The sequence below is a fragment of the Mesoplodon densirostris genome, chromosome 4 (genome assembly GCF_025265405.1).
Source record: "Mesoplodon densirostris isolate mMesDen1 chromosome 4, mMesDen1 primary haplotype, whole genome shotgun sequence".
Lineage (NCBI taxonomy): Eukaryota > Metazoa > Chordata > Mammalia > Artiodactyla > Ziphiidae > Mesoplodon > Mesoplodon densirostris.
Genome location: NC_082664.1, coordinates 81,874,782 through 81,946,870, shown reverse-complemented (window position 1 = coordinate 81,946,870; position 72,089 = coordinate 81,874,782). Strand labels below are relative to the sequence as shown.

The 72,089-nt window shown below is 36.8% G+C and overlaps 1 protein-coding gene and 1 pseudogene across 1 annotated transcript; one reads left to right on the top strand and one right to left on the bottom strand.

The window, feature by feature from the left end:
- The first annotated feature begins 15,318 nt into the window (after positions 1-15,318).
- On the top strand, positions 15,319-16,815 carry LOC132488110 (inosine-5'-monophosphate dehydrogenase 2-like; annotated as a pseudogene).
- A 26,628-nt stretch (positions 16,816-43,443) lies between these two features.
- Positions 43,444-44,387, bottom strand: LOC132489366 (PSME3-interacting protein-like). The gene has a single exon (XM_060098277.1). It carries the CDS (start codon positions 44,355-44,357, stop codon positions 43,593-43,595), a length of 765 nt encoding a protein of 254 aa, XP_059954260.1. The 5' UTR covers positions 44,358-44,387; the 3' UTR covers positions 43,444-43,592.
- Positions 44,388-72,089: the final 27,702 nt, after the last annotated feature.

The following is a 72,089-nucleotide window of genomic DNA, read 5'->3' as shown; positions in this document are numbered from 1 at the left end:
AATTTCATTTGTATAGAATATCTTTTGGTTTGGAACGGTGTCTTTGAAAGAGATTATGTCTTAGAAACATAATTTTTTTGAAGGTAATATAGTTTTATTATTTTATTTATTTTTTTAACATCTTTATTAGAGCATAATTGCTTTACAATGGGGTGTTAGTTACTGCTGTATGACAAAGTGAATCAGCTATATCCCCATATATCCTCCCTTTTGCATCTCCCTCCCACCCCTCTGGGTGGACACAAAGCACCGAGCTGATCTCCCTGTGCTATGCGGCTGCTTTCAACTAGCTATCTGTTTTACATTTGGTAGTGTATATATGTCAATGTTACTCTCTCACTTCGTCCCAGCTTACCCTTCCCCCTCCTTGTGTCCTCAAGTCCATTCTCTATATCTGAATTTTTATTCCTGTCCTGCCCCTAGGTTCTTCAGAACCTTTTTTTTTTTTTTTAGATTCCATATATATGTGTTAGCATATGGTATTTGTTTTTCTCTTTCTGGCTTACTTCACTCTGTATGACAGTCTCTAGGTCCATCCACCTCACTACAAATAACTCAATTTCATTTCTTTTTATGGCTGAGTAATATTCCATTGTATATATGTGCCACATCTTCTTTATCCATTCATCTGTCGATGGACACTTAAGTTGCTTCCATGTCCTGGATATTGTAAATAGTGCCGCAATGAACATTGTGGTACATGCTTCTTTTTGAATTATGGTTTTCTCAGGGTATATGCCAGGCAGTGGGATTGCTGGGTCATATGGTAGTTCTATTTTTAGTTTTTTAAGGAACCTCCATATTGTTCTCCATAGTGATGTATCAATTTACATTCCCACCAACAGTGCAAGAGGGTTCCCTTTTCTCCACACCCTCTCCAGCACTTATTGTTTGTAGATTTTTTTGATGATGGCCATTCTGACTGGTGTGAGGTGATACCTTGTTGTAGTTTTGATTTGCATTTCTCTAATGATTAGTAATGCTGAGCATCCTTTCATGTGATTATTGGCAATCTGTGTATCTTCTTTGGAGAAATGTGTATTTATATCTTCTGCCCATTTTTGGATTAGGTTGTTGGTTTTTTTGATATTGAGCTGCAAGGGCTGCTTGTATATTTTGGAGATTAATCCTTTGTCAGTTGATTCGTTTCCAAATATTTTCTCCCATTCTGAGGGTTGTCTTTTCGTCTTGTTTATGGTTTCGTTTGCTGTGCAAAAGCTTTTAAGTTTCATTAGGTCCCATTAGTTTATTTTTGTTTTCATTTCCATTTCTCTAGGAGGTGGGTCAAAAAGGATATTGCTGTGATTTATGTCATAGAGTGTTCTGCCTGTGTTTTCCTCTAAGAGTTTGATAGTATCATGTCTTACATTAGGTCTTTAATCCATTTTGAGTTTATTTTTGTGTATGGTGTTAGGGAGTGTTCTAGTTTCATTCTTTTACATGTAGCTCTCCAGTTTTCTCAGCATCACTTATTGAAGAGGCTGTCTTTTCTCCATTGTATATTCTTGCCTCCTTTATCAAAGATAAGGAGACCATATGTGTGTGGGTTTATCTCTGGGCTTTCTACCCTGTTCCATTGATGTATATTTCTGTTTTTGTGCCAGTACCGTATTGTCTTGATTACTGTAGCTTTGTAGTATAGTCTGAAGTTCAGAGGCCTTATACCTCCAGCTCTGTTTTTCTTTCTCAGGATTGCTTTGGCTATTCAGGATCTTTTGTGTTTCCATACAAATTGTGAAAATTTTTGTTCTAGTTCTGTGAAAAAAGCCATTTGTAGTTTCATAGGTATTGCATTGAATGTGTACATTGCTTTGGGTACTATAGTCATTTTTACAATGTTAATTCTTCCAATCCAAGAACATGGTATATGTCTCCATCTGTTTGTATCATCTTTAACTTCTTTCATCAGTGTCTTATAGTTTTCTGCATACAGGACTTTTGTCTCCTTAGGTAGGTCTATTCCTAGGTATTTTATTCTTTCTGTTGCAGTGGTAAATGGGAGTGTTGCCTTAATTTCTCTTTCAGATTTTTTGTCATTAGTGTATAGGAATGCAAGAGATTTCTGTGCATTCATTTTGTATCCTGCAACTTTACCAGATTCATTGATTAGCTCTAGTAGTTTTCTGGTGGCATCTTTACGATTCTCTATGTATAGTATCATGTCATCTGCAAACAGTGACAGCTTTACTTCTTCTTTTCTGATTTAGATTCCCTTTATTTCTTTTTCGTTTCTGTTTGCTGTGGCTAAAACTTCCAAAACTATGTTGAATAAGAGAGGTGAGAGTGGACAACCTTGTCTTGTTCCTGATCTTAGCGGAAATGGTTTCAGTTTTTTTTTTTTTGTGGTACGCGGGCCTCTCACTGTTGTGGCCTCTCCCGTTGTGGAGCACAGGCTCTGGACGTGCAGGCTCAGCGGCCATGGCTCACGGGCCCAGCCGCTCCGTGGCATGTGGGTTCCTCCCGGACCGGGGCACGAACCCGTGTCCCCTGCATCGGCAGGCATACCCTCAACCACTGCGCCACCAGGGAAGCCCAGGTTTCAGTTTTTCACCATTGAGAACGATACTGGCTGTGGGTTTGTTCTATATGGCCTTTATTATGTTGAGGTAAGTTCCCTAGATGCCTACTTTCTAGAGGGTTTTTATCATAAATGGGTGTTGAATTTTGTTGAAAGCTTTCTCTGCATCTATTGAGATGATCATATGGTTTTTCTCCTTCAGTTTTTTCATATGGTTTATCACATTGATTGATTTGCATATATTGAAAAATCCTTGCATTCCTGGAATAAACCCCACTTGATCATGGTGTATGATCCTTTTAATGTGCTGTTGGATTCTGTTTGCTAGTATTTTGTTGAGGATTTTTGCATCTATGTTCATCAGTGATATTGGCCTATAGTTTTCTTTCTTTGTGACATCTTTTTCTCATTTTGGTATCAAGGTGAAGGTGGCCTCATAGAATGAGTTTGGGAGTGTTACTCCCTCTGCTATATTTTGGAAGAGTTTGAGAAGGATAGGTGTTAGCTCTTTTCTAAATGTTTGATAGAATTCGCCTGTGAATCCATCTGGTCCTGGGCTTTTGTTTGTTAGAAGATTTTTAATCACAGTCTCAATTTCAGTGCTTGTGATTGGTCTGTTCATATTTTCTATTTCTTCCTGGTTCAATCTTTGAAGGTTGTGCTTTTCTAAGAATTTCTCCATTTCTTCCAGGTTGTCCATTTTATTGGCATATAGTTGCTTGTAGTAATCTCTCATGATCCTTTGTATTTCTGCTGTGTCAGTTGTTACTTCTCCTTTTCATTTCTAATTCTATTGATTTGAGTCTTCTCCCTTTTTTTCTTAATGAGTCTGGCTAATGGTTTATCAGTTTTGTTTATCTTCTCAAAGAAGCAGCTTTTAGTTTTACTTATCTTTGCTATTGTTTCATTTATTTCTGATCTGATCTTTATGATTTCTTTCCTTCTGCTAACTTTGGGATTTTTGTGTGCTTCTTTCTCTAATTGCTTTAGGTGTAAGATTAGGTTGTTTATTTGAGATGTTTCTTGTTTCTTAAGGTAAGATTGCATTCCTATAAACTTTCCTCTTTGAACTGCTTATGCTGCCTCCCATAGGTTTTGGGTTGACATGTTTTCATTGTCATTTGTTTCTAGGTATTTTTTCATTTCCTCTTTGATTTCTTCCGTGATCTCTTGGTTATTTAGTAGTGTATTGTTTACCCTCCATGTGTTTGTATTTTTTACAGATTTTTTCCTGTAATTGATATCTAGTCTTATAACACTGTGGTCGGAAAAGATACTTGATACAATTTCAATTTTCTTAAATTTACCTAGGCTTGATTTGTGACCTAAGATATGATTTATCCTGGAGAATGTTCCATGAGCACTTGAGAAGAAAGTGTATTCTGTTGTTTTTCGATGGAATGTCATATAAATATCAGTTAATTCCATCTGGTCTAATGTGTCATTTAAAACTTGTGTTTCCTTATTATTTTCATTTTGGATGATCTGTCCTTTGGTGAAAGTGGGGTGTTAAAGTCCATTACTATGATTCTGTTACTGTCAATTTCCCCTTTTATGCCTGTTAGCATTTGCCTTATGTATTGATGTCCTCCTATGTTGGGTGCATAAATATTTACAATTGTTATATCTTCTTCTTGCATTGATCCCTTGATCATTATGTAGTGTCCTTCTTCGTCTCTTGTAATAGTCTTTATTTTAAAGTCTATTTTATGTGGTATGAGAATTGCTCCTCCAGCTTTCTTTTGATTTCCATTTGCATGGAATATTTTTTCCATCCCCTCACTTTCAGTCTGTATGTTTCCTTAGGTCTGAAGTGGGTCTCCTGTAGACAGCATATATACTGGTCTTGTTTTTGCATCCATTCAGCTATGTTTTGGTTCAAGCATTTAATCCATTTACATTGAAGTAGCTATCAATATCTATGTTCCTATTACCATTTTCTTAATTGTTTTTGTTTTGTTATTGAAGGTCTTTTCCTTCTCTTGTGTTTCCTACCTAGACAAGTTCCTTTAGCATTTGTTGTAAAGCTGGTTTGGTGGTGCTGAATTCTCTTAGCTTTTGCTTGTCTGTAAAGATTTTAATTTCTCCATCAAATCTGAATGAGATCCTTGCTGGTAGAGTAATGTTGCTTGTAGGTTTTTCCCTTTCATCACTTTAAATATGTCCTGACACTCCCTCTGGCTTGCAGAGTTTCTGCTGAAAGATCAGCTGTTAACCTTATGGGCATTCCCTTGTATGTTATTTGTTGCTTTTTCCTTCATGCTTTTAATATTTTTTCTTTGTGTTTAATTTTTGATAGTTTGATTAATATGTGTCTTGGCATGTTTCTCCTTGGATTTATCCTGTATGGGACTCTTTGTGTTTCCTGGATTTGATTGATATTTCCTTTCCCATATTAGGGAAGTTTTCAACTATAATCTCTTCAAATATTTTCTCAGTCCCTTTCTTTTTCTCTTCTTCTGGGAGCCCTATAATTCGAATATTGGTGTGTCAAATGTTGTCCCAGAGGTCTCTGAGACTCTCCTCAATTCTTTTCATTCTTTTTTCTTTATTCTGCCCTGCAGTAGTTATTTCCACTATTTTATCTTCCAGGTCACTTATCTGTTCTTCTGCCTCAGTTTTTCTGCTATTGATTCCTCTGGAGAATTTTTAATTTCATTTAGTGTGTTTTTCATCATTGTTTCTTTGCTCTTTAGTTCTTCTAGGTCTTTGTTAAATGTTCCTTGTATTTTCTCCATTCTATTTCCAAGAAGTTGAATCATCTTTACTATCATTACACTGAATTCTTTTTCAGGTAGACTGCCTATTTCCCCTTTATTTGTTTGGTCTGGTGGGTTTTTACCTTGCTCCTTCATCTGTTGTGTATTTCTCTGTCTTCTCATTTTGCTTACCTTTCTGTGTTTGGTGTCTCCCTTTTGCATGCTGCCGGTTTGTAGTTCCCTTTGTTTTTGGTGTCTGCCTCCAGTGGGTAAGGTAGGTTTGATGGGTTGTGTTGGCTTTCTGGTGGAGGGGACTGGTACCTGTGTTCTGGTGGATGAGGCTGGATCTTGTCTTTCTGGTGGAGAGGACCACATCCAATGGTGTGTTTTGGGGTGTCTGTCACCTTATTATGATTTTAGGTGCTCCTGTCTGCTAATGGGTGAGACTGTGTTTCTGTCTTTCTAGTTGTTTGACATGGGGTGTCCAGCACTGTAGACTGTTGGTCGTTGAGTGGAGCTGAGTCTTAGTGTTGAGATGGAGATCTCTGTGAGAGCTTTCGCTGTTTGATATTATGTGGAGCCAGGAGGTCTCAGGTGGACCAATGTCCAGATCTCAGCTTTCCCACCTCAGAGGATCAGGCCTGACACCTGGCCAGAGCACCAAGACCCTGTCAGCCACATGGCTCAGAAGAAAAGGAAGAAAAAAATGAAAGAAAGAAAGAAACAAAAATAAAATAAAGTTATTAATATAAAAAATTATTTAAAATTAATAAGTAATAAAGAAAAGAAAGAAAGAAAGAGAGCAACCAAACCAAAAAACAAATCCACCAATGATAAGAAGCACTAGAAACTATACTATAAAAACAAACAGAAAATGGACAGACAGAATCCTGGGACAAATGACAAAAGTAAAGCTATACAGACAAAATCACACAAAGAAGCATACAGACACACACTCACAAAAAGAGAAATAGGAAAAAAAAATATGTCTATATATATAAAAAAAGGAAGAGAGTAACCAAATCATTAAACAAATCTACCAATGATAATAAACTCTAAATACTAAACTAACATAAACATAAAACCAGAAAAAATTAGATGCAGAAAGCAAACCCCAAATCTACAGTTGCTCCCAAAATCTATTCCAGAGATGCAGGGTACATCAAGTTGACTGTGAAGATTTAATCTGCTGTTCCTGAGGATGCTGTGAGAAATTTCCCTTTCTCTTCTTTGTTGGCACAGCTCCTGGGGTTCAGCTTTGGATTTGGCCCTGCCTCTGTGTGTAGGTTGATGGCATCTGTTCCCTGCCCAGACTGGATGGAGTTAAAGTAGCAGCTGATTAGGGGGCTCTGGCTCACTCAGGCCGGGGGGAGGGAGGGGTACGGAATGCAGGGTGAGCCTGTGGCAGCAGAGGCCAGCATGATGTTGCAACAGCCTGAGGTGTGCCGTGTGATCTGCCGGGGAAGTTGTCCCTGGATCACGGGACCCTGGTAGTGGCGGACTGCACAGGCTCCTGGGAGGAGTGGTGTGGATAGTGACCTGTGCTTGCACACAGAATTCTTTGTGGCTGCAGTAGCAGCCTCAGAGTCTCATGCCCCTCTCTGGTGTCTGCACTGATAGCCGCGGCTTGCGCCCGTCTCTGGAGCTCATTTAGGCGGTGCTCTGAATCTCCTCTCCTTGTGCACCCCAAAACAGTGGTCTCTTGCCTCTTAGGCAGTTCCAGACTTTTCCCTGGACTCCCTCCCTGCTAGTTGTGGTGCACTAGCTCCCTTCAGGCTGTGTTCACTCAGCCAACCCCAGTCCTCTCCCTGGGATCTGACCTCTGAAGCCTGATTCTCAGCTCCCAGCCCCGAACCACCCCAGCAGGTGAGCAGACAACACTCTCAGGCTGGTGAGTGCTGGTTAGCACTGATCCTCTATGCAGGAATCTCTCCGCTTTTCCCTCTGCATCCCTTTGGCTATGCTCTCCTCTGTGGCTCTGAAGCTTCCCCCCTGTCCACCCCCCTTTTCCTTCAGTGAAGGGGCTTCCTAGTGTGTGGAAACTTTTCCTCCTTCACAGCACCCTCCCAGAGGTGCAGGTTTTGTCCCTATTCTTTTGTCTCTGTTTTTCCTTTTTTCTTTTGCCCTACCCAGGTGTGTGTGGATTTTCTTGTTGTTTGGGAAGTCTGAGGTCTTCTGCCAGCATTCAGTAGGTGTTCTGTAGGAGCTGTTCCACATGTAGATGTAGTGTTGATGTATTTGTAGGGAGGAAGATGATCTCACATCTTACTCCTCTGCCATCTTGAAGGCACCTCCAGCCTTGACCTCAGTTTTTTTTTTTTCAGTATGCGGGCCTCTCACTGTTGTGGCCTCTCCCATTGCGGAGCACAGGCTCCGGACGCACAGGCTCAGCGGCCATGGCTCACGGGCCCAGCTGCTCTGCGGCATGTGGGATCCTCCCGGACCGGGGCACGAACCCGTGTCCCCTGCATCGGCAGGTGGACTCTCAACCACTGCGCCACCAGAGAAGCCCTTGACCTCAGTTTTATTATTTTAAAATATCAATATACGTCTTGCAAAAAGCTTCTAAAAGCTAGTGTTTCCAGGTGATAGTTTTTAAATTAATTTTATTCTGTGGATAAGGAAAATACCATTCTTAAAGCTTAAATATATGCCCTGTCATATAGCATTCAAGCAAAGGCAGTACAAACTTATCTTCAGCTTAATATATCAATATATGAACATAAATAATTACAGATATGTTCATGTACATGGGTTAATATACACATATTTCATAGCTCTCTTTGCTGGGAGGGTCTAGAAGCAGTGATACCCCAGTAGAAACAAGCTATCCGGTATCAAGATCTTGGTTTCTAAGTTCCACTGGAACCCATTCTTCAATAAAATGAACCTTTGAAAAGAGGCTGAATCTAGGGCTTGCTTGCAAAGCATTGGAAATTAAAAAACAAAAACAAAAAAACCTGCTTCTTCACCTCAGGTAATTTGAGAAGCTTTGGCCTAGAACTTTAGGTTTAACAGGCCGATGCACTGCTCAGAGGTGGGAGACAAAATGATGGGTTTACAAAAATTGGGAGATCATATCTGATATTCTTGCAAAGGTGATCTGTTCAGTGGATAAACCACAGTAACAATAACAAAAAGCAAATAATGAAAAATAAACCATGTCAATATAAAGCTGCTCTGCAGAGTGGCATTGTGAGGATACTTCAGCTCTGGGTGAATGGAGAAAGTCTCCCATGAGAATCCCTAAGAATTCTTTCCTATTGTTGGTTTGAGGCCCCAAGCCATATTACCTATGTGGTCCCACAAAAAAGCAAAAAATTAAGTATAAAGTGTTTCTGGTATAAAGTTCTCCAGATGTAACTGTCTCTTCAGATAATACAAGGACCTAGGCTTGCTTTATTCTAATTAGCTCCCTTCCAACTTATATGCTATTATTGTTCAAATTAGTGATACTATTAACCTTAGAACCTTTTAAGTAACATAAATTAAATATCTGGGGTAACCACTAAATGAATAGGAATTAAAGACTGAGCTGTGAAACTAATAGAGGAAAATGTAATAAGAAACATAGAAAAAAGTTGATAGAAATAATTCCAAATACTTTATGTCGACAACACAACAAATGTAAATAGACGAAATTCTTCAATAAAATAAAAGATTATCAAAATGGAAATACAAAGAAAATCTGCCTATATGTTCTAAATAAGAGACACAAGTAAAATATAAAAACAAAGAAAGGTTCAACATAAAAGGTACAAAGAAAGATATACCAAGCACATTCTATACAAAACAAAGTGTGTATAGTTATATTGAAAGAGGATGAAATAAATTGTAAGGTACAAACATCTCTGGAAATAAAGAGGGTAACATCATTTTGCCTCCTGTCTCTGAGAAATGTATCTGGCTTGTTAAACCTAAGCTCTGGGACATATCAGGACAAAACAAACCTGTTAATAAGACAGTTTGGTATTTGTGCAGAGATGGAAAACTATATTGACGAATCAGAGAACCCAGAAATAAACTGGTGTATATATTAACATTTGATACAGGTGAAAGTTGGCATTGAGAAAGGATGGCTTATTAAATTCAGGAACATTAGATCTATAGCTCACAGCATCCACAGAAGTCAATTCTAAATAGACAAAAACTTAACTCTGAAAACCAGCTCTTCAAACCTTAGCATCAATCATAGAGAATATCTTTATGCACTTGAAGTAGAGGATACTTTCTTAATATTAAAAAAGCTCAAAACAATGTCAAAAAGTTGATAGTTTCATCTACATTAAAATTAAGAACTTATGTTCATTGAAAAAATAAAAAGAAAAGTAAAAAACAGATTAGCATATATATATATGCCATGTATATTCCCGTGAATCAAAAGGAAATACATAAACCAACAATCCAGTGAAAAAGATGTGAAAAAGTTATGAACAGTTATTTCTTAGAAGGGAAACACAAATTTTAATAAATATATGAAAAGATGCTTAAGTTTATTAGTTCTCAGGAAAATATTAGTTAAAGGTCCAATGATATACCTACCAGACATAAATTTAAAAGCCGATAAGATCACATATTTTCAGACATGAGGAACAATAGGAACTCTGGCACATTGCTGTGGGAATTATAAAATTGGTGTATTCTAGAAAACAATTTGCCTTTTCCAAGTAAAGTTCAAAATATACCCTATGACCCAGCAATAGGTCTCCTCAAGTCTCTCTTGTATTGTGATAGGAGGCTCAGACTAGAACATAACCCTCAACACATTTGTCAGCAGTGCATAAATAAAATTTGATATATATTGACAATGGCATCATACTAAGATGAAATAATGCACAATGATAGACACGAGCATATCTCAAAACTTAATGTCAAGAGTCAAATCATGTCACAGCAGAGTTTCTTCAGTATGATTTCATGTTAAGTTCAAATTTGGGACAAAAGGAACAGGTTGTATAAGTATATAGATATATGTGGCAAAGTCCATAGAGAAAAGAGATAATGAATAATACAAAATTTATTGGTTATCTCTGATGGGGGGAATTGCAAGCAAAGATGACAAAATATGAAGCTTTAGAAAATACAAGGCCCCAACTACATAAATTGGTTAATGGGAAAACCGGTATACATTTTATTACTACTCTTTGAGCTAGCCATATATGTTAAATATGCTCCTCTTTATGAATGTTTAATAATAAAATAAAAGAAATGTAGAAATCATGATCTATTTGATATTTTGAAGCCTATATATAATGTCTTATTGGAACACTGGGGTACATAAATGAACTAATCAATCAAGCAGGAACTGAAAAGGCAAAACAAAGATATTGGGCTTAGTTAGGCCCTAGCTGTCATAGAAAATATTCCTTAATTAATAGATAATCTGGATTCTATTATCTGTTGATAGGGCAATATGCTAACTTATCAGTGGTACCAAGAGAATCAGAGATCTCAAAAAATATTTTTACTGTTATTTTATTTAGTAAATATATAGGTAGATGGTGAGGTTACTTCATCAAGATATCTAAAAAAGATTTGGCTATAAATATTTGAGAAATGGAATAAACATATAAAATTATAATGTTTAGATAATAAATAGTTTAGGACAACAATGTAAGAGAGATCACACAAATAGGTCAAGAATATTTAATTTCAGACCCAGCATAACTGACCAGGAGACAAGTTCAGTGTGTAAAATACACATTGCCATGAGCTCTCTGTCATTATTACTAAGTACATATCCAGTTTGACTATACTGACTGAACTTTTTTAGGACTTCAGGGTATTAACAATCATTTGAAACAAAATGACTGGAAAGGTATGTGTGCAGAAAGAATTGGAATCATGCTGGGATATTTAAACGTAGCTTGACAAAATTTGCCATTCAAACTTGATCAAAAGGAAAAGCTCCTGCTCACATTTTATATGTGATAATAAGTGGAAATGGTCTCATAGACTTTTACTTCTGAGTCTTGTTTGTCTTTAAATGATTGCAGGGAAAAATGTTTAAGATGGCAGAAATTTTTCTCAAATTAAAAGAAACTGAAAAATTGCTGTTGAAAAGATGAATGTGCTAGATTTCTTAATCTCACGTAATCATTAGTCTTAGGGGTATTTTTTTTGCTTTTAGTATTCAAGTGTTCTCAACTTTTGATTTGTCGTAAGTCTTTAACAATGTCACAGGGATAAAGCATAACACAAAGGACGGTTGCACCCATAGCTCATGATTTCCATGTATTATTCTGTTTCAGACAATAAACCAAATTCATAGCTTGGTTCTTTATTGAAATTCTTTTCCTTTTCTAATAATAAGAATTTAATTTTATCCCATAACTGCATTTGAGATTAATTGGGACCTTACATTTTAGACTATAGTAACATTTTGGATCATCTATAATATTTGGATGGTTTTGTTTATCATCCAATTATTTTGTTAAATTTACAGTGGACATTTTCATAACAATAAAGGCTTATATGCCAGGTATTGTGCCAAATGTGTAACTTTTTATCCTCATGTCAGACCTATAAGATAGGCACAATTTTATATTCTTTTCACTGATAGAAAAATGCGTTTAGAGAGGTTAGATGACCTGCCTAAGATCACACATCTCACATCTAGTAAGTGGTCTGAAACCCATTACGCAACATCAAAACCATAGTCTTTAAGCATTACACTGCAGTATCTCCTTTCCAGGAAATTTTCTATATATTCATCTTTAATTTCCTTTCTTCTTGTACATTTGTTTCCACCATTTGTTATCTATGTTATGTGTTCTTTTTAGTAAACCAATTTTCACCATCCGTAATAGTAATAGTTCTGTTATTCTTAACCACTGCTCAAGGTTTCTGGAGCAATGATTGGAGGCTTGGAACCAGTGAACTTAAATTTATACTTAAAATTTACTCAGAAATTGCTCATTTCAGTTTTCTAGTGTATGTGGACAAGTTATGTCATCAAAATGTGTTGCTTTATCTACATTTGTCTATTTTCCAAAATTTTAATATGAATATTCATCATGGTTTATTAAGTTGTACTTATGTAAATACATCTACATCTATCTATATTAGATATCATTTAATTATAGAAATATTATAAAACATTTTTCCCCCAGAAGAAGTAATGCAGTGGGATGTTTGGCTCTGAAAAAGTATTAAGAGTCAAAAAGTTCCTAAATTTTTTTCCTTAAACTCTACAATTAAAGATAAACAAAAGTAGATATACATAAATATATTAAAAAGTTGTAAATTTCTGGTTGCTTGAGATAATTATGTATTTTCTGATGCGTCCCATTCCAAAGTCTATCTGCTGAAATACAGCACTATAATCTGCTTTCTGAGTCCTATAAGGTGTAGTTTTAAAATTAAGGTCACAAGAAGGTGAAGACAGGCAGTAATACACTTGTTGACCCTTCACAGGAATTCCAGATAAAACCCCAGAAGTTGAGTCAGAGATAATCACAAGATCTGGAATTTACAATAACAAACTCTCCATATATCTACCTGTCAGACTTCTTCCTCTTAGGGAGGGACAAAAGGTCACTAAAATAGCTTTTTTTTCATGCAAATGTTTTTACCCTTCTTTGGAGGGTAATGAGAAGTTATAGTATAAGGTATATAGGGATATTAGATTTTTTTCGTTGACACTGTTTATTCTTAAAGGCCCAAATATTAATAACATTTTTTCAGGAAGATTATAGAAGTGGGAAAAAAGTCATAACAAGAACAGCAAAAAAGGAAAACAAAAGATTGATTACTGAAGCAAAGATCAAATGTTAGCCAATTTCACAAGATTGAACATGTGAGAAAATTCTAATTTAAATGAAATTCAAAACAAAATCCATGCAATTTTTTCAATCCTTATGTAGCCATATGCTAAGGTGAGGTAGTGCGAAATTAAATAAAGGCATCACATGCTTCATCCTTTTTCTACTTTATTCCTAGTAAATAGAAAATATCATGAAAATACTGCCAGTTATTATTATAATTTTCCTAGCAATAATTCTGTTGATAACATTCTGTTTTCTTAGGATTTCATAGGCAATAGAAAACAGTGTAGAGTTACATTCTTTTAAGTGTGTTGTCAGTTCTACAATATTAACATCATAATTTTACTTTCCTTTACAAATATGAGATCAGCCGTGGCTACGTATTAAAAGAGTAAATCCATGTTATTATTTCCCATCTCTCTCCGCCCTGGGTTTTGGTTTAAAAGACAAATATTATAGAACATTCAATTTATTTTCGTGATCTACAGCATGGATATAAGTCTTAAAATGAACATATACAGTATACTTGAATTTTATGGTACATCTTAGTAATGTTTAGTGTTTCGAATGTAACAGAAATGTATAGCATTTCTAAAAAAAACTTTATCATCTAAGAATATGATACATCTATCTTCAAAATTCAATGACATTTTTTTCAAAAGAGAAAAATATAGTAATATCTTATTTTCATTTCTTATTATATGATGAGGATTACAGGCAATATTGTTGTTAGAGGCAATCAACATTTTCCAAAAGCCAAGCAAAAGACACATGTTGTCACTTAACCTAAAGGATCTTATCTATCTGGTATTCATTCTGTATGGCCTGTGACTTTCCATTAATGTGAGATAGAGAGGGAATGGTGAAGGGAACAACATGTATTGAGATGCTATCTCAATGCTATTTTTCACTTTACAGATGAAGCTAAGGGTGTGAACCATGTTTGTTTTGCTTACTTGTTAACAGAGTGAATATTTTTAAATTAAAGAGGAAAACTTTTCAAATCCTTGAACTAATCAATTTTCATAAAGTAATTGGAAATGCCAACCGAAACCTAAATGATATTGTTTGATCTGCCTACTTAAGACAATAATTCTTGCTTGTCTTAGGAATGTTTTCCCTAATTATTCTTTGTTTCTCTTAAAAATATGGAAACTTGATTGGTTTTGGTTGATTCCTGATTTATAACTTGCATATTCTTCTTGCTTGGTTTATGAATCATCAGGCTACAGGACAAAAAATAACCAGTAAGATGACTTTCTCCATTTCCTCAGTTTTTACTTATAAATTATGTACATCCTTTCTCCAAAGCTAAACAAAATTTCTTATCCAAATTCCCATTTCTTTTAGGAAGTCTGAATTAACAAGAAATCAAACAATATCACTTTTCTTTTATCTCAAACTTTCTATTTGGAATCAAGTTTGTTTTTGGATCATTTTTGTCGTCTCTTCTCGGTTTGTGTGACATCCTTAACTCTTTGTTGCATCTGACAAAAGACATGCTCTGTTTTTTTCCTTTTTTAAAAAATTAATTTTTATGTGGAATTCAGATGAGAAAGAATGCAGTATTGCTTTGACTGCCTGCCATAATATAAAATGTAGTAAAATGTACAGCTGGTGATAGTCTAGTTAGAATTTTTAATGAAATATAAAGGAAAAGACCAAGTGCTTAATTTTTACATGCTGCATTTCATTTAAAAAATTCATGGTATCTTTTTGAATAATTTTTACTCATGCAGATGTTCTGAATATTGGAAACAGACGTTTATTTTATTTCCTTGGTTCCCATTTCACACTAAGCTTTTGCACAAAGAAGGTGGGCTGAATAGCTAAATTATTTGTGAGTCAGGATTCCAAGGGTAATTATTCTCAGATAATTGCCAAATGACTCATGGCAAGACTTTCAATAATGTGTACCTTGGTTTGTCTAGTTCAGATCTGGAGGATACTGGTTGTTTAACATAATAGAAAAGAACTTTAGGCTATTTAAGAAGACATGCATGTCAGTAAAAATGTGGTTGACTCTTAAAATAATAGACAACCCCATTTATGTTATTTCTTAGATGATGAATCATTGCTGTAAGAGCTGTGTTTCACAAATTTCAGAATTTTGAAATTTCTAAATAATCAAAAGTACTTTTTCTTTTTAGCTTAACACACATTATAAGAAATTCAGTCTGAGTCATTTAGAATTAAGTGACTAGAAGTAATAATGATGATTTAAGCTTTCCCCCCAAATTACCAGTATATAAAAATTTTGGCTCTGCAGCGTGGTCCTCGGAGATGCTCGGCCTTGCCCTTTGCTAGCCATGGCCAACTACCTGAGAGCGGCAGCATGTCCTACGTGCCAGACGATGGACTCACTGCACAGCAGCTGTTCAACTGCGGGGACAGTCTCACCTACAGCGACTTTCTCATTCTCCCTGGGTACATCGACTTCACTGCAGACCAAGTGGACCTGACCTCTGCTCTGACTAAAAATATCACTCTGAAGACCCCACTGGTTTCCTCACCCATGGACACAGTCTCAGAGGCTGGGATGGCCATAGTAATGGCGCTTACAGATGGTATTGGCTTCACCCACTACAACTGTATGTCAGAATTCCAGGCCAAAGAAGTTCGTGAAGTGAAGAAATATGAGCAGGGATTCATCATGGACCCTGTGGCCCTCATTCCCAAGGATCGAGTGTGGGATGTCTTTGAAGCCAAGGCCTGGCATGGCTTCTGTGGTATCCCCATCACTGACACAGGCCGGATGGGGAGCCACCTGGTGGGCATCATCTCCTCAAGGGACATTGATTTTCTCAAGGAGGAGGAGCATGACTGGTTTTTGGGAGCAATCATGACAAAGAGGGAAGACTTGGTGGTAGCCCCTGCAGGCATCACATTGAAGGAAGCAAATGAAATTCTGCAGCGCAGCAAGAAGGGAAAGTTACCCATTGTAAATGAAGATGATAAGCTGGTTGCCATCATTGCCCAGAGAGACCTGAAGAAAAACTGAGATTACCCACTGGCCTCCAAAGATGCCAAGAAGCAGCTGCTGTGTGGAGCAGCCATCGGCACTCATGAGGATGACAAGTATTGGCTGGACTTGGCTAGCCCAGGCTGGTGTGGTCGTTATGGTTTTGGACTCTTCCCAGGGAAACTCCATCTTCCAGATCAACATGATCAAATACATCAAAGAGAAATACCCCAGTCTCCAAATCATTGGAGGCAATGTGGTCACAGCTGCTTAGGCCCAGAACCTCACTGATGCTGGTGTAGATGCCCTGAGGGTGGGAATGGGCAGTGGCTCCATCTGCATCACTCAAGAAGTGCTGGCCTGTGGGCGGCCCCAAGCAACAGCAGTGTACAACGTGTCAGAATATGCACGGTACTTTGGTGTCCCTGTCATCGCTGATGGAGGAATCCAAAATGTGGGCCATGTTGCCAAAACTTTGGTCCTTGAGGTCTCCACAGTTATGATGGGCTCCCTCCTGGCTGTTACCACTGAAGCCCCTGGCGAGTTTTCTTCTCTGATGGGATATAGCTAAAGAAATATCATGGTATGTGTTCTCTCGATGCCATGGACAAACATATCAGCAGCCAGAACCGATACTTCAGTGAAGCTGACAAAATCAAGGTGGTCCAGGGGCTGTCTGGGGCTGTGCAGGATAAAGGATCCATGCACAAATTTGTTCCCTACCTGATGGCCAGCATCTAGCACTCCTACCAGGACATTGGTGCCAAGAGTTCGACCCAAGTCCAAGCCATGATGTATTCTGGAGAGCTCAAGTTTGAGAAGGGAACATCCTCAGCTTAGGTGGAAGGTGGTGTCCACAGCCTCCACTAATATGAGAAGCGTCTTTTCTGAAAAGGGATACAGCACACCCTCGGTTTTTCAATAAAAGTTAAAAAAAATTTTTTTTGACCAATGTCTTACTCTTTAGATAAAATAGGGGTCCCTGGCTGGATAACTTACAGAGCCATGTGCCTGATAGTCATGGATAACCCATGTGTCAAAGTGATGATTTGCCAGCTTGGTTAATGAATGAATATGCAAAGGACCTCAGGATATGTTTTGTGAGTGATTATCATTATCAGTAATGACGAGAATGAATTTATTGTGAGTTAGGTTACTTTCCATATTTAATAATTTTCATTTTTCAAAGTTATATCATTCTGGAAAGAAAAATTACTAATGGATTTCTATTTGACAGATCATCTTTTTATAATGCATATGATCCTTTAAAAAAGAATTATTTTCTCACTGCTATTTATTCTCTCCACATTGACCCTGCTAACAGGAAGAATATATCTGCTTGGGAAAGAGGAATCCCCAAATCTAGGCTTTGTTCTACCTCTGTTTCCCACTAATCGATTCAAATAGATTTAAAAAAAAAAACTCCTTAAAAAAGAAAGTCCATTGTCTTGAATGACTACGTATTCTTGCTATTCATAAATTTCATTCTGTTTTCCTGATTTACCCAAAATAAGGCAGTTTTCCTGTTGAGGTTAATTTGGGATATGTAAAATAACCCCATCCTCTAAAAAACAAGGTTGAAATATTTTATCCTGGATATCAGTGACAGTCATTTGTTTTTCACTATATTTAGATTCTCTCAGTATTCTTCTTAAGTCACAAGTTGATCAAGATTGTGATCTCATTTTGGTATAGTGTAAGGCTGTTGAGATGGAAAAGATTAAAAACCAAAACCAAAACAAAACAATTAAAAAATAACTTGTCCACTGTTTCTGGTCCCAGTTACCATATTGTGGTTAAAAGCAACTCCATATGATCTATCACTCTGATTCGTTTTCCCCTTGATTGTAAATGATAACCCAAACGTTCTTGGGCATACAAAAAAACCCCAGTTCATTCTAGTAAAAGAAGTTTGTGGAAGTGTGTGGGAAGTACAGAATTGAATTAATTCTGTGCCCTTGGAAAATTTTGACATCTGTACCAAACGCAACACGTTTTCATCATTTTTAGTCTGGCCCCAGGAAGGATATGAGTCCAGTAGATTTCTCAATCCTGTGATAAGGAAAAATACCTTTTGTTATTTTCTATCATTAATTGCTTCTTTAATCTCTCAGTGGTAGTGCTATGGTGCAAGGTGGGAAGGGAAGTGGTCAAAGTTGAATAGCAGAGCAGAGTATCATGTTATCTGGATGTCAGTGGTAGGCACAAGTTCACTCAGTGTAGAACCAAGTGAGAAAGACTAGGAGGGATGAGGAAGTAGTGCAGGTTGTGTAACCATACACACTCACAGATCCATTCAGGAACCAAATAAAGGACCAAAAGCAGTAAAAAGTAAAAACAACAAATTCTGCCATTGAAATTCTCAAATTTCACATTTTTTCTTGATAAAGAATGGGCATATGAGAAGGCATTTTAAAAATGACAGGTGCTCAGAATTTCAACTATGGAAACACAACTAATTGTCAAAATTGTGAAATATTTGGCTTATTACATTAGTAGTTTAGCAGGAAATAAATATTGCCAATGTTTGTGTGTTGGGGAAGCAGGAGTGGAACAGAAAGAAATGTGAAGGAAATTGCGCCTGTACAAAGTATAGATATTTGCCTTCTTGATATATTTCTCTCTGGAAATCAATGAAATAATGTGATTTTGCCTATTCTTAATGTGACCAAATGACTTTTTCTTTAAAACAAAAATTGAGGGTAGAATTTCATCTTAATGGAATTAAGCAAATATATGTGCGTGTGCAGGCACACGTGTGCATAGCTAAATAAATGCAATGATCAGTTTTGATTTTAATGGGCTTCCAAGCTCAACAATCAAGCACTATATATATATATATTTTAACATCTTTATTGGAGTATAATTGCTTTACAATGGTGTGTTAGTTTCTGCTTTATAACAAAGTGAATCAGTTATACATATACATATGTTCCCATATCTCTTCCCTCTTGCATCTCCCTCCCTCCCACCCTCCCTATCCCACCCCTCTAGGTGGTCACAGAGCACCGAGCTGATCTCCCTGTGCTATGCAGCTGCTTCCCACTAGCTATCTGTTTTACATTTGGTAGTGTATATATGTCCATGCCACTCTCTCACTTTGTCCCAGCTTACCCTTCCCCCTCCCAGTATCCTCAAGTCCATTCTCCAGTACGTCTGCGTCTTTATTCCCGTCTTGCCCCTAGGTTCTTCATGGCCATTTTTTGTTTGTTTGTTTTTTAGATTCCATGTATATATGTGTTAGCATACAATATTTGTTTTTCTCTTTCTGACTTACTTCACTCTGTATGACAGACTCTAAGGTCCATCCACCTCACTACAAATAGCTCAATTTCGTTTCTTTTTATGGCTGAGTAATATTCCATTGCTTATATGAAGCACTATATTTTTTAAAGATAGGAAACTGAGATCCAGTAAAGCTGGCTTATCTTACACCTTTGACTCCTGATATGTTCTTCATACTGTACTTTTCTTTGGTGAGTGAGTGAATGAGGCCAAAGTGTGCTTCAATTGGCAGATTTTTATTTTCCCACTTTTCTGACTTCATACGAGTGATGATCTCCCTGTACTTTTATTTCTAACATTGGGACTAAACTATCGCATCGTCCATCAACTCCTTTCTTAGCATGAATCAGTTAACACCTGTAAATCACTTTAAGTCATTGAGGGAAACATGCGATGTAAATACAAGGTTAGTTGTGAAAAAAAACCCACAAAACCAGAAGCTAATTTCCTTCAAAAAGCATTGGTATTTAAGGAACATAATGCTAGCTTTGTCTAGCTGAGTTGCCAATATTTTACAAACAGAAGTTTTATTGTGCCAGAGGCAGCAAGAACAGGTGAGCTTTTTCCTAATGAGACAGAGTGAAAAGGAAATATTGAGGCCTTTACAGTCCTAAAAGTGCAGGAGCAATAATGTGGAAAGAGAAGGCAAAGACAGCCAGGATTACTCTGATGATATTTAAGTTTCATTATCCTATTGTGATATCTTAAAATTATAAAGATAAAAACATCAACTTGTGGGTTTTAGACTTCCCATTGGTTCTCTGACATCAGTGTTCATAGGAATGGGTCATTGTATCCTTTATCCCCTTAGAATTCAGTAGATTGTTTGCATATTAATGTTATAGAATAGAGAAATCTTATATATTAGCTTTAACAAAACAAACAGAAGGGCCTCCTTAATTACTCATTTGCTTTCTGTCTTTGAAATTCCCATTGTATATTAAAAATAACTAATGAACTACCTTGAAAAAAGACAGAAAATATTTTTTACCTACTAAATAATGAATAGGAAGTATGCTTCACAGTGAGCAAGGAATTCAAGATATTTGCTAGTTTTGCCCCAGATCCTCTTTGTAAGGCTGATCCATACTGGAAAATACCAAAATGCTGCCTTAATGATAAAACTATCTTGTATAAAAAGCAAAAGAAATAGCTTAAGAAAAAAAAGCAGAGAAAGAGGGACAGAGAAAAAAAGGAAGGGAGGAAGGAAAGGACAGAGGGAGAGAAAGAGGAAGGAAGGAGAAAGAGAAATAACAAATATCTGCCCTGCTTCAGCATTATTGGGAGGGGGAGGGACAGCATTTACCTCAGAGGGTTTTCACAGTTTTAAGAAGCTCTTAAGGTGGAATTGTTAATACAATGAAGTAGGAGGTCAAAATTCTACATATAATTAATGGTAAAAATGTGAAAAAACTTATTTATACTAGATGGATATATGGAGAGATATATAGGTCCCATGCTCTTCTTGGCTAGGTAAATAGGGGAATGGATGCCGGAGGGTAAATTTAGTCTAATCTGGTAATTTCAATCTCATTTGGGTAAGTGCACAATCTTCCACTTCCCTTTCCTCCTGTTTCCCAAGATGGGATCTGAGTGTATGAGACGGCCTAACACATTCTTGAAGGAAAGGGGTCCTTGGACCCATGAAGTCCACCAGTTCCTCTGGTTTCTGTGAAAATGTCCCTTTGTGCTTGCCCAGCTGGCTGTCTTGGATAGAGTGATGGTCCACAGGTCTGCAGGTCTGGGGCTCTGTTGTTAAAGGCCCAGTGATGCCTCTTTGACATAAATCACAGCAAGATCTTTTCTGACCCACCTCCTAGAGAAATGTAAATAAAAACAAAAAGAAACAAATGGAACCTAATGAAACTTAAGAGCTTTTGTACAGCAAGGGAAACTATAAACAAGATGAAAAGACAAACCCTCAGAGTGGGAGAAAATATTTGCAAACGAATAAATGGACAAAGGATTAATCTCCAAAATATATAAATAGCTTATGCAGCTCAATATCAAAAAAAACAAAAAACCCAATCAAAAAATGGGTGGAAGACCTACATAGACATTTCTCCAAAGAAGACATACAGATGGCCAAGAGGCACATGAAAAGCTGCTCAACATCACTAATTATTAGAGAAATGCAAATCAAAACTACAATGAGGTATCACCTCACACCAATCAGAATGGCCATCATCAAAAATTCTACAAACAATAAATGCTGGAGAGGGTATGGAGGAAAGGGAACCCTCTTTCACTGTTGGTGGGAATGTAAATTGGTATGGCCACTATGGAGAACAGTATGGAGCTTCCTTAAAAAAATAAAAATAGAGTTACCATATGACCCAGCAATCCCACTACTGGGCATATTCCCAGAGAAAACCATAATTCAAAAAGACACATGCACCCCAATGTTCACTGAAGCACTGTTTACAGTAGCCAGGTCATGGAGTCAACATAAATGCCCATTGACAGACGAATGGGTAAAGAAGATGTGGTACATATATACAATGGAATATTTCTCAGCCATAAAAAGGGACGAAATTGGGTCATTTGTAGAGACATGGATGGACCTAGAGACTGTCATACAGAGTGAAGTAAGTCAGAAAGAGAAAAACAAATATTGTATGTTAATGCATATATGTGGAATCTAGAAAAATGGTACAGATGAACCGGTTTGCAAAGCAGAAATAGAGACACAGATGCAGAGAACAAACCTATGGACACCAAGGGGGGAAAGCGAGGTGGTGGTGGTGTTGGGATGAGTTGGGAGATTGGGATTGACATATATATACTAATATGTATAAAATAGATAACTAATAAGAACCTGTTATACAAAAAAATAAAATGAAATTCAAAAAAAATTCAAGTCTCATACCTAGCTTTTATTTTGCAAACTTCTGTCTTGGTGAAAGATTAAATGAAAACTTAAAGCCACTGACTTCTACAGAAGACATTGCAACATTACAATATTAAAAGCGAATGTAGGCTAGAGGAGTGGGATAGGGAGGGTGGGAGGGAGGCTCAAGAGGGAGGGGATATGGGGATATATGTATACATATAAATGATTCACTTTGTTGTACAGCAGAAACCAACACAACATTGTAAAGCAATATACTCCAATAAAAATATTAAAAAAAAAAAAAAAGGCCCAGTGATGCATCCTGGCTGCTGTGGCCCTCGTTGCAGTCTCACACAGTTCCCCTCTGAGTTTCTGCCTGGACTCGCTCTGCAGCAACCAACTCCCATGATGAGCCTCACTGAGAATCTTGCTGGCTCTCAACTCAGATGTTCTCTGAGTTCCTTCTTCTAGAGACTTCTAGGTCCCATCCATACATAGCATATTAACAAAAATGGTTCAGGAAAACTAAACTCAGGCAACTCTTCTGCCTAATTTCTGTGCTATCACTGTCAAATTAACTTTTCTATGGCCACCTCATTGGTGTGCCTGGGATGGGGGCACCTGTGAACCAGTTTCCTCCTAGAGTCCTTCAGGCTGATATTCACCTCAATTTATCTGATACAATGTCCTCTTTCCAGACTCAACTCAGAGAAGGGAATTCACTTTTCTCATCCCCAACTTCTCATGCTCCCTTCTCCTTTTTCTTCTCAGAACCCTCCAAGGCTTAATGAGGCAAGATTTTTTAAAAAATACTTTCTCTTACTTTGTTTTTGTTTGTTTTTGTTTCCAGCCTTTAAAAATATTTTATTGGAGTATAGTTGCTTTACAATGTTGTGTTAGTTTCTGCTGTACTGCAAAGTGAATCAGCTGTACGTATACATATATCCCCTCTTTTTTGGATTTCCTTCCCATTTAGGTCACCACAGAGCACTGAGTAGAGTTCCCTGTGCTATACAGTAGGTTCTCACTAGTTATGTTTTATACATAGTATCAAGAGTGTATATATGTCAATCCCAGTCTCCCAATTCATCCCACCCCCCTTTCCCCCTTGGTATCCATACGTTTGTTCTCTATGTCTGTGTCTCTTTCTGCTTTGTTAATTAGATCATCTATACCATTTTTTTTCTAGATTCCACATATATGTGTTAATATACAATATTTGTTTTTCTGTTTCTGACTTACTTCACTCTGTATGACAGTCTGTAGGTCCATCCATGTCTCTACAAATGACCCAATTTCATTCCTTTTTATGGCTGAGTAATATTCTATTGGATATATGTACCACCTCTTCCTTATCCATTCCTCTGTTGATGGACATTTAGGTTGTTTCCATGTCCTGGCTATTGTAAATAGTGCTGCAATGAACATTGGGATGCATGTGTCTTTTTGAATTATGGCTTTCTCTGGATATATGTCCAGTAGTGGGATTTCTGGGTCATATGGTAGCTCTATTTCTAGCTTTTTAAGGAACCTCCATACTGTACTCCATAGTGGCTATATCAAGAAAAGGGAACCCTCATACATTGTTGGTGGGAATGTAAATTGATATTCCCTCTTACTTTGTAACTGAGACTTCTTGTATATCCTAGTCTCCTTTTTCTGAACTTCAGCCTTTTTTGCTAAGTATTATTCAAGGATAGGAATGGAAAAGAGGAAAAGAATGGCCTAAATATCAGGGAAACTTAGTTTGCGAGGTCTTTCCAAAATATCTGACCCATTACATTACACTAGTAACAAAGCTGCCAAGAAATTGGAGTTTGTGGATCATGGAAGGGTGATGTAGGAAAGGGCTTTAGTGACACAAGGCAGCAGTGGGGTTAAAGAGGAAGTTGGCTGGTCAGAAATTCCACTGGGAGGATTGGCAGAAAAAATTTAAATTGCTTCTTAATCTGTGCTGTGCTTCTCCATTCTGTGCAAACCAATAATAACATTTTATCACATGCAATAGATGTGATGAAGCAGAGCTCCATGCTTTGCATAGACTGGGGCAGGAAGGAGAACAACTCCAGGAAGCAAATGATGAGCAAAGTCCTAGAGAATAAAACTGAGGACAGGAGTTCAAGGGTGATATCATTCAGGAGAATTAAAGCTATTTGCCTTTCTGCCTCCACTACACTGGCATCTCCTATGAAATTCCCAGAAATGAAAAAGTGAACAAGAAACCCCTCAGTGGTGAAGTTACTGTTTTGTTTTGCTTTGTTTTAATTCTCAAGTTACCTCTACAGTCAAACCACATAATCTGGTAAGACACAATTAAAGCACATTTAATTACATAAAGTTTCCTTGAGAGCAGAATTCGATTTAGGACATGTACATCTTTTACATTAGCTAAAAAGGGTCTATTTGCTTTATCTGACTGTATTTCTGAATTGAGTGTCATAATGGGGTACTAGAATAGTACTTTAAAGGTCAGCATCAACCTTAAATATTCTTAGAAAAATACAGTACCAGCAGGTCATCTGATACAAAGGAAAATTACTTTTAGGTCTCTTGATATTCCACCTGTATCTTAAAGTAAGATTTTAAGAGCCTGCAAATTTTACCAAATGTGTTTTGATATCACTGGAAAGATACTTGGCCAGTGTTTGTCTGCATCATTTATTATCCCATTTATTTTTCTTTCTCTGCCTCCACTCTGGGCTCTGTAGGAAGAACTTATTTGCTATAAAGTCATTTCCAAGTTGTGCTTTCCTTACTGTATTCTTTTCAGAGATAATTAATTCCAGAATTTTCATCTATTCTTTTACAAAAGCTAGTACCATTTTCATTAATCATTTTTGTTCTTGCTCATCTCTGGACTTTCTTTATGGCTTCTGAAACCCTGCATTTTCAAAGGGAACAGCCAATTATTAATTTATAATTTTTTGCAAAGTAAAAAGCATTCTCATTTTTTCTGTCTTTTAATTTAGTATAATGACTCATTTGCCTGCTTGACCACTGCATTTTATGCAATAAAATAGTCATGTGCAAAATGACATTTTAGATGTGAGTTGGAAAGATCTGTGTTTCATTAGGATCCCATAATGTGAGTGACTCTTTGGATACTGTAGCATGGCGGGGAGCCTGTTTTATAATGGTATATTTGAAAGATATATTTATTGTTCCCCCTCAAGAAAAAACCAAGAAGAGAAGGAAAAATAAAGTTAAACTTTAGTCTTGGGGTAGAATCCCTGGGGTACATTTGGGGCCATCAAAAATCTGACCCCTCTTCCCAAACGAAAGCAAAACTTCCAGGAGTTCTTAGTCAGCTTATAAACAAAGAGGAGAACATACAGAAGTAATGAAATTTCCAACTGTGGAGAAAAGCACTCATTTATTTTTTTTAAATCAGGGAATGATTGATGTGGTTGCAATTTGATGTTTTCTTTTAAAGAAATTCTTTATTTCACTGTTACTCCCCTACCACCCGCCCCCACTCCTTCCTCCAGATAGTTTATAACGAAGCAATACTCACCTTATTCAGACTTCCAGGGTTGGATTAAAAGAAAGTTGGGTTCTGTTTTCTGTACTTCCTATTCTCCACTGCCTAGTAACTCTACATTTGTTACAATAATGCAAATTGTGACGAAACCCTGGCTAATTTTTACCCCTAAACTTCCAATTGCTTTTGAGGTACCTGGTTATTTCTTTGAACTTACTCCTCTTTTAGGCAGACACCTACAACACGGTTGGTTATGTGTTAGCTGAACTCTGGCAATCTCTGAATTTTAATCAAAACATGAATTAGGAAGAGAGGTTTATTTTTGTGTGTGGTGAGACTGATTTTATTAAAGTATGACTAAAGAATTTCTGTGCTTGTGACAACACTGCTTTAAAACTCACACTGCTACTTTTTAATTAAAAATTTTAAATTTGGTTTCTCAAGGCAGGTTTGGGAGGGCTTCACACAGAAGACAAGTAGTTTATAATTTCCTTCTAGAATGTCCAATGTTAAGATCTTCCTAAAGTACACATTGACACACACATAGACACCAGAGAGGTAGAAGCTCCTTTTTTTTTTTTTTTTTTTTTTTCAGTACGCAGGCCTCTCACTGCTGCGGCCTCTCCCGTTGTGGAGCACAGGCTCCGGACACGCAGGCCCAGCGGCCATGGCTCACGGGCCCAGCCGCTCCGCGGCATGCGGGATCCTCCCGGACTGGGGCACGAACCCATGTCCCCTGCATCGGCAGGTGGAGTCCCAACCACTGCGCCACCAGGGAAGCCCCAGAAGCTCCTTTTTGCATCATATTTTTCGTGTCTTTAGAAAGATCCTGTAAGTCAGAGTGTGAATTTTATCAGAGCTGAGGGTGAGGAGCATCCCTCTTTTTTCTTGCTTTTTCTATAAAAGCCCACTTAGGAATTACAGTAAGAAGGGTCTTCAATGAGATTAATGGACGACAAATAGTATAAAGCGGCTAAGACATGCCCTGGCCCTTCAGGCATTCAGAACGGCACATGGAGATCCTTAATATTATGTGGTTCTTTGTAATAGGAACCAAATTCAAAATGCTAGAGTGTCAGCCACCAAGCAGGTTCAAAAGTTTGCTCTAATATATGGTGATATTTTTTGTTTCGGTTACCTGGGAACTTTCAGTGGGGGCAGCTTCGTTCCTTTCTGCTTCTGCTACGTGGACCCCCTTGTTGCTGGTGTCTACTTAAAACCATTTATAACTCTACCAGATGTTTCTGATTTAGAAAGAGTACTTTTTGAACCATTTCTTTCTAACTTCCTTCCCCCTCACACCCCCCGCCCCCCGCCTCGCTCCTCTCAGGAGCTAATTCCAGTCAGGTTGGAAATTACAAAGCATGTTGTTTAGTGCTAGGAATGATGTGCTGACCGACGAGCAGAGGTAGGGCTTGAACTGGGGTCCTGAGGAACAGACTTCAATAGATTAGAGTATCAGTCTACTGAGAAATGTGCCATGCAGAAGCTTGATTTCCCTTCAGGCCAACTTAATTTTTCAGACTCTGTAACTGAGACTGGCAGTTCTGAGCCCCTTGTTCCTTCAGAACAATTTATCAGCACAAGGTCAGAGAATTCTTTTGGGCCTGTTTCTCATGAGCGGTGATAATTATGCATATAGACAGCCCTACTCATATTATGTAATGTACTGAATGAAGCAGGGAGAATGGTTTTGATTTAAAATCAGAAGCACCGTCACCAGACCCAAATATGTCCAACATCCAACTAACCCGGGAATCACCTCTCATGTTCTGGATCAGATCCATCAACACACCCCCAATGAAGACACATCCTTCTCTTTATGACTATTGATGGGCTTTCAGCCTGACAATTCAGAAATGTGCCATTGACGTAGGCCACATTCAGAGGAGAACGCCTTCTGGGATTTCTCAGTCATCGACCTAAGTGGGGGTGATTTGGTGGCAGGAAATGTCTCCAGATAATGCATTCTTCTAATTTCTTTTGCAAATACTCTGCATTTTAGCTATTAATCAGGGAAGCTCCCACTTTTCCCTGTCAGGGCCATTCGCCCATTTGGCCCAGGTTTTGGCTGTGGGAATGGATGAACAATGTTCAGTTCATTGCAAGGTTAAGCAGATCAATGCTCCTGTCACTGTCTGGTTAGATGATATTTAACATCACTCTAAACAAAAGCATTTCCAAACAAAGAGGAAGCGTGGTAGTAAAGATATAGCATGTGAGTAGGTACTCTGTGCTAGCTTCCTTACACAAAATCCAGAGGATTTTGTTAACATTTAAAGCTTCTTTTGACCCTTAGGTAATTTTTATATTCCACCAGCTGGGTAGTAGAACTAATAGCAGTATCTACTAGATGGAATCATTGCAGCCCTTACTCCTAGAAAATAATTAAAGAAATCTAGAAAGCTGTTAGGGTTAGCTGTGACTCATGAGATAAGTTAAATGCAGGTAAACCAGCTACACAATGTTTATATCAAAGAGGAATTAATAAGGCACACTTGAGTAATGAGTGGCCCAGATCACATTTCAGGGCCACCCAGAAATATTTCCCACAAATTCATCGAACTGGACAAAGCAATTCACAACAGCCTTAGTCATTTTCTCACTTTTCTTCTAGGGGCCATTGCTATTGCAACATCATGGCTAGCATGTTTTGAGAATCTATGCCTGTCTGTTGTATGCCGTGATACTGGATTTGTAAAAACAAGCATCTTAACCATTTGTTATTTGTACCTTGTTTGCTAGCTTTTCTTTAACAATTTTCCAAGGTTATTTATTTTTTGTGTGTAGCTGAAGATAAATATGTTTCATTTAAAAACTCTTCCTCAGTAACAGCAAGAATAAGAGAAATCCAGTTGTAATTTTTGGTGAATTTCCCTGGTTTGTATATGTTGCCTTTCTCTTTACATCATTTCAATCCAATCAGATGTCTCAGGGAAGTGGATGCCAGGAATGATGAATCACCGAAGCCTGTCCAGGATCAAAATTCAATGTAGGTGGAGTGTGCTGGAAGATTAAAGTATGTCATGGCTTTCCAATAGAGATAATACCTTATGCTTGGCAAATTAAGAACTGACATCTAATAACTTGGTATATCGGAAACCAGATTATAAATAAATGTATGGTTGAGACAGGTTTTTAAGTATTATTTTGAGTGCCAGAAAGAAATCTGCCCTTAGTGGCTTACAGAGATGTAACTTAGAGAAGCTTTATTTTGCTGACTATATACGGATATACATAATATATATATATATATATATATATATATATATACACACATATATAGTACAACACAATACAGTATCCTAATGACTACTTTTTATTTAAGATTTTAAATAATCCATATGATAAAAATGTCAAGAACTTATTCTGTGAATGCCATTTCACTTCTTTTCTATTTGTCTTTATTTGTATGTGTTTCGGGATTATAGAGTCTATATTTGCCTTTACTTTCCATCTTAAGCTTTACCACAAATTCTGTTACATTATGGCTTACTAAGAATGTTATTGGGACTGATTTTTTAATATTCATGTAACATGAATATGTTTATATGTATACATATGTATATTCAAAAGGCTATTTTACTTTTTCTTTAGCTGGAAATAATAATATCTTTAGGTCAGGAGTTTAAAAAAATCTAAACCATTTCAAACAATAGTCTTCAGAAAAGCAAGGTGGACTCAAGACAGTAGTTTGTATTGAGAAAACCATACTGGAAATACACTTTTTAATATTTTGTGAAAAAAATTCTGAAACATTAACATAGAAGCCACAATATGAATACTTTCCTTATTTCTTGAGAACACTTTGTGTCATTCTTTTCATGTCTCAGCACTTCAGTTTTCATCATCACCAATTTCTCTTGCGAACGGCCAAGTTGGAAGACAGCTTTAGTTTCTATATCAAAATCTTAGAGATGAGAAGGGAAAGTAAATTTGAGCTTCACTAGCTCTTGATATGTGATCAGCACAGATTTGTACTTGTATAGTAAATATTTTTTTTAAAAATCGGTCTTTTTCCTTATGTACAGTTTAAATCAGTTCATCTCTGTCCCATCACCCCTGCAGCAGACCATATGTTAGGGTCTATAGGATGGTGTAGAGGGAAATTCTTTATGCTCTATCCCCTCAAACTGAGGAGGAATATATACACTTAAGCAAGCTAATGCTTAGGAAAATGATAGGCAGTTATCTCAGAATTTCACAGAGGTAGCAAAATCAAAAGGAAGGGCCTAAGTGCAAAGGACATTGAATTTTAATCCAGTGGGGAGTAGGTAAAAAAAAATTTTTTTGAGCTGGTGCAGTTTGAGTTGCAAAAAATTTGCAAGAGATTCTGCCTCAGCCAGTCATGATAATGAAACGATATTTCCTAAACAAATAAATGATTACCTACCAGAGAAGATTTCTAATGTTAATTATTCTAGTTTTCTGAAATCAGATGCCTTCTAGTAATTTTATACATTATTATTAGGTATATGTCCTTAATACCATTTTAATTATTTTCTGATTCTTGGTCTTGCCAAATGTAGTTTTGCCAACCTCAGTACTTTTCAGGAATGTTGAAAAGTTACCCCCAAAGGTAACCCACAAAGTTAATGAGGGATTCCTGTGTAGTTGATGCAGAACAGCCAAACGGTACGGGAGCAGTTTAGCAATAGATCAAAATGAATGTTCCAATAAAGCAGTTGCAGGGATTTTGATGGGGATGAGTATGAACTCAATAAGCCCCCTTAAAATTCATTTTTAAGACTGCAGAGATGAGGCTGTGCTAGATTCAGACTTAGTTCTAACAGAGAGGATAGGTGGCCACCAGTCACCTTGGAACGTCAGAGGGTCACTGAAGTTCTCTAAAAACTTCCATGCTTGTGCCTCTGTGTACAAACTGGACCCAAGCCTGTTTATTGCATGAGAGTGAGCAGACTGGTGGAGGTCTGCAAGCTGATGAGTGGTTTTAGCTAATCAGGGAAGAGTTTCCAAGCACTCAGTCCTTTATCTAACTTTCTGGCCTCTCCTGCTGTCATGGAGACAGTTTTTGCTGCTGATGAAATGGGTAGGATTCAGATGTACACCAAGTGATGCATACACCATGCCGCCCTGCATACTGGCAACCAGCATTTGCCTTTGCTGGGCTCAAGCCAGCTTTTCCCTGGCACAGCTGATTTTGTTCATGGTGAAATGGGGCAGAGGGATCATGGAGCCACAAGAAGCCGGGCTTCATCCTCATTATAAAGTTGTGCAGAAGGAGCTTTTGAGCAGAATTCTCGTGCTTGCTGATCTTAATATTCTTACTCTACATCACTCCCAGCCTAATGTAGGGAAATTTCTCAGACAACATCACATTTTACTTGAGTACCATCTCCAGACTTCTCTTCACCTCCCTTTGTTCCAGTGGTGGTGTAGTTCATCTTCTAAACACCTTTAGTGCCTTGCTTTTAATTTTTGGTTTTCCAGATAAAATTTAGGTTCTAAATCTAGGTGTTACAGAGCAAAACTACTAGCATATCTCTGAAAGCTTTCAGTCTTATTGCCCAGAGTTTGCTTGTGCTCCTTAGCTATTTTGTTAATAATTTTACTCCTCAAACAGCGATGCAGGCACTTGAAATGTAGTCTGGTATCCTTATGAGAGACCCAACTAATATTTTATATGTATGCAGATACATGCACTTTAAAAAAAAGTACCTCAGCAGCAAATACAAATAAACTAGCCATTGCTACAAATTTCTTTTGGGGGGTGGAGTTGGCCTTTATCTGGTAAAATTCCAGTGGGCAGAGAGCTTGAGCCTGGTGGTTAATTTTATATCAGATTTCAGCCAGCCGGCAGTTACCCTCGTCTGCCGGTAGACTGCTTTCTCTGTCATTTGGTATTAGATGTATTACACACCAAGCAGTAATTATCTTTGACACATAATTATTATGGTTTTGATGACAAGAAAGTCTTTTCTTTCCCTGCTTTCATAACATATATTCCTGAAAGTCCAGGCTTGCAAAATGCAGCTAAAAATCAAAAGCATTTGGCTTCAGATTGAACTTGAAGAGAGGGGATAAAACAAAAGAATTGTGTGTGCATGAGGTAGGACAGCTTGGGGAGGGCAAAATTTTAAAAAGAGAGAGAGAAAGAAAAAGATACAGACTATTTGAAAGTTTCCCAGATGATCTCACATAAGTAAATGGCTGAACAGGAATGAAACCTCGAGGGTCATCAATGCCCTGGAGAAAATCTGCCGGGACACAGCCAGGCCAGCTTCCCAGCAGGAAAAGGGTGCCTTTAAAGTAATAAACTGATCAAGGCTTGGATTAAAAGAGAGAGGAGAGGAAAAGAGGAGGCTCCTGGCAAGGCCACACAAACCGCACAAATGAGTTTCTAATCCTGCCACCCGGGCATTTTCCAGCTCTGCACTCTGAGTCAACCTCAGCTGCAGGACTGGATGAGCAGTTTTACAATTCTTGCCTCTAAACAATTTTTTTTTTTTACATGATCAGAATGTGGCATCTTGAGTTTCTTGAGCCTGGGGGCTCTGCAAGGTTTAAGCAGGCAAGTGCCTGGCACTCCTCCAGCTCTACCTGTGGCTGTATTTCTTGTAAAGCTGGGTCACCAAGCTTTGGCTGCAGAGCTTGGTCTTGGCTCTCTTGAACAGTTCCCTGGAACTTCTTCTTAGGAGCATCTGAGGACAGTGGGAGGTGGTGAGGAGGGTGGATGGGTGGAGACAAGGGGATGGGGAGAAAAAGGGGGAGTATTGGAGGGGCTTGCTAAAGACTGGCGTTATAATACATGGATGTAATAACTTAACTCTAGGAAGCTGATGTTATCCAGGATCTGATTAGCCCAAGAGGAAATCTATTGGGTTGGCTGATGGTGACTGCACTGAGATGGAAGTTGTTTTCCTTTTCCCCATTTGGAAGTCAAAAATGTGGGTATTGAGGAGTCACTTACGTTCCCAAGGATGCTCCCTTTCCTTATAGACTTCTCAGCTGTAATTCAATAACAATAAACAAGTGAACAAACGTGAAAGCAGCTCTAATTTTAGTTCATTTTATTATTTAGAGATGGGGAGTGGAGGAGGGGAGGAGGTGGAGGCTGCCATCTATGACTAATGCTGTCTTGCAAGCTCTTAAGCCATATTTAGTAACATGGGGTATAAAAATAAGCTTTTGGTTCATTTTTTTTTAAGCAGACTTCTGTTTCCTTTCTTCTATTCCCTCTCTCAAAGACGGATTTAACTAATTACACTTTCAGCTGAATGCTGATAGACATGTATTTATTATCGGTGCTATAAGCCCTGGAATTCTTTCTTCCTCTGTGAGGCCACAGACATATACATTAAACTCCAGTCCCTGTGAGCTGTCAGAGTTATGGTCCAGCCCAGAGCAGTGCAACATGATAAAGTTTTCAGGCCCTGTTTAGTTAAGACTGAAGAGCTGGGACCCAGCCAATCTCCACCACTCAGGGCTCTTTTCACAGTCCAAAATGATTTGGCTTAAACGTTTCCAACTGTGATGAGGTCCCATTTCAGTGATTATGCAGTCATTCACTTTTCCACATCAACATCAAAGTCATTAACAGCCGAGTATTATTGCGTTGGCTGGAATTCAGTTAAGGACTAGAGGGAAGTTGCTCTTTATTAAGATAAATCATTGCCTTGGTTATGTCACCCATGAAATAATCAATTTACTGTGTTGGTTAATTTCCTCCCTCTTTGATCTGTGAATTAAATTCAACAGATCATTGTTTCACACAACTACCACTCAAAAGATGTTTTAAGGGAAAAATGCACACACATGTTCTGATGGCTGTGGTCTTAACGAGTTTGATAAACAACATAGCACACTGAGGGCTCAGTTCATTCCATCATTCATTTCTGCAGTTATCTTATCTCCCCTATGCTCCAAGGGCAGGGTAACACCCTGATCTAGCTGGGTGATCCTTCCTCTGAATTCCTGAAGTGTTCTGCTAAGAAATAAAATGTTAAGCAGAGCTAGCCTTAATACTTTGGGGATCATGAGCTTATACCAAATTCAATGTGGGATATCCTTGTCTGGAATTCAGAATGAAAAAGTAGTGATCTTTACACGGATACTCACTTATAAATGTGAGGCATCCTTTAGAAAGATCCCTCTCATAAATACAAGGCATTCTTGGCTCCATAATTCATGGCTTCTTATAGGGGAAAGAAGTTGAGTGGGATGTTTTATTTTTCCTTGCTTTGGTGATCCCTCTGAGAAATATTCTTGTGCTTGGATGATTTAAAAATATATATTTTATAATGAAATATTTCAAACATGCAGGCAAGTATAGAGAATAATATAATAAAAATCCATGGGCCCACAACACAACTTTATCAAATCTTAACATTGTGCTTCAGATGTACGTGTGTGTGCGTATGTGTGTTTTAAAGAAGTAAATCTTACAAATACAGATGAGGACTCCTATGTATCCCTTTCCATTCTCTTTCCTTTCAAAGGGAATGGCTATCATGAATTTATGCATGTAAATACTTTATTTTTCGAACTTTATTTTTGCTATTTTTGCAACTACGAACAACACATATGGTATCTTACAGGTTTTTAAACCTTTGGAAGATGGTTTTATATCTTATGCATTTTGCAATTTGCTTATTTCATCTACATTATTTGTTTTGCATTTACCAATGTTGATACATGTAGATTTAAGTTATTCATTTTAACTGTGGCATAGTATTTCATAGTATGAATGCATTTAAATCTCAACCACATGTCTTTGTTCACAAGTATGAGATCTTCTCTAGGACCCATACAAAAAAAACAGGATTTCTGGGTCACAGAGTATGCACATCTTCAGCTTTACTAGCTATTGCCAAATTACCAGTTTATATTTCTACCTCTAGTATATCAGAATCTCTACTGCTCCAAACTTTCTGTTCCAGAATGATTAAGAATAATTTTCTTACTAAAAATCAGACTGAGGCCACTGTTCTCTGGCTTCTATGCAGTCTCCTCATTGAAAATAAAGTAGAAATGTGTAACCAACATAATCCCAATGAAGGTAGGAACAGCCCAATATTATCTCCTACTTCTGTTTCAAACTTGACTTTGGATACCTGTCTCAAAAGATATGTGTAGTCAAGATAACATGGAGGGCTAGACTCTGGCAAACCATATTTAAAAAAAAATGTGGCTAGCTCTTTATAGTCAGCTGGAGTGGAGATACATGACAATTTTTCACCTACTTCAGACTCAAAAACAACACTTTGACCAAATGGTTATAACGAACATAGAGCTGCATTCTCAATCCCTTCAATCTCAAATTTTCATAAAGATGACCAAATCATTTCCAAAAAAAAACTTTTTTCATGTTTCTTGATGATTTAAAATCAAATACCATTTATTGGGCACTGAAGAGAATATGGAGCATGATGACAGCTATACTCCTGTACTTAGGTAGACATGGAGCCTGCATCTAAGAATTTATTATAGAAAAAATAAAGTCAGCATTAACAAAGAGAAGTAACAAGAAGTTAAATGTGCTTAAGAAATCATACCACCAACTGTGGTTAATCCCAAATTTAGAATGCTGGTCTTCCCAAACACAGCAGCACAAATCCACGTGGAAGATACAGAAGAGCGTTCAGAACTGTTCCCTCAGCTATGCTGATTAAGGGTTATTCTCTAGGCAAGGGGGATGGGACCTAACATCAGGATTCATTCTACATTTTTAATATTTAGCTCTATGTATGTATACATACTTTATAGGGCACTCTAAAAATTGTACATTGGCATTATTATTACTTTACTTTTTTGCAGATCAGGCAATGGAAATTTTCCCATATCACTTCTGCTATCTCTAGGTGGACATTAGGCACCAAATCACATGCATCTTATTGAATACCATTTCCAGTTAGGAGACAGAGTGGCTATGCTGGTTATTCTCAGTTTGCCCAACCCTCCTCCGTCTAATCCATCCTCCACCTATCTTTGCTGCTCTGAGGCTGCATTAACCACACTCCCCTGGCCCCTGGCTTTTGGTTGGTTTTGCTAATGAGGAGCACTGGTAAGAGACTGGAGGGTAGGAGAGAGGGAGGGATATTTATTCCTTCCCTCCTTCCTTCCTTAGATCACTCACAATGGGAACAAGTTGTTTAAATTATTTTCAGACTTCATAGTTGGAGCATCAGATTGATAAAATAAAACATAACCAGGGCTTCCCTGGTGGCGCAGTGGTTGAGAGTCTGCCTGCCGATGCAGGGGATGCAGGTTCGTGCTCCAGTCTGGGAGGATCCCACATGCCGCAGAGCAGCTGGACCCGTGAGCCATGGCCACTAAGCCTGCATGTCTGGAGCCTGTGCTCTGCAACGGGAGAGGCCACAACAGTGAGAGGCCCATGTGCCGCAAAAAAATAAAATAAAATAAAAAACATAACCAGAAGTTAGATCTTAAATAATTGTGCCTTTTAATTTTTTTTTACAAAGGCAAAGTTCTGTCTTTAGATACTAAATTATTAATATTTTTAACATGTATGAGTTTCTCTGAAACATATCCAGGCCTCAGTTTCTTCATCTGTAAAATGGAGATAATATCAGTACCTAGCTTAAGGACTGCTGAGAAGGTTTATTAAACTAGTGAATGGAAAGCATTTAGCACAGTAGCTGGTACCTAATAGGTGTGCAATGAAGTTGACATTATTATTATCATCATTTTCATGTTTGTCTACTTCCATTTACCATATTTTCTCAGATCAAATGATAATTTGCAGTTTTAAAAGTAATAGGGAAAATTTTTTTCAGAATAGGTTGAGAGGTTATCTTTGCCAATTTCTTTGTAAACATCTGTGGACAGGAAAATAGTTTTGAAAGGCTTTTTTTTTTTTTCCCTCTTGTATTTCCTAGTTGAGCCTCTGGAGCCAAATAATCTTGGCTTGACTTCTGGTTCTTTCTTCTCCTAATAGCATGACCTTAGACTAAACTCTAGTTTTCTCATCTGTAACTTCATAGAGTTGTTATGAGGAATCATCAGGAAACTGATGTAAATTGCTTAACTCAGCAGTAAATAGACGTGAGCTCTAATAATATATTATGGTCATTATTATCATGTTTAGTTGCTCTTTAGGTGGCAAGGAGAGAGCGAAGACAACAAAATAACAAATGGTAGGGTTTTGCTGAGTGAGCCTGCCTTTTCCTGGAAAGCAATATGCATACAAAGGGAACTCTGCAACTGTGTTCATTACTGTCCTTGTGTGTTTGTCCACCCTGGGGAATAGCTCTCCACCAGATGGGTTTTATTCTATTCAGGCTTTGCTGGATTTTGAGGACCTTTCCAAGACATATTATTTTGCAGTAATCCTTTAAGATGAGGTAATGGCAGGATTTGAAAGATAAACCAAGGCACAGTGATTTTAGGTGCTCTGAATTGTACAACATGTAACAACTAGGTGTCATTTTCCCAGTAAATCAATTTGTAAGTAGAATAACTTTCAGAGGAGGGAAGAGCATGATGAGAATCCTGTCCTAGAAAGCTTTTCAGCTAATACTTTTTGACTTTGTGGTTCGTTTATGACTGGAGGCAGTGTTAAGGGGCTGGACCGGCCAGAGATGGTGCTGTTGGTGGAATCATCCTGTGAAACGCAGGGAGCACTTGTCCACTGAGGGAATCTGTAGGAGCAATGAACACTGCACAAATACTTTATCCCCATTTTTTCACCATAGAAACAAACGTTGCTCTTTATTTGATTTGAGACTAAGTCTTAGTATAACTGGCATCAAGATATTCTGTGGGCTCACTTCTAAAAAAGCTAAAGATCAGGGGAAAAGACCTACAGGTATAATTCTTTAGGCTGAGACCTTTGTCAGAAATGTCTGACACCTCAAACACACAGAAGTTTAAATTTTATAGGTTAAGATGAATGATGTTTAAACAGCTCAAAATTTTTAAGTGTTCAATGTCAAACACCTAGGTTTTATTAAACTTATTTAGTAAATTAGGAAAATGTATATTTTCCCCACAGGAGAAATGTATGTTGAGAAAATATGACTTTAGATTCTCTCTGATGATAGCAGTTTCTAAAAAAGGTAAAAAAAGAGTAAGTGAAAATGTATGTATGCATGTGGATGTATGTGGATGAATTCTCTTATAACTGATACTACCAAGATAATATTAGGTAGACAACAGTACAGGAGAAAATATGAACTAGGATTGGATTCTGATAAATGCTGCAATAATTTCAGAGAGTGATTATTTTAAAGATGGTCATTTCTGATAAGAATTTCTCATCCATACTTGTTATTATATTTAGGGTTTAAAGATATGGAATTTATTGGTAAATAAAGTTTAAACCTAATTACATTTGCTTTTAAATGGCTTCATCAATCAGAATCTAAAATTTACCAGAATTGGGCATTAATCCATCAAGTGGTTGGAAATTGCCAGCGTATTCCAGGCTACTTTAGTAGTTCATATTTTATAATATTACTGTCTCCACATTACTAACATTAAGCATAATTTCATGGCAGAGGACAATTAGATTAATGAATGACTCTTGTGTTGTCAAATCCCATGAAAGCCATTTCTGCAAAACGAACCGGAAAATCTGTTCTGTGTTTTAGAAGAGGTGGCAGTTTCTACACTAGACAAAGGAGGCCAACTTTTGTATTCAGTTACTAACGTATAATTCTGGTCTGGAATTCTACCCTCAGAAAACGGTCCAATAAATTCCTGTCCTAAACAAGTTCAAGTCCAGTGAAGCAGTTCATTATTCATTGGGTAGGATATGAAAGAGAAGCTTAATATTTTACTGATGATTCCAAGCCCAATAAAGTTTGTTATTTCTAATTCAGGTAAAAAGTCAACTCTCTATTACTTGTGATATTTCTGAATTAGAAGTAATTTCCTGTTTGAATTGATAACCATGTACAGAATCTTCAAGCCTTGATTATTTCTCTTCACTGATAAATAACATTTCTTAGCCTGTTGAGAAGTTGATTTTCCCTGTATTACCATACAGTAAATGGCCTTAAGAAGCAGAAAGTTAGACCACTGAGCCTCATTCAGAATTATTTATGCCAGGAACTCTCATTATGCAGGTCATTTAATTGATTATCTCTTCTGTACTTTGGAATATGTTTCTTCCAAAGCCAGATGAAAAGGAAGACTCATATCATAGTGTTCAGTGAGAAATGTTGGCCTTTGAATGCAGTGCAGCTGACAGTCATTGTGCCAACCCTTTTATCTCATAAGAAATAGTGGATCCAGAGAACTTAAGTGTAAGAACTATGTAGGTAATAGCAGAACCAGAATTAGCATGCAGGGATCTGACTTCTAATTTAGTGCTCTCTCTCCTCCACTTAAGGCCTGTCTCCATTTCTATTACTTCCCTAAAAGTCTGTCAGATATTTGTCAAAAATACGATATAAGGTGAGTGCATAAGATCAATGCTTTGCTGAAAGATGGAGGAAGCTAGATCCTAAAGGGACATGGGGCATCTCTGGGCAGCTAAGAAGGGAGGATTGAAAAAAGGGGAGAATGGGAACACAGGCAGATAAACCATTCTTCTGTGATATACTGGAGTGGAGAGTGTATCAGATGATGGCCCCATAGGCTGCTCAGTTAGGGCAGCTAGAAAGAAGAGGATGGAGAAGCATTTCCAAAATTTGGGGGGAAGAATTTTTAAGACATGCCAAAAAAAGTAGCAATCATGAAGAAAAAAAAAATGAACAGGAGTAAAACAGAATGAAAAGACAAAGGGGAAAACAGGAGAAGACATTTGCATCATAAAAAAAAAAGCAAAGAGTTAATATCCCTGGTTAGCATGTGCTTATTAGCAATGAAAAAAAGATAAACATGTAAATGAAAAATAACAGTAGGCACAAGGAGAATTAAATAAGGAGAAATAAAATTTTTCGACAAACATGAAAAATATTTATCCTCACAAAGAATCAAATAAATGAAAAAGTTTAAAACATCATTGAGAAGTTATTTTTCTCATATTGAACGAGTAAAGATTGAAAAAAATAAAAACACACTAAATTGAAGACCAGGAGAGAGATGAGAGATAGGCTGTTGCTTATGCTGGTGAGACTTTCATTGGTATAACTTTTTTGGAAAGTAATTTAACATCTATCCTGAAAGCCTAAAAGTGCCCCTAGTTTTTGGCCCAGCAATTCTACCTCTAAGAATGAATCCTAAGGCAATATTCACTAAGCATGAAAGTTTAAAAATGAAAAAAAAAATTGAACAAAAGAGAGATTGGTTAAATAAACTATATATGCATAACAAGTGTAAAGTACAGTTTCTTAATCTATAAAATGTACATAAAACAGTTTCTATCTCATGATTTTGTTGTGGAGTTTATTAATTGAGAAAAATGTATGTAATGTATAGAGTAAGCATTCTATAGCTGTTTATTATTATGTACATTATTCTTTAAAGTTTTCAAAGTACTTTAATGTCTTGGGGAAGAATGTTCCAGGTGAATGGAAATACCCTCAGGTGGTATGTGCTTGGCAGGCTTATTCACAGACTGGCAGGTGGGCAGTGAGGCTGTAGCCCAGTGAGTTCAGGGGAGCAGTGAGAGATGGTGATGATGATGATGAATTTGGAGAGGTGGCTGGGGCCAGATCACATATGGCCTTTTAGGCCATGTTAACAACCTGACATTTTATATTTATTTGCTTACTGTCTGTCTTCCCCACAAGGACTAATCTCTACAGGGGTAAGTATTTTGTTTTGTTCACCACTATACATACCCATAGCATTTAGAACTGCTCTGTTCATTATGGTAGCCAGTAGCTACATGTGACTATGAGCACTTGAAATGTGGCTAGTGTGAACTGTGATGTAAACTGTCTCTTTAATAAATATTTATAAATATTTATATGGATTGCATGTTGACATGATAATACATGGATATATTGGATTAAATTACATATATTATTAATTTTACTCATTTCTTTTTACTTTTAAAAATGTGACTATTAGAAAACTTAAAATTACATATGTAGCTCACATTATACTTCTGTTAAAAGCATAGACATAAAGGGCACACAGTTGTCATTCAGCAAATATTTGTTGAATGAATGAATCAGCACGTTGTATTGTACCTTGATTCTGTTTGACATGACCTCTGAATTTTAAATTTGACTCAAAAACTATGGGATTTATGGTTAGAAGAGAACTTGTCTCTGATTAATATTTATCCTAACAGCCTCTTTTAGATTCTTGTATTCTCCCGGCTCTCTCTTACTGGGTCCCTCTGAGAGTTACCTGGGTATGCACATCTTTGGCTGTAGAATAGATAGTTCCTAATAGAGGCAGAAAATTCTGCTATTGTTGTTGTAGACAAAGACTTGGATCTGACAGGAGCAAACGTCAACTCTACTAGTTTGAATTTTAGACCCAATATCATAATCTTTTTTTTTCATATGTTCACTCTTTTTATTTATTTATTTATTTATTTATTTATTTATTTATTATTATTTTTTTTATTTAACAAATTTAATCAGTTATACATATACATATGTTCTCATATCCCCTCCCTTTTGCGTCTCCCTCCCACCCTCCCTATCCCACCCCTCCAGGCGGTCACAAAGCACCGAGCTGGTCTCCCTGTGCTATGCGGCTGCTTCCCACTAGCTATCTACCTTACATTTGGTAGTGTATATATGTCCATGCCGCTCTTTCGCTTTGTCACAGCTTACCCTTCGCCCTTCCCATATCCTCAAGTCCATTCTCTAGTAGATCTGTGTCTTTATTCCTATCACAATATCATAATCTTGATGGTGGTTGTCATAAGGATTTGGCCAATGAATATATCAATACATATTTGAATTATTGAAAAAGTCACAAGCCAACATACATGTAGAGGCAATTATGACATATGCCTTTCATACTGAAAGACATGTATTACAGGGTAAAATGCTAAAGTAAAGAGGCTGTGGGGTTCTTTTCTTTGTTTTGGTTCAAGAAAACTGCGTCTTTCTATGTATCTCTATCTGTGGAGGATTAAGTTTATATCTGGGCATTTACCTGTAGGGGGTTCATATGCACCTGTGTTAGCCTGGTACATATTTATAGGAATCACTTTTTCCTATCTGTAGAAATATAGATAAGTAAATTTTTAGAATTTATGGGCGGCCATAGAAAGTGTTTCTAAGTGGATGACAGACAGTGGGGCTCAATCCTGCTTCAGGCAGAAGCAAGCGAGTTAAACCATCTCTGATTGACTTTTATTAACTCTGATTTGTAAGGCTGATAGGCTCAGACTTGTAGCTGATGGACAGGTTTTTGTCACCCAGCCAAGATAGGAATCCTAGAGAAATGCCAAAGAGAAAAGACAGTGTTGTTCCCCCAAATCCATTGTGCTTTGAACGTTTGCTACTTTGTTTTTTCTATTTTACATACCCAAGCTGAAATGTTTTTACCAATTATTTTGTCATTCTTTATAAAACTTAGTTTAATCAGACGCTAAGTCTGATCTTTGTGCTTTAGGCTATGGCTGTAAATAGCAATGAAGTGGAAATATTGTTTGTTTAAGAAGCTGGAATGCATTGGTTCAGTTAAGAGAGAGGGTGGAATATGAACACATGCACTCTTTCCTCAACTGCTAGTTCCCTCCAAAGAGATATCTTTAAAAAACTTTTGTCCTTTCAATTATCTTTAAATAATTCTCATGTGGGCTAGTTAGGTATGACCTGAAATCCACATATGTAACATATTTTTTTTTTCTCTTTCTTGCTAGGTTGGGTTCTAGACAGATGTATGGAGTTTGTGTTTCATTGCTCCAAACTACTTTTTCATCCAACCAGTGTTTGTTGAGCATCCAAAGGATGGACTAAGCATTTGACATGATAGATGCGTTTGCAAGCATTACACTTAAACTTCACAAAGATGTGACATGCAGTGTTATTATTCCCATTTTCAGACGAACAAATGCATTCTCTAAGAGGTTTCAGAAAGTTCCACATCCAGTAGGTAACAGTATTAGGTCCTCTAATTCTGTGTTCAGTGATCTTTTTCTTCTTCGGTGCATCTCCTCCAAGTCTTCCTTTTTGTTCCACTTATTAAAACTTTCTCTCTGAAATGATCTGATAATCTCATTCCTGTGAAGATGGAAAGGTGGCTGAGGGTTAGTGGGCTTCTAATTTCCCTTGAGATTTCTTCTTTGATCCTTGTGTTATTGAGAAGTCTGTTGTTGAATTTTGAAATATTTGTAGATTTTCTAGATATCTTATTGTTACTGAATTCTAATTGAATACTGTTCTGATCGTAGAACATACTCTATCATTTTGATCCTTTGCAGTTCACTAAGACTTGCTTAATGGCTCAGCTACAGTCTCTCTTGGTGAATGGTCCATTGCACTTGGGAAGAATGTGTTTCATTTTATAGTGTTCTATAAAAGCATATCAGGCCAAGTTGTTGATATTGTTGTTCCAATCTTCTATATCCTTTCTAATTTATCTACTTATTCTGTCAAATGTCAAGAGAGGGGTATTATATCTCCAACTGTGCATCTGTCTATTTATTTATTTCATTTTTGATTCATATATTTGGGAACTTAGTTATTAGGCTCACAGACATTTAAGATTGTTATGACATCTTGTTGAATTGGTGTTTTTATTATTAAAATTTCTTCTTTATCTCATAGTACTTTTCTTCTCAAAGTCTACTTTGGCTGACAGAAGTCTACCATGTTAACTTTCTTATGCTTAATGTTTGTATGATATACTTTTTTCACCCTTTCACTTTCAATCTGTCTTTGTCTTAATCTTTTAACCATATTCTGGTAAACAGCATGTAGTTAAGCTTTGTTTTTATTTTTTTCCAATCTGGCAATCTTTGCCTTTTAATTGCAGTAATTAGCCCATTTACTTTCAATGTAATTATTGATATGTTTGTATTTAGATTTACTATCTTTTTTTTTTTTTTTTTTTTGGATTCTGGCACATTTTTAGATGAGGTTAAAAATGTCACGGTGTGCACAGGGCGCAGGTAAAGGACTTATCTGTGGGAGGTAATGCCTGTAGGCAGAATAAACTGTCCAGTCTACTCTTGGGGAGGAGCTCCCTGCGGTGAGAACAGAGGAACTAGGGGGCCTCGAGGAAGGTGTTGGTTCGGAAGATGGAGGAGACGATCTTGCCGGTGGCGTTGATGGTGCCGTCGCTGTCTGAGCTGGACTCAGAGTCACTGCTCCCAGAGTAGGCGCCCAAACCTGGGAGGATGCCAATACAGACGGCAGCGGAGGGGCAGTGGATGGAGGGACCACTCAGAGATGTGCTTCCAAGAGACACGCAGGAAGGGGCTTCTTGATTCTTGTCATCTGGGTCAGGGTCCGATTTCAGTCTTTTCACACTGTTGCCACTCTCTGAGCTCTTATGCTTCACAGCTCCTGCCAACAGCTTTGCCTGGGAGAACTTGGTCTTGGTTTCTGTGGGTTTCACAGCCACTTTCTTCTCCACTTCCTTCTTGTTTTCTTGAGAAATTCCAACCTTGTTGAGATTACTTCTGTATTCCTTCAGTTCTTTCAGTTCTTCTTCTCTTCGCTGCTTTTCTATTAGTTCCTGCTGCCGAGAAACCTCATCAAGGAAGTTGGTCTCATCTTCGTCTAAGCCTCTTACCATGTTTTTGAATTTGAACTGTTCTTCATACTCCTGCTGCTTCCTATCTTTCTGTTCCTGTAGCCTTTCATATAGAGACCGAGGGTCATAAACCTCCTCTGGGCATTCTTCTGGATCTTCAGGTTTTCGAACTTTCTCCCATTCTTCTTGCCTCCTTTTGCGCCGTTCATCTAATTCTGCCTCAGACACAAACCTCTTTTTGATAACAAGGTTACCATCATCCCCTCCATCCATAATGGAACAATCAGTCTCACCGCCACAACACAGCTCCTAGATTTACTATCTTGATGTTTGTTTTCTTTCTGTCCTATTTTTGATAATCTATTTCTCCTTTCCTGCCTGCTTTTGAATGAAATGAGTGTATTTAATATTCCATTAGATGTTCTCTACTTTTAGGTTATGTCTCTTGGTATTATTTTTTAGTGACTGCTGTAGAGATTAAAATATTCTTCTTTAAAGCAAAATAAAATAAAATAAAATAAAATATTCTTCTTTAACTTTTCATAGCCCACATTAAAAAAATATTCTATTTCTTTATAATCAGTGCAAGAACCTTAATCTTATATGCTTCCAATTACTGGTCATATCTGCCCATTGTGCTCCTGTTATCATTATGTTTTATTTTGTCATAGGCTATAAACCTCATAATGCATTGTTATAATTTTGGCTTTAACAGTCAATAGACTTTTTTAAAGTTTTATCTCTCTCTCTCTCTGTTTCTGATAAAGGCATAGATATATTAGAATTTTAAAATATACTTTATATTTTATATATAATAGGAATAATTTTATAGGATTTAAAATATTTTTACATTTTTATATGTAAATATTTTATATTTTATATATATATATCAGAGTAAGTTGAAAAATCCTTTATATTTATCTATATATGTGTCTCTCCTAGTGTTCTTTGTTTCTTCATGCAGAGTGAGTTTTTCTCTAGTATTTCCCTTCAGACTAAAGAATTTCCTTTAGCATTTCCTGTAGTGCAAGTCAGCTAAGGATGAATTCTTTCAGCCTTTGTCTGTCTGAAAATTTATTTTTCTTCCTTCATAAAGGATATTTTCACTGGATATAGAATTTAGGTCGACAGTTTTTTCTTTCTGAACTTAAAAATGTCATTCCATTTTCTCCTGTTCTCCATTGTTTCTGATGAATAATCATACTTCATTCTTACTGTTGTTCATTGGTGCATAAAGTGCGATCCCCCCCTCAGGCTGCTTTCAAGATTATATTTGGCTTTCAGCACTTTGACTATGATGTGTATAGGTATGGTTTTCTTTGTATTAATCCTGGTTTGGGTAAATACAGGAGCTGTGCTTCTTGCAGTTTTTGGTGATAGTTTTTGTCAATTTTGCAATATTCTCAATTATTATCTCTTCACATATTTTTTTGCCTCATTTTCTCTCTCTTCTTTGTATGGAATTCCAATTATATGTGTACATCAGCTCATTTGATATTGTTCCACAGATTTCAGATGCTGTATCTTTTTCATTTTCTTTCTCTGCTTTGCAGTTTGAATAATTTCTATGAGAATGACTTCAGGTTCACTTGTTTTTTTCCTCCTCTGTGTCTTGTCTGTTGATAAGAATGAATGAAAATAATTCTGATAGGTTCTGTTAATATCTTTTTTAATTCTAGAATTTTCACTTGGATCTTTTATATAGTTTCCATCTCGCTGATGAAATTTTCTGTTTGCTCACTTGTGCCATTCACTCATAATTCCTTTAACATATTTATTGTATTTATTTAAAAAAATCTCTCTCTGATTTTTCTAACATCTGGGCCATATCTGAGTCTGATTCTTTTTTTTTTTTTTTTTTTTTGCGGTATGTGGGCCTCTCACTGCTGTGGCCTCTCCCGTTGTGAAGCACAGGCTCCGGACGCGCAGGCCCAGCGGCCACAGCTCACGGGCCCAGCCACTCTGCGGCACGTGGGATCTTCCCGGACCGGGGCACGAACCTGCATCCCCTGCATCGGCAGGTGGACTGTCAACCACTGTGCCACCAGGGAAGCCCTGAGTCTGATTCTTTTGACTGTTTCTTTTCTTAATGATGGGTCACATTATTTTGTTTCTTTGCATGGTTCAGTTTTTGACTGAATGCTCTATATCTGTGTAAGATAGATGTAAACATTGAATAAATATTTGTGCCAAGAGAAGGTTTAGCCTCTTCTGTCATGCAAGCACTGTCAATATATTTTTATTTGAGTAGAGTTTGGGCCACATTGTTTTTTAGTTAGATTTAATTTAGCAGTCTTCAAATGATTTGAGGGCAAGTTCAATATACTCCTTTTATCAGAGCTTTGGATTTGAGTCCCTGAAGGATATTCCTTCATTCTCCTGCATTGCTTTTATTCTTTAGCAGGTCTCACACACCTACACATCAGATGGGGAAACTTTTTGAGCTTTTTTACCTCTCTTCCAGCCATAGGAGACTACTTCTTGCATTCATTGTAAGAGTCAGAGTAGGAGTCAAAGCCAGAAAGGTTTCTCTTATTTCTCCTTTCCTGACCTTAGACTTTACCAGGCTTTGCATGCCTGTGCCTGGATCTGTTTGTGTGTATGTAAGTGTGTATATATTTGTGGGTGTATGTCTGTGTGTGTGTGTCAGAAGGTTATTCTATCCATTGTTGAGAGGAGTGGGGAAATTTCTAACTATAACTATAGATTTGTCTATTTTTCTTTACAGTTCTATAAGTTTTGCTTCACATATTTTGTAGCTGTTATTTGGTGCTTGTATGTTAGAATTGTTATGTCTTCTTGGTGAATTGATTCTTATTATTATGTAATGTCCTTCTATGTCTGTGCTAATTTTCTTTCCTCTGAAGTCTACTTTATCTGATATTAATATAGCCTCATTTGCTTTCTTTTGATTAATATTTGTATGACCTATCTTTTTTCCATCCCTAAACTTTCAACCTGCCTACAGCATTGTAGTTGAAATGCATCTCTTGTACACAGTATATAGTTGGGTAATTTTAATAATACATTATGAAAATCTCTGTTTTTAAATCACCATACTTGGGTCATATATATTTAATTTAATTTTTGATGTGTTAGAGCTTAAGTGAAATATTTTTTTTGTTGTTTTTGGTCTGTTATTTCTGTATTTTGTTTCTCTTTTTTATTTCTTGCCTTTCTGTGGGTCACATAAGCATTCTTTAGAATTTCTTTTTTATTTATCTATAGTATTTTAAGAATATCTCTTGGTATAACTCTTTTAGCAGTTGCTCTGGGTATTATATTATATATACATAACTCATCACAGTCTACTTATATCAACATTTTACCAGTTTGAGTAACATGTAGAAACTTACTTCCCTTTATGTCTCTTTACTCTTCTTTGTTAATAATATAATTGCCTTAAATATTTTTCTACATACATTTAGAACCATATCAGATATGATTATAATTTTTTACTTCAACCATCAAGAATAATTTAGAATTTCCTTCAGGAGAAGGAAAATGTATTTATCTATATATTTACTCTTTTCATTGTTCTTTCTTCTTTTTTTGATATTTCATGATTTCTTCTTTTATCATTTCCTTTTCTTTAGCCAATCTTTTAAGGTAATGTACTGATGACAAATTCTCTTAGTTTTCTTTTTTCTGAGAATGGCTTTTTTCCTCTTTAATCCTGAAAGATAATTTCTTCAGATATAGAACTATGGATTGAGACTCTTTTTCTTTCATAAACATTGTGCCAATTCCTTATGGCTTCCATAGCTTCAGATGAGAAACCTGTTCCCATTAAAATGGTTTTGTCCCATAGGTAAAATGTTGTTTCTCTCTTGCTGCTCTCAAGACTTTTTTTTGTTTTTAGTTTTCAGAATTTCACCACAATATGTCTTGGCATGTATTGCTTTGCTTATCTCCTGTTTGGGGTTTGCTCAGCTTTGTGAATCTCCAGGTTTCTGTGTTTTGCAAAATTTGGGAAGCTTTCAGCCATTATTTCTTTAAATACTTTTTCAGCCTGCCCTCTGTATTCTCTCTTTTTTATGATCTAATGACAAAAATGTTAGATCTTTTGTGATAGTCCCACAGGTAGCTTAGGCTCAGTTAATTTTCTTCAGTCTATTTTTTTCCTCTATTGTTCAGATTGGGTAATATCTATCATTCTACTTTCAAGTTCACTGATCCTTTCCTCTGTCCCTTCTATTCTGCTGTTAAGCCCATTCACTGAGTTTTTAATTTTAATTTTTTTTTTTTGGTTTCAACATTTTCATGTGGCTCTTGTTTAGATTTTATATCCTTTGCTGAGAGTTTCTATTTCTTTGCTGAGGCTTTCTCTTTTTTTCATTTGTTTCAAGTGTGTTTGTAATTTCTTATTGAAGCATTTTTATGATGGCTGACAAACATTTTTGTCAGATAATTTTAATATTTCTGTCATCTCTGTGTTTGCAACTATTGATTGTCTTTTTTTACTGAAGTTGATTTTTTCTGGTGCTTAGTAACTGATTTTTAAAAATTATTAAACCTGGATATTTTGGATAGTATAACACTGTGAATCTGATATACACCTTCTGTTTTAGCTTGCTTCTTTAATTTCCACTATGACATAGGAAGTGGAAGTTTTGCCCTGCTACTGGCAAATGGGAACAGAAGTCCATGTTCCTCACTCAGCCTCTCTTGACATACAAGTTGGGGAGGGGCTCCTCATTATTGCTGGGTAGGAGTGAGATTTCCAGCTCCTCACTAGTTAGTCCTCCACTGATACCACTGGGAAGTGGTCTTGTTACAGCTGTTTGGTGTAAAAGTCCTTATTCTTCACTAAACTTCCTCTGGCTCTACTTCAGAAGGGTGGGGGATATGCAGTTCTTTACTGCTGGATGGGGGTGGGTGTAGGTTCTGGGTGTCCACATGATATCCATTGGGAGGGCCTCATATCTGTTCAGTGGTGATAAAAGTCTGACTCTTTACATGACCTTCTCTGATACCATCCTGGCAGGTGGTGGCAGCCTGGCAGGGTAGAAGTCTAGGCTGCTCACTCAGTCTTTGCCAGTGTGGTTAGGGGTGAGGCCACAGTTTTTTCCTGTGGTATTGGGCTGGAGTAAAACATTTGTCAAAATTTTCTATCTTACTAGGCTTCCCCATTCCTGGTCCTTTTTCTGGAGAGAGCAGGCTTTGTTGGAGATTTTTTGTTTGTTTGTTTGTTTGGGCCAGTTGACATTTGCAGCTTTCCAGCTTCTTTAGCTCCTAGAATCAGATATATGAGGCCAAAGAAAAACTCAGGTAACTAACTAATGTGTTGTTTCTTGAGTCTTACATCCCTTACAGGTCTGTCTTCTTCTTCTTTTAAAAATATGTTGTCTAAGGGTTTTAGTTGTAAGCAACAGAAGAAATAGGGGAAATGATCTCTATTCCATCTTTTTGGAAGCAGAAGTGTCTCTGATAGCTTTTAAAGGTATCTTTAAAAAATGCTGTGACCAGTTTGTAGCTGGCTTGTCCCTGCCTTGATGTCCTCCTGTTTCTGAAAATATTTATATTTTCATAGTGAATGAGAGCTTAAATTATAAGCAACAGAAATAAGTTGTTTTTGCCATCATTTCATGTTCAAGTCCTTCCCAAGACTTAACAAATCACACAATGAAACATTGTGTTGAAAGCTCGTATACATTGATTTATTTATTTTTGAGAGCAGACAGTATTTTGAAAATGAGTAAGTGACAGCAACACACTTGCATCAATCTTTCTAACCTCTGCTAAAATACAGAAGTTTTATATATTAGAAACTCACAAAGGTTTAAAATGGTTTTTACACTTTCCCTGTACTGTGTCTTTTTTGTAGTATAAAGCTTCATGTAGTTGATAACGGTCAGAACAGAATCAGATTTTCCTCCATTTCATAAAACACAGACATGTGAGCCCATATGAAGCCAGGGGACAGGGCTAGGGGACTGAGAGAAAACTCTAGGAAATCTCTGGAGTTGCTATATACCAATGATAAACAAGTGGAATTGGAAGATAAAAACCCAATACCATTTACATTGTCAGTCCAAAAAATAACATAAACTTAACAAAACATATGTAAGATCTATATGAGAAAAACTATAAAACTCTGATGAAAGCAACCAAAGAACTAAGAAAATAGAGAGATATTCCATGTTCATGGACAGGAAGACTCAATATTGTCAAAATATCAGTTCTTCCAAACTTGATGTATAGATTCAATGCAATCCCAATAAAAATCCTAGCAAGTTATTTTGTGGATATTGACAAACTGATTCTAAAGTTTATACTAAGAGTCAAAAGGCCCAGAATAGCCAACAAAATATTGAAGATGAGCAAAGTGAGAGAACTGACACTACTCAACTCCAATACTTGCTGTAAAGCTACAGTAATCAAGAGAGTGTGGTACTGATGAAAAAAACAGACAAATCAATGGAACAGAACAGAAAGCCCAGAAACAGACTCACACAAATATAGTAAACTGATCTTTGACGAAAGAGTAAGGGCAATAAAATGGAGCAAAGATAGTCTTTTCAACAAATGGCACTGGAACAACTGGACACCCACTTGCAAAAAAAAGAATCTAAATACAGATCTTACACCCTTCAGAAAATTAACTCAAAATGATTTATAGATCTAAGAGTAAAATGCAAAACTATAAAACTCCTAGAAGATAATAGGGGAAAACGTAGATGACACTGGGCATGGTGCAAGTTTTTAAATATATAATAGACACAATTCATGAAAGAAATAATTGATAAGCTGGACTTCATTAAAATTAAAAAATTCTGCCCTGCAAAAGATGCTGTCAAGGGAATAAGAAGACAAGCCACAGACTGGGAGAAAATATTTGCAAAAGACATAGGTGTTAAAGAACTGTTATCTAAAAATATACAAAGAGCACTAAAACTCAGCAATAAGAAAATGAACAACCTGATTTAAAAATGGGCAAAATAGGGACTTTCCTGGTGGTGCAGTGGTTGAGAGTCTGCCTGCCGATGCAGGGGACACGGGTTTGTGCCCCGGTCCGGGAGGATCCCACATGCCGTGGAGCAGCTGGGCCTGTGAGCCATGGTCGCTGAGCCTGTGCATCTGGAGCCTGTGCTCCACAACGGGAGAGGCCACAACAGTGAGAGACCTGCGTACGGCAAAAAAAAAAAAAAAAAAAAAAAAAAAGGGCAAAATACCTGAAAAGACACTTCACCAAAGAAAATATGCACATAGACAAAAAGCATATAAAAAGATGCTCAACATCATATGTCATTAGGGAATTGCAAATTAAAACAACAATAAGATACCTTTACACACCTATTAGAATGGCCCAAATCCAAAACACTAATAACACCAGATGCAGGTGAGGATGTGGAACCAGAGGGACTCTCATATATTGCTGGTGGGAATGCAAAATGGTAAGCCACTTTGGGAGATAATTTGGTAATTTCTTACAAAATTAAATATACTCTTACTGTATGATCCATCAGTCGGGCTCCTTGGTATTTACCCAAGGGAATTGAACACTTATATTTGCGCAAAAACCTGCACACAGATGTTTATAGCAGCTTTATTAATAATTGCCCAAACTTGGAAGCAACCAAGATGTCCTTTAGTAGTTAGATAGTACTAACTATCTTTAGTAGATAAAGACTCTGTGGTACATCCAGACAATGGAATATTATTCAGTGATAAAAAGAAATGGGCTATTAAGCAATGAAAAAAAAACAGAGGAAACTTAAATGCATATTACTAAGTTAAAGAGGGTAATCTATAAAAGCTAGATACGGTATGATTCCAATTACATGACATTCTGGAAAATGACACAACTGTGGAGATAGTAAAAGGATCAGGGGTTGTGGGGAGGGAGGGATGAATAGGCAGAGCACAGAGGATTTTTAGGGCAGTGACACTACTCTGTATTTGGATTTTATTTAATTGTTACTTACGGCATTGGCATCATTAAAAAGTCCAGTGCCTGGAACACAGTAGTCATGCAATAAATGTTGGACAAAAAGAATACATAAATGAATGAATAAATATTCAACTCTAGGCAAAATGGTGAAATAGGGCAAAGTTTCCTAAAAGAGTGAGCTACTTTTATAGTTCATAAGGAGTTTCTTTTATGAACTACAAAATACTTAATTGGAGAACTATTCTTTCTTCCTAATATTTGAGCAGCATTTATGACCTGGAGAAAGCCTTTGATGAATATGACACAGGCTCATTAGGCTGATCACAGAACTTCATGTGTTTGGGATAGGTGTCCCCTAGTTATAATAGGTTATAAACATTTATATAACAAGGGACTGTTTCTTGTTACTCATTTTATATCCAGCATAGAACCTGGTTGGCATGCTTTTTGAATAGTAGATGCTTAACAAACATTAGCTGAATGAATGTTAAAAACTAATTCATTTTAGTGTCCTGGGTAACTATGAAAGAGGATCTTAGTTTAAAGCTGGAATTTATACTTTGTCCTAAACGTTTTTGTTATGCACTGAACTGTGTCCCCCACACCGCCCCCCCCCCCAAAAAAAATTTGTGTGTTGAAATCTCAACTTTCAGAACCTCAGAATGTAACCCTTTTGGGAGATAAGGTCTTTAAAGATGTGATTAAGTTAAAATGAGGTAGTTAGGGTGGGGTCCTAATCCAATATAACTGGTGTCCTTATAAGAAGAGGAAGAGACACCAGGGGCTTGAGCACAGAGAAGAGGCCATGTAAGGCCATAGTGGGAAGGCAGCAATCCTTGGTTACAAGGAGAGAGGGTTTAGGAGAAACCAAATCTGCCAATGCCTTGATCTTGGACTTCCAGCCTCCAGAACTGTGAGAAACAGATTTCTGTTGTTTAAGCCACCCATTCTGTGGTCTTTTGTTTTGGTAACCCTAGAAGTTTAACATAATTCCCTTGAATTAAAAACAGGAAAACCCCACAATTTAATATTGTGAATGTTTTATTGAACAGATATGTTGCTGTTTCGCCACATGTGAGAAACATGTGCACACTGGCAAATATGTGTTGCTTGAATTTTAAGTCATTTTTCTGGTAAATATTAAGTTTTTTTTTTCTTCTCTCTTTTTTTTACCATTAAAATTATACCTGAGAATTTTTACACATTCTGTTTCTTTTCCCCAAGAAACTACCATCTCTATCTTATACTCTGCTTTGGTCTGACTGGTGCTAACTTGACACCCTTTATCCCAACTGACTGAAATCTGGGGACCTCAAAGAGTGCTAATCCACACTGTCCCACATCATGTCATTTGATATTCAGTTCAATATTTCCCTGCAGGGCCTGGGACCTCTTTATGCAACAACTTTCCCTCCATATGTGTTATTTTCCCCCAGAGCCTTCTTAGATGACACCCTCCCAGGTTAGAAAGAAGGAGGAAGCAAACTGATGATATTTTATCAGTGGGCTGTGACCCAAGTATCACCACAACCCCAATTTCGGGAGTCCACTTTTTAAACACCCCTACCGGAGGTAGGGTGATAATGAAGCCAGACACAGACATTTCCTTCAACTTTTGCCAGACAATGTGGCTCCTTGAAGTAGATTACAATGAAGTCTGTACAAAGTAAGAGGCGTGTTGGAGCCTCCCTCCCCAGAGGAAAACCAGTTTCTAGTCTGAGGCTGACCCCGTAAGTGGAGTCAAAATCCAATTGTTACATCATCCTTAAAGTATGCTATTTAACACGAAGGCAGCCTATAAAGTAGCAGTTAAAGCAAAAATCTCTGGCTTTAAGTATCATTAAATATTATTTTAAGAGGAGATAGGAGGGTTTCAAAGGGTAACAACATAAAGTTTTAAACGGTTTTTATCTATGTCATCTAATTTTTCTTTTTCAGACAACATCTTTATGGTAAGCCTTGAACTTTGTGAGTTTTAATATGACATGCAAGATATTTTTGAAACCATAATTACTATATATTTGTTGTATTATTCATAGCTATCTGATAAAAGTATGCTAATTTAGTCATAAAGTGGAGAAAAGATCTAGATGCAGTCTCCAAAGACATTCTATTTCAACTTTTGTTCTTTCTTACAATCCTATTTATCACCAGTCAGTGCTGTGTCTGGCCTGGCAGTAGGTTCTGGGGGACAGAGAGGAATGGAAGTCACAGTTGAAGAGTTATTCCATGCCCACAATGTGTTAAAGCACTGTCTGAACACAGCATTTATCATTAAAACCCCCTGTTAAGTGGAATTTTCTGTTCACTAACTGATAAAAATACTTTTGTTACTATTACTGCTGGATCTTTAGCAGTTCCATGAAGTTTTGTGAATTCCTTGAGCTGAAGGATAACTGTAGGCAGGAGGGACAGAAATGATTAAGATTTTCCAGAAATGTCTTCTGTGAGTTGAACAGTGGTCTGAGACTCACAGGTCATGGGTGCCGTGGGTGGTCTTTCGTGTTGTGAAGAAAGTCCTCCAGATTTCTTCCTGACTTAAATTACTCATGTGTGAAATGAGATGGTGAAATTGATTTACCCCCAATTATTGTTTTATTTTGTAATGGGGAGGTTATTTGTAGAGAACTGGTGGCAGTGGTAAAGTGATACCCAGGAACTGCTTTGGAGGGCAGCTACCTCAAAGGCCACCTCCACCTTTGACTCTTGTGCATGGCTTATATGCAAAATTACTGACTTTTTTACATGGCCTATCCTACATGGGTCCCCCTTTCCAGGAATCCTGGGCTGCGTGATAGAGAGAAGGAGGTGTTAGACTCTAAAGGGAATTTTGCAAATGATGACATTGTTGGAGATCAAGTATATCATTAGTGAATCAGCTGCTAGGCTGATTTGGCCAAGAGATGTGAGGAACGGATACAACTATTTAGATAAGTCAAGGCTAGCACTAGTTTAGTTTTCTGCCATATTTTAACCATGAAATCTAGGCATTTGGGTCTATAATAGTGAAAAAAATTAAAAACAGACATAGTCCTTCAACTTATGCAGTGTACAATCTGGAGGGGGTGACAATAAAAACAAATACTTACATAGTTAAAAATAGTTGGACAAAGATAAAAATAATAGAAGCTAACATATGTGGATTATAATCAATATATTTTCTTTTAAGAAGCAAGAAGTACCCAGGGTTCCTGTTTCCCCATGTGGACTTAATTAACTTGGTTGATATTCAGAAGTTTTAGGCTTTTTCAGGGGTCAGAGGGGCAATTTTGGTGCCAAGCAACATTCAGTACTTTGATTTCAAGAAAGAAAAGTGATAATGATCCGTATTCCATTGTGTACTTTTTATATAATGCAAACTTACCAAATGTGAAAATTTTAATTGGACTATTCTAAGCAGTACCATTGCTATAGACATTCTTGTCAAGATGAATCTTACATGAAAACATTTCTCCCAAGCTACCACAAAACACAGCATCATTAAAAATTTAAGAATTGCTAAAATACAAAGGACATGCATCTCCTTACATTGTTTATGTTTTGCATTTCACTCAACTTGAGTAATGAAACTAAATTGGTTGGTTTCTTTTATACTTTGCCTGTTTCTAATCAGTTTCACTTTTGATTTTCCATGAGCTCACTGAGTGATGTTGTTTTGGGGGTTTACATACTCCTGGCATTATCCATATTCTCAACAAGCTCTTGGTCATTGAAAGAAAACATTTCAGTGTATTTGAGGGTTTTTGAAGCCTGGAATCCTGTGTTAGAGGAAATTTAAATTTGGGGTTAAGAATACTTTAACGGGGATAGGAATGGAATTGTGTGGAACTTGGATTTATTTTGAAATAAGAAAAGTCAAACTTTATCTGTACCTCTATATTTTCTCAGTTGCTTAATAAATTTCATAATTATGCTGAAATATGTTGAAGCACTATAATATGAATGGATATGTTACAGTCTTTAATTTTTATCTCTTGATGTCTACTATAAATCCTGGTAATGTAGACACCGTATATATTTAATAAACACAGATGGGATACAGCATATCCTCCAAATAATTGTAAGGCAAGCTTGATAGGATATTAAGTCTATGCCAGCTCAGACAGTTTCAGCAGGAACAAAATGTCTTTGGTTAGCAGATCATTCTACTGTGCTATTAATTGGTAATGTAAATGAACAATTCATATGCACCTTGCTATACATTCTGCTAGAAGAGTCATATTAAACTAAGCCTTTTAATGCAAACAATCATAATTGAATACAAAATAGTTGAACTCCATCATTTATGCCAAGTCTTTCTAATAATTTAGTATTTATGAGTAGAATGATAGGATTGCTGCCTCTGGATAGGTGACAGAAGTGGAGATTAAGCTGGCATTATCAGTGGTTTATCCTTTAGCTGGAGGACTACCTGACTCTCTTGCCTCTTCTCTCCTTTGGGTGAGCTGCCTTGTGGGCGTTCTGCTGTTCATTAGCACCTCTACCAGAAGTGTGTAGGACGAGAAGTCCTAGTCAACTCCACTTTACTCCTTGTTAGCAATTCTGGTCAAAGAAGGAGCAGGGGACAAGATTGAAACTAGTGGCTGAAATGAGGTTTGAGGATTATCTGTGGTTTTCATTAGTCCTCTCCACTTGTTAACAAGCTGAATCCAGAGCTGAATGCAGTGTTTTTTCTTTATTCACCTGAATGTGCAGTGTATTAAGTCCCTGATAAAAATTCTGGCTTGCCATTTATGCCCTACCAGTAAGTGGGACATAAGAAAAACTGAATATACTAAAGAACTGTAAATTAGTTTTGAAAAACTGATGATGTTACTATATATACATAGAAAAAGATAAGATATTTTACACACATGAAAGGAGGGAGGGAGGGAGGAAGGGAGGGAGAGAGAGAGACAAAGAGACTTTATAATCAAGTCCTTGCAAAGTCTCTCATCTTTTGTGGTGTTTTCTCAGTAATTTTACTTTGGACACAAGTGATTATTTGTGGAAGACACATGTTAGCCTTAAACTCCCTCAATCAGTTGTTCCAAAAGAGGAAAAAGAAATTTAACACAGATTTAGTAATAATTTCATGAAACATTAAAAGTGCAAGTGTTGGATATTATTACATAAATCACAACAATTTAGCATGGAAATCAAGAATATACACCCACAGGGGAAAAAATCGGTTTCAGTGTTGTGAATAGGTGTTTTGGATAAAACAGCGAGTATCAGCATTTTATGTGGATTGAAATAGGCCTGTATCTCACAGACCCAGGCAGAAGCAAATGGAGAGAGCACACTGGAGAGCTGGGTCAGATGACTCAGGCCCTGGCCCTGGTGATGACCAATAAACTGATGTTAATTAAAGACGCATGTGAAAAGTTTAAATAAAATTATTTTGTGGGCTTCCCTGGTGGCGCAGTGGTTGAGAGTCCGCCTGCCGATGCAGGGGACATGAGTTCGTCCCCGGTCCGGGAAGATCCCACATACTGTGGAGCGGCTGGGCCCGTGAGCCATGGCCACTGAGCCTGCGCGTCCGGAGCCTGTGCTCTGCAACGGGAGAGGCCACAACAGTGAGAGGCCCGCGTACCGAAAAAAAAAAATTATTTTGTAAAATATGTGATATTTTGCATAAATAGATGAAGCAACAGTCCCAAGTAACATATTTAATATAGACAATTTAAATATGAAAGTATAACTAAATTAATAAATGAAATAAGTAAATATTTGACAATTTCATCTACATCCCTAAAAGTTATATATATATATATATATATATATATATATATATATATATATATATATATATATATATATATATATAAAACTTGGTCGTAAATGATTTTGGTACATCCTCATTAGAAATATAAAGGCTGATCATATATTCAGGGTTGGTCTTATATAAGAGTATGTAGTTTTTTTCCAAAACATCGTTAAATTTGATTGTGCTTGCAATCAGCCACCTTTTATTGTAGAGGGCGATATAGGATTAAACAGTTGCAAAAGGACAATAACATATGGAGAGAGTTTTATAAACTCAACATAAATATAATACATATTAATCATAAATGCCTCCAAAGTTGTATGGGCCATTCTATGAAATTCTATACAATTTAAATCTGAATTTTTACTACTAGGAGACCTGAGGTAGGAAAGCTCATTGAACTGTCAAACCCAGTCCTTGAGATACAAACCTACGGGATCTTTTGCAGCTGCCCTGCGGGTGAATCCAAATCACTGCCCATTTATTTGCATGTGTTAACAATTGTGAAGGGACCGGAATGTATTTTGTAGCAAATAGCTGATGTTACTGCTCATTATTTTTATTTATTTCTTTTTCAAATTAAGACTTAGGTAGCCAAGCATTATATAAGGGTAAGAGTGATAGTTTTCTGTATTAATACAATAGCTTGCATCTTTTTTTAATGACAGTTTGTCTGTAATCTTTTGGTATTTAGAGAAAAATTTAGTTTTGCTTAGTACATCAAAACAACTATTGGAGCCACAAAAGTTGAATTTTACAATAATTCATCAGGTCCAGTAAATAAGTAACATCTGGGTTATTACTATCCTGTTTTCTTTAATCCAATATAAACACCAATATAGTCTGAACCTTCATCTTCTTTCTGGAATTGAGCTGTGCAGTCTGTGAGAAAAAAAATCTCCTTTTTCATTTAGGTGACCCGATGTTAGTCCACAATAAAAGAGCTTCTGAGGCTTTCCCTGACCAATTTATTAGAACCTGCAAACTGGAGAAATCATACCAGACCAGATTCTAGAATCTATTGTCTAAGCCTCCTAAGACCTCTAATCTGAAAGCAAAGCTTATCTTAGAAAACTAGTAAATGCCACATACTGTCTTTCCTGGGAAAGCTAGGAACCTGTTCTCTTCCTTAATATGACTTTTAAAGAAATCTTTGACTAGTGTCAAATTGCTGTTTTTACATCTTGGGAAGCAGTTTGAAAACTGGCACTGAGATAGGTAAGTGAAGCCTGAGGGTGCCCTAGAAGCTGGAGTATTATTGATTAATGTTTGGTAACATGAATTTACATTTTATCTATTACTAGGCAAACTCTTAGGAAGAGACTGAAGTTTAAAAGTTACCTTAGTCGGTGTTCAGTGTAAGCAGTGAAAGTTAGCCACTAGCCCATCTTACAGATCAAAAAAATTGGCTTGTTATGTGTTATAAACAACAAAAAAGGGTTTGCCTTTTGTTCAGGCTGCAAGGCAGTTTATAGCAAAATAACTTGCTGGAAGAATAGGAGAGTTGAACTAGCAACATACAAAGTCAGGTTATTTGGGAATGCCACTGCTTTGGAGAAGCAGTGTCTTCTGCTGAGGCTAATGATCTGTCTTTTGTGCACAGTATTCCCTGAAACCAACTTCAGGTAATGGACAGTGACTTGGGACAGTGCTTAAAAGATACATAGATACATGGAGCACATACATGGCCTAGATGGCCAGAAAGAGGAATGCCACCATGGCCAAGCCTTCAGTATTTTCAGAAGTGCCCATCCTGATCCAGCCTGACTGCCCAGAGTATAGAGACATGAAAGTGAAGGCTGGGGAGCCCACTGCTCTTGAGTTAGTCACTCTGACCTAAGTCCTTGTGGAGAGTGAGCCCTTGGTGTGAGTGACTAAGCTGGCACTATGTATCAGTCTCTTTGCTTACGGCAGCTGAAGAGAGAGAACAAGAGCATGAAAGAAGCAACATGAGTCTTACATGGTTTTATAGGTTTATTATTATTATTATTAGTTAACATTGGCCTGGCAGTTTCTCTTTGTGGAATACTTTTGTTAGTTAAAACATATGATATCTTTGAGAAATGGCAAGAGGTGAATGAAAATTATGTTTCACCTGTAATTTTACACAGACGAGTAAAGCACAGGTAGGAAACTACACATGAAGGCTACCATAATGCCTCTATGAGTATCAGATCCACTGATACTGAAACATATTCTATCCCCGGTAGCACAAGTGGGATCCATGCTAGCCAATTACACTGGATCAGTATGAGAGCCCTTCTCTTTGGTCACTTTACAGTGGCTATTTGGGCCTTATGCCTGGCTTGTCAGGTCTGTCACTATGAAACCATCATGTTGTTTGGATTAAAAAAAAATTTAGTCCTGATGTTATTAAAACAGAGGACAATATTGTTTAAATGTAGAACTAAAGTATATATATATGAGAGGGGGAAGTGTTGGTTCACAAACCTGGGAGTTCCCTAAGTTAAATCTGAATCTGGCCTCTATACACAGAGGGCCCAGAGAGAGCAAAGAAAGAGGCAGGTCACTCCAGATTGGTAAGTAGCAGGTTCAATCAGCAAGGGAACTTACATATGAAGCTTGTCTTGGGCGACCACAAGATGAGCAGATCTTTGCACCTGCCCACCAGAACCTTAAAAATTTATATGGCGTCCTTAACAAGGTTCAATCACATATACCACCCAGATGGTATCAATAACACATTGCTCTCTCAAGGGTGCATCCTTGAAAACAGCTGCCACTCTGGGAATGGTGGGCAGAACACACGTTCCAAGGACAGTGGAGGGGTGAGGAGCCTCTGATTGCCTGGGTCCAGTTCATGGCTCAACTGGCAGTCACGTTCTCTCTGTGACCTCCAATGGGTAGGGAATAGAGTTGTAGAAGAATACAGAAGGAATAATGGAAATAGAAATAGCATATCTCCAAGAAACTGCTTCAAATTAGAGATATTATACAGTTAATTAGTTGTATTAGTTTCTACTGTTGCTATAATAAATTACTAAAAACTTGGTGGCTTAAAACAAAATAAATTTTTCTCTTATAGTTCTGTGAGTCAGAGGTCCAACACAGGTCTCAGTGGGTGAAAACTGAGGTGTTGGCAGAGTGGTGTTCTTTTCTGGAGGCTCTGGGGAGAGTCCCTTTCCTTGCCTTTCCCAGATTCTAGAGGCTGCCCACATTCCTTGACTCATGGCCCCCTTCCTTTACCTCCTTTACTTCCTTTACCAGCAGCATCCCACCTCTTTGACACTTCTTCCGTCATCATGTCTCTTTCTGCAGCTGGGAGGGATTTTCTGCTTAAGGACTCATGCAGTTAGATTGGGCCCACCTGGATAAAGCAGGATACTCTTCCCAGCTCAAAGTCCATAACCTTCGTCCCTTCTGCAAAGTCCCTTTTGCCACATAAGGAGACAAATTCACAGGTTTGGGGGATTAAGACGTAGACATATTTGGAGACTCTTACTTTGCCAAATTCGTTAATGTGTTCTGCTTTTCCTTCCCCTTAAATTTTCTTCCTTTTGCTTAATCACACAACTTTACCTTAATGTTTTTATCAATTCAATCTCTGTTCACTTTTTTGTTCATTCATCCATGTCTTTTTATCTATTTATCTATTATTTATATAAGGAACAAGTATTTATGTCAGATTATTCTCTAATCCCTTGGAAAACATATAGGAAAGGCAATTGTTTTATGACTACTATATCAAATAATATGTAGTCATCTTCACCCTTGTTAAAAAGGAAGTACTAAGTAGAAGACAGAACATTTTTATAGACTGAGTACCTGGAGTACTGCTGGTCCTGAGTGCTCTGCAGCATTCATGGGTCAGTTGGCTGAATAAGAGTCGTGTGACAGAGACTGTTAGGTGTCCCCCCAAATCTGTCCAACCTAGGGCTGGCCAAAAAGATTGTATCTCAACAGACCTAAGTTCACATGAATTCATCTAAGTCAGGTTGGCCAACTACGGTCCATGGACCGAACTAGACCTCTGTTTTCATAAATAATGTTTAATTGGAATACAGCCACACATTCGTTTACATTATGTTTATAGCAGCTTTCATGCTATAACAATAATGTTGAGTATTTGTGACAGAAACCATATGGCCTGCAAAGGAGAAAGTATTATCTGGCCATTTTACAGAGAAAATTTGTCAACTCCTGATATAAGCCAACAAGGGACTCAATATCAGTTAGGATGTTTTCAGCATCAAGTAACAGTGTTTATTGGTGGCTTAAATAATGAAGAAAATGTATTATAGCATGTAAAGATAGTTCAATGTTTATTAATTACATGGCTCAGAGGAGTCATCAAGGAGCTGGGTTCCCTCCATCCTTTATGCTTGGCCAATCTCAGCATGTTGGCTTGGTGTATAGGCTATTCATGTTCCTAGGATGGCTGCTGCATTTCTAGGCGTTGCATGCTCATGCAACCTCATTAGAGGTAGAATACATGTGATAACTTCCTTCTATGTCACTTTTCATGAAGGAGGAAGATTTTCCTTGTATCCCTCCATCCCCACCCCAAAACAGACTTTCACTGGACAGAACTTACTTCTCATTGGACAGAATTGGCTCACATAATCATGGCTAATTCACTGGTAAGGAGAGTGGAATCACCATGATTGACTTAGGCTATTCCCCAAGCACATGACTGCTGGGAAAAATACCCATACAAACTGGGACTCTGCCAGGGATAAAAAGGTAGAAAATGGCTGTGTCACCTAAAGTGTCTGCCCTACTTGCCCTAGTAATTATGTGCCAATTCTAATGCCTTTAATCTCAGACCTGCACATGGAGGCCCAATGCATTTACTCAGCTCAGATTTTTTGCTGCTTGCCATTTTAATGAGTAAATTAACCTGACTTTTGATTCAAGCAACTTATTTTGGACTCCTGCCCATGCTGTCTCTGGACTAAACCTCTGCTTTCTAACACAGTGGCTAAACAAGGAGCTGTGGAGTTACTTTGGGAGTCAAATGACCACACCTTGAATTTCAGATCTACCAATTACTTACTAAGCCACATTCTCCCCACCCCGCTTGAAATGGACATAATTACAGTACTAATTTCACATGTTATTATTAAGGTAAAATAAAATAATTTAAATAAAGCTTTTTGTACAGTTGCAGGCACGTGGAAGTGTTCAGTGAATGTTATCTGTTAGTATTATCTCTACTCCCATCTTTGCACCGGCAGTTCATTGTAGTATTTCCCTGAAATAAGTCTGAAGGAGGATACCAGTCTAATAACTGATTATTTTATATACTCATAAAAACATCAATCAACTCTTTGAAAGAAAAACAGAACCCCAGGACCTGAGATTGTCATGCTGATATCCTGAATTCTAGAATGCCAGCTCAAAACAAGCAGCCTGTGAATACATGCAAACTGATCTAGACTGAATTATGCAAACCACTTATTGGTTTGGATACGCTAAATTTAAGCCAAAGAAAGTATTTTGTGTTACTTAAAATAGAGTGCCTTGGTAAACACTTTGAAGATCTATGCCCATAAAATTTAAGATCTTACCATGTTTCACCTTACATATCTATCCTTTCTGTTTTCTTAATCTGTTACTGGGTTTTATATTTAAATTGTTTCTTAAATCTGTCTCTTCTTCATCCCTACTATCACAGTCCTCAACACTTGACATCTGGACTATTGAGCAGAAGAAGGTAATCTGTAAAAAATAACCATGCACAAATTCTAGAATTCAAAAGGATAATATCTAAGATTAAAAATTCACTATATGGATAAACTTAGCAGTAGACTGGACATTAAAGAAAAAATCATGAGCAAAACTGAAGAGAAACCATTTGAAATCATCAAAATGAAGTACAGAGCAAAAATAGATTGAAATGAACAAAAGCTCAGTGACTTGTGAGACAATACCAAGTGGTCTAAGTGACTATAATAGGAGTCCTACAAGAGAAAAAGAGAGAAAATAGGGCAAAAAATATTCAAAGAAATAATGGCTGAGAATTTCACAATTTGGAGAAAATGAACTACAGGTTTAAAAACCTCAGTGAGCCCCAAGCAAAATATATACAAACAAAACCTAGGCACATCTTAGTTGAAATGCTAAAAATTAAAAGTAAAAAGTGATCTTAAAATCAGCAAAAAAAAAAAAAAGAAAAAAAAAGGGATATTACATACAGGGCAATTACACAAATCATGGCTGATCTCTGATCAGAAACCATGGATGTCAGAAGACAGTTGAAAAAGACTTTGACAGGTCCTCTCCCCGCTCTCCCCCACCAAAACCCCACTCAGACCAGAGCTCTATATGCAAGAAAACATTCTTCAACAATAAAGGCAAAATAAAGGCATTTCAGATTAAAAAATGTGAGGAAATTCTTTGTTAGCAGATAGGCACTATAAGATATGCTAAAGAAAATTCTTCAGAAGTGATGCTAAATAGAAAATCAGATCTACAGGAAGGCCTGAAGAGAACTAGAAATGGCAATATGTGGGTAAATATGAAAGATAAATTTTTTTCTTCTCTTAAATTTTTAAAAGACTATGGACTATTTAATGCAAAAATAATAATCTTTATTGTGAAGTTAGGGCACATTTTGAAGTAAAATAAAGCAACAAAAACACTAATGATAAAGGATGAACAGAAGGGTATTAATTATAATGTTAAAAGTTAGTTTCCTATATTTTATTTATGTGAAGAGATACGTTACTAATTCTAAGTAGATAGTGATAAGTTAAGGGTGTATATTTGATCCATAGGCTAGTATTACTAATGAAAGTAATATACAGAAGTTTATAGAAAAGTCTAAGTAAGAGATGAAATGGGATATGGAAAAAATTAGTTTGAAATCAAAGAAGGAAAGAAGAGGAGAGAAACAAAATTCAGATGAGACAAATAGGAAAGACATAGTAATATGGTACATTTGACTTTAACTGTATCATAACTATATCAGTGGAAATGGACTAAATAATCTTCAGAAAATGGAGAGATTTTCTGACTGGATAAAAACAGTAGGATTTAACTGTATATAAAGAGATACAGCTTAATACGAGGCATTAGAAATTGAAAGTAAATGTATGGAAAATATATCATGTGAAGAGTAAGTACAAGGAAAGTGGTGTGGCTATGTCAATATGAGTCAAGTAGATATTTAAAGCATGAGGATTGCCAGAGATAAGGAGGGACATTTCATAATGAGAAAGGAAGCAATTTACCAGGAAGACATAACAATCAGAAATGTGTATGTATCAAATAATAAATCCTCAAAATATATGAAGAAAAAATTGACAGAACCAAAAGGAGAAATAAACAAGCTCACAATCCTTTTTCAGTAATACACAGAAAAAGTAGACAAAAAAATTATTGAGAATATAGATTTGAATAACACTAGCAACCAATCTGACCTAGCAGACATTTATAGAATGCTAGATTTAACAACTACAGACTACACATTCTTTTCAAGTAAACATGAATGTTCGCAGAGATAGACCATATAATGGGCTAAAAATATAATTTTCATCTCATTTTAAAAGATTGAACTCTTATAGATGATGGCCTCTGGAATTAAATTAGAAATCAACAGCAATAACATATTTAGAAATGCTCCAAGTATTTGGACATTAAACAGAATTTTCTAGGCAACCAGTGGGTTATAGAAGAAGTTGTAATGGAAATTAGAAAATATTTTGAACTCGACAATAATTCAGCATCTTAAAACTTATGTGATACAGTGCTCAGAGTGGAATATATAATTTCATGTTAGAAGAGATAAAAAAGTCTTAAAATAATGTAAGCTTTCACCTTAAGAAACTAGATAAAGAAGAGAATATTAAACACAAAGTAAGTAGAAAGAAGGGACTAACAAAGAAAAGCAGAAATCAGTGAAATAGAAAACAGATGAACAATAAAGAAATGAACAGAGCCCAATGTGACTTCTGTGAAAATAGTAATAAAATTAATAGATTAATAGACTCCTAACAAAACTGTTCAAGAAAAAAAAGAGAGATAAATATATATCATGACTGAAAGAAGGGACATCGCTATATATGCACCAGATATTAAAGGGAAAGTAAGAGAATATTATGAATAATATTATTTCAATAAAATCAACAATTTAGATGAAATAGACAAATTCCTTAAAAAATATAATATACCAAAACTGGCATGAGAGGAAATAGAAAATCAGAATAGAACTAAATTTATTAAATAAACACAAAAGAAATGTATTAAGTAAAGTTCATAATAAAAATCTTTTCTGCAAAGAAAACTCCAGACTTGGATGACTTCCATGGTGAAATTTGTCAAATAATTTTAAAAGACATAAAACGACTATTAAAAAGTATAATACTTTCAGGAAATAGAGGAGGGAACACTTTTCAATTCATTTTATGATGCTAGCATAACCCTGAGACCAAAACCTGACAAAGACATTGCCCTTCTTTCCCTGAAAACAAAACAAAACAAAAACCTAAGTAAATAGTTAGAGAAGGGAATCCCTTCAATTTTCTAACAACATTTATGTAAAACCTATAGCTAACACCATTCTTAACACTGCATGACTGAACATTTTCCCCCTAAGACTGGAGAAAGGCAAGGATACCTGCTCCCACCACTTGTATTTAATATTTTACTTGCAATAAGTTGAGCCAAAGCAATTAAAGAAATAAAAATTAGAAAAGAAAAAGCAAAATAGGGCTTCCCTGGTGGCGTAGTGGTTGAGAATCCGCCTGCCAATTCAGGGGACACACGTTCAAGCCCTGGTCTGGGAAGATCCCACATGCCGCGGAGCAGCTAAGCTCGTGTGCCACAACTACTAAGCCTGGGCTCTAGAACCCGCGAACCACAACCACTGAGCCCGTATGCCACAACTACAGAAGCCTGTGCACCTAGACCCCGTGCTCTGCAACAAGAGAAGCCACCACAGTTAGAAGCCTGCGCACCGCAACGAAGAGTAGCCCCTGCTCTCCACAACTAGAGAAAAGCCTGCACGCAGCAACAAAGACCCAACGCAGCCAAAAATAAAATAAATAATTTTTTTAAAAAAGAGCAAAACAGTCTGTATTTGCACACTGTGTAAAAGTGTGCATATATGAGAATCTACATATAAAATCCTAAGGAATTTACAAAGCAACTACTAGTAGTAACTGCAAAGTTGGTAAGTCAAAGTTTCAGGATACAAGGTCAATATACAAATATCAATAGTAGTTTTACATATTTGTAGCAAACAATTCAAAGTAAAATTTAAAAATACAGTTTAAAATAGCAAAAATAAGACAAAATACTTATGAATAAATATAACAGAAAATGTGCAAGGACTCTGCACCCAAAAGAATAAAACATTGTTGAAAGAACTCACGTAAGACTAAATAAATGGAGAGATGCTCATGGATAGGAAGACTCAGTAGTGCTAAAACGCCAGATGTCCCCAAACTGATCTATAGATTCAATGCATTGAAAAAATCCCTGTCTTGTAGAAATAGCTTAGATGATTTTAAACTATAGCCAATACAATCCTGAAAAAGAAAAATGCATTTGGAAGACTTAACACTACATTACTTGATGACTTACTCTAAAGTTACAGTAATCAGAACATACTTCACTTCATATTACAAAAGTTTCAACACATACAAAGGAACTGAATAGTATAATACTGTAATGCTTATGCGCTACCTCCCAGTTTTAACAATTATCCATTTATGGCAACTATTGTTTTGTCTACACACTCTCTACTTAACCTTAATTGATTATTTCTTCTTAATTTATTATCTTAATACATCTAAAAAAATAAATTTCTGCTGGTCACAGATTTAGTTACTTTAAAGTACAGCTCATGTAGGAAAGACAAATTCAATTATTTATTTTTTTCCCTTTACTTACCAGTTTTTAAAATAATGAGTTGGTACCCTAGCATGCTCCAGAAATGATCAATTTTTGTTTAAGTATTATAAAGAATGCCTGGTTTTAAACATATTTAATGTCTTTCAATATATTGCAGATATAATATTTATTGATGCTCAGTTGGTCTATCTTTGACAAAAGAGAGCTTATTCAAGTGCATTCCTGAGAATCTTTGATAGCTTTCTTGCTTGTGCCAGGATAATCATGTGTATTTCCTCTTCTACATCTGGAATTGGCAATTTCTTAAAGGATTTCTTTTTCTGCTTTGTAGGAAATGGTATTAGGAGAGCAATACTGGGTACTAGGTGTGTTCATTACTACTGAGTTAGTGTAAGTTTTTGTAGTGGAGAAAGTGTGTGTGTGTGTGTGTGTAAATAAAAACATTATTGCTTTATACCAGTTTAAGTACATCATTACTTTATACCAATTTAAATTCAAGATATCATTTTTTTTTAACCTAACCTCACTGATCCCGTGTTGTCCTTAACACTTGTTTACTTGTCGCTCTCCCCACTAGAGTGTAAGTCCAGACTTTATGGCTTTTCCTCTCTTGTGCCTAGTATGATTTTATGAATTGCTGTAAAATTTTGTTGAATGAGGGAACAGGCAAATAATTACAAAGTAATGTTTCCCAAAGAGGTTTACACTTTCTGGAGAATGGCAGTGGCAGTGTGGTATGCATGCACATGTGTGTGAATGTGTATATGTATTAGTATTACTGGGTGGGTGATGCACTCTGTTCAAAGGGTTAAGTAGGCTCATATAAAGGTAAATCAGGATGCTTCAGATTGGGATAAGAATTTTTCTATAGATTGAAATACTTTGAAACTTGACATTAATAATAAATGAAGACATTGCCATTTTTATATACTTCTTAGGTAGAATGTCTTAGGTAGAATGAACTTATCTGGATCACTTAATGGACGAAACCCCAGTCAATTCATTCACTTTTGGTTTCCATTATTGTCTTGTACTGAGTAGTGGATTGCATTACCCTACAGATGTTCTCATCTGGTTATGCTGAAAATGCTGGGTTGATTAACTGAGAATTCATTACAACAATGCTTCTTCTGCTACTTGGAAATACCTGTGTGACCCACAGTGCTGAGGGGTGTTAGCCCCATCTGTAGCCTTTCCCAATAGTTTTCTATGGAAAATAAATATTTCTTGACCTTATTTAAACCACTGTGAAAACATTGCTTCAAGACAAATCTCACAGCTGTTTTTCCTACCACATTTCCCCCACCTACAGAAACTCCTACAAAGACATTCTGTAGCTGCCACTGTTGGGCAATAATAAGTAAATGGAAAAAAAAAAAAAAAGATGTTAATGACAACATAAGAGGAAAGCAAAACTTCTATGTCCCATGGTCTATGCTAAGTATTTTCACATGAATTAGTAACAATAATACTGATTCTTGTGTCAACTTTCTGGAATCCAGCATTATTTTAAATACTTTCCATATATTAACACCTCACCCCATAACTACTATTATCTCCATTGCACAGATAAACTGAGAAACAAAGATGTGAAGTAAGTTGCCTGGCTCAGTTTCTATACTCTTAACTACTGTCTTGGACTGCCTCTCAGAATGTTATCTAACCTTTTTGGCCACTGAAGATAATTTTTTTTTGATGTGGACATTATTATTCCCTTTTTACAGATAAACTGAGGCCCCAAAAGACTAAATGACTGGGTTAAGTTCATACAACTTATAAATTGGACCTAAGGGTGTCTGAGTCAAAAGCCACTACTCTTTTAGATAGAGGTAAACAGAATAATTATTTATATAAACTAGCTTATCAACAGTATATTATTTGCCTAGTTTGTATTTTATGTATAAGAAAATATTAAAATGTTATAAATTAGAGCACTGTAAAACATAGTTTTGTATTAAATTGCATTTAGCAACTTGAGTTATTAAAGAGATAAATAGAGGCAAGAATTTGGATTTCAGTGGTTTGTTTTCATGCAGGTCAATGTAACCAGCATGAGATGTTATCACTGTGCCTGCCTGTTTTTTTCTGATGTAAATAAATTAATAAAATGATGCAGTTTTTTGTGCCATATCTAGCTTTTTGCTGGCAAATTAGTTTAAAATTTGGATACATAAGAAAAATGGAAGCAGTGAAATAGTTTAGTTTTACATGAAGAGAAAACAAAATTCCTCCTGGCATAATGACTGCCTAGATAAAAATATCCTACAGTTACCCCAGTGGAAACATTTGCCCTTGGAAATAAACTCAAAAGAGAAAAGTTTAGAACTAGTCAGAGTTGTGTAACCATATCAGATACAATAAAAGTCAAATTTGAAAGGTCATTTACAGGCATTAACACTTTGTGGCCAAGTGTATCCCCAATCAGGAGATTTAGTCCTCCAAGACATTCATGACATGCTAATTATTATATGGATCATTTATTGATATCTATGCATATGACTTGTATTACTCTGTGAAATACCATGTTGGATATATTTTTATTTAAATTGTGTAATTTTTTTTCTTGGCTGTATTGTAGTTATTTATTTTTTCAGACTTGTAGTCTTCAATAACAATTAATTAGGAGGGAAAATTATAGAACCAACTTTCTCTTCTAGCTATTTTTCATAATAAACAACACAGAGGTGTACTTAAAGACCTATAATGTAAAAAGCGTTAATGAATTGCATTTTAAGAAAATGCTTACTATTTCATAAATGCCTATAATAAATACAATCTAAAATATGAAAGGATTTAAAAATTTTAACTATAGTCATCCAATCTCTGAGAGCAAAAGGGTGAATCAAACCAAAGGAAAAAAGGGATGAAGCAGTAGAGAGTAAGGGTGAGGAAAATTACAGATGACTGGAGGCCAGCTCCCTGACCTTCTACCCCCACTGCTGCAGCCAGTGGTGGGGGAAGTAACACTGACACTAGCTGTTTATCATGCTTTAAGAACAGAATGTAAAATGAAAACCATTACTACCTCTCAGGATGCAAGGAATGTACAAGAAGGGATTAAATCAATTGAAGATGTTATCTCAATGGGAGAAGGAATTCTAATTAAATTGAAGTCTTAAAAAAAAAAAAAGACTGCCTGTTTCAAAAGACTGATAGAGACATATATCTGATGAGTCAACTTGGTCTTTTCAAGGCCTTACCCAGGCCCCTCTTCTATTTATGCTTATGATTAGAGGGATAAACAGCTCATGAGAGTTGCTATCTACCAAATCCAACCATGCAGTCTTAAAAATCATTTTCTGAGTCTACAGATAATTCTTGCATCAAATAAGTTGATACAACACACCAAGAGTTAGCAGGATTGGACTAGAGTCAAATCCACTGCATTCACTAAAACATTACCAGACTGTGTCCAGCATGTGTTGGGGTTTAAGGGACACTTAGAAATATATGGCAAAATCAGTTCCTCAGGGAACTGGCAGAATGGTGTGCTGGCAAGAGGCAAATACAACAAAGAAGACAGAATATAATTAATTGAAAGGCAGTGGTATAGTGGACTCATTCTGGAGGGAAACAAGCTTAGCTTGCCTCTGTGTGACTTTGGGCTAGTTATTGAATCAGAACTTGAGTTTTCATATCTGTAAAGTGGAAAGGAGATGATTAACCTTATGTTTGAAATGATAGACATCAATTTCCTAGGAGAGAGCCTCATACACACTAAGCATTCAATACACGAGGGCTGTGATGAGAATGCTGATGATGATATAATAATGTCCCCAAGTGAGAGGCAGGAAATAACTAGATTAATAGGAATACCTGTACAAGCTGGAGTATTTGAAGACTGTACCTCAGAGTTCAGAGATCAGAACCAAGTGGACCTTGAAGTACGAGCAAAGGTGAGTGAGGCAAAAATGTGACACATTTAAGGATCACTAAGGGAATAATCCTCAGACCCTCAGAGTTGCAGGCAGTTTGTACTTTGGCCTTGGGGACAAATGATGATATTTAAATTAACACATTTGTCCACATTCTCCAGATGACTCAGCCATGAGCCTCAGTACTTGTGATTACTGTGGAATTGGTGCCAGCTTTGCCTCATCAAGAATGCCAGATGTAATGTAATTTTAATGACTTCCATTGTGTTTGAGGCTCCGTTGCTAATATCCAGCATCTCACTGCACATTTAAACTGACCTGAGGGGGCCTCCCTGGTGGCGCAGTGGTTGAGAGTCCGCCTGCCGATGCAGGGGATACGGGTTCGTGCCCCGGTCTGGGAGGATCCCATATGCCGCGGAGCGGCTGGGCCCGTGAGCCATGGCCGCTGGGCCTGCGTGTCCGGAGCCTGTGCTCTGCAACGGGAGAGGCCACAACAGTGAGAGGCCCGCATACCGCAAAAAAAAAAAAAAAAAAAAAAAAAACTGACCTGAGTATACTAATGAAGATTAATGGTTCATTGATTAAGAAAAGATGAATCACCCTATTACTGATGTGAACTTTCTGTCCTAACGTAAAAGTGTATTGAACTTCAAAATTACTGGCTTAGG

Excerpts from the sequence above, each read along its gene's own strand:
- LOC132489366 (XM_060098277.1), bottom strand. The coding sequence starts at position 44,357 with ATGGATGGAGGGGATGATGGTAACCTTGTTATCAAAAAGAGGTTTGTG.